The 72,089-nt window shown below is 37.9% G+C and overlaps 3 non-coding genes across 3 annotated transcripts; 1 reads left to right on the plus strand and 2 right to left on the minus strand.

The window, feature by feature from the left end:
* Window positions 1–8,291: 8,291 nt before the first annotated feature.
* LOC128289777 (small nucleolar RNA R71) lies at window positions 8,292–8,398 on the minus strand. The gene has a single exon (XR_008279421.1). It is a non-coding gene; the product is annotated as a small nucleolar RNA R71 (small nucleolar RNA).
* Window positions 8,399–18,419: 10,021 nt separating this feature from the next.
* LOC128289893 (small nucleolar RNA R71) lies at window positions 18,420–18,526 on the plus strand. Its single transcript, XR_008279535.1, has one exon. It is a non-coding gene; the product is annotated as a small nucleolar RNA R71 (small nucleolar RNA).
* A 13,809-nt stretch (window positions 18,527–32,335) lies between these two features.
* LOC128290018 (small nucleolar RNA R71) lies at window positions 32,336–32,442 on the minus strand. The gene has a single exon (XR_008279658.1). It is a non-coding gene; the product is annotated as a small nucleolar RNA R71 (small nucleolar RNA).
* Between the last annotated feature and the right edge of the window lie 39,647 nt (window positions 32,443–72,089).

Here is a 72,089-nt window from a genome sequence, read left to right on the forward strand (position 1 = left end):
CTGAGTCATAAGATATTTTAAACTCTTGTGATCTGAATAAACATCTCATTTCTCACCGAACAGATAATGACGCCAAATCTTCAATGTGAACACAATAGCTGCTAATTCTAAATCATGCGTCGGGTAATTGTTTTCATGTGGCTTTAACTATCTCGAAGCATAAGCTCTGACTTTGCCTTCCTGCATCAAAACACAGCCCAGACCATTCAACGATGCATCACTATAGATTACAAATTCTTTATCTAATTCTGACTATATAACACTGGAGCTTCAATCAAAAGAGTTTTCAACTGATCAAAACCTTTCTGACGTTTCTCGGACCATTCAAACTTTACATCTTTCTAAAGCAATCTTGTCAATGAAGTCGCAATTATCGAAAAGCCTTTCACAAATCGTCTATAATAGCCAGCTAGTCCTAAAAAACTGCAGACCTCAGAAACATTTCTCGGAGGCTTCTAATCTGTTATTGCAAAAATCTTTCTCGGATCGACTCGAATACCCGATACTGACACAATATGCCCTAGAAAACCAACCTAACGCAACCAGAATTCACATTTACTGAGCTTTGCTTATAATTGTTTATCACCCAAGGTTTGTAATACAATTCTCAAATGCTCGGCATGCTCAGTTTCATATCGTGAATATATCAAAATATCATCTATGAACATGACAACAAATCGATCTAGATACGGTTTGAAAATCTGATTCATTAAGTTGATAAAAATAGTAGGTGCATTCGTTAGTCCAAAAGGCATAACTAAGAATTCATAATGACCATACCTCATTCTAGAAGCAGTTTTCAACACATCAGAGTCTCTAACTCGTAACTGATAATAACCCAATCTCAAATCTATGTTTGAAAATACTGTAGCCCCTTTTAACTGATCAAGCAAATCATCAATCCGTGGTAAAGGGTACTTTTTCTTGATTGTCACTTTATTCAACTATCGGTAGTCTATACACATTCTCATTGTCCTATCTTTCTTTTTCACAAACAACACAGGAGCACCCCAAGTGAGAAACTCAGTCTTGTAAAACTCCTATTCGTCAGTTCTTGCAATTGAGCTTTCAATTCTTTTAACTCTGACGGAGCCATTCTGTACGGAGCTATCGATATCGGCGTTGTACGCGGCATTAACTCAATACCAAATTCAACCTCTCGGATTGGTGGTAAACCCGATAAATCTTTAGGAACACATTTGAATACTCACATACAACTGACACTGATTCAATCTTCTTTTCAATCACTTTCGTATTAAGCACATAAGCAAAATAAGCTTTGCAACCCTTTCTAACATATTTCTAAGCTAACATCGATGAAATCACCGTTGGCAAGCCATTCAAATCATCTGACTCAATTCAGATAATCTCATTATTCTGACATCTCAGATCAATCATCTTTCGTTTGGAATTCACAGTAGATCATGCAACGTTAACCAATCTATACCCAGAATTATATCAAATTCGTCAAAGGGTAACAACATTAGATCAGCCGGAAAACAAATATCTCGAATCATCAATGGACAGTTCTTGCACACTTTATCAACCAACACGCACTTGCTTAAGGTGTTCGATACTCTAATTACAAATCTAGTGGACTCTACAGGTAAAATCTTACTGGATACTAAATTCACACATATATACAAATGAGTTGATCCTGGATCTATTAATGCAATAACTTTAGTATTATAGAGAGTAAAAGTACTGATATAACAGCTAGAGATGACGCTTCTTCACGAGCACGAATAGCGTAGGCTCGTGCAGGTGCTCTAGCATCAAATCTCGCAACATTGTCTAGTGTTGCACTTCTACCACCACTCACATTTACAACATTACAGGATGGTCTCCCTCTAACTGCCGTGTTACCAGGTCTCATACTCTAAACATTATCTTTTTCAGCAAACTTTAGGCAATCTCTGATAAAATGATCTAACGATCCTCATTTAAAATAAGCCCAATCATTTGATCTACAATCACTAAAATGTCATTTCCCACACTGTCTACATTCAGGTCAATTTTGTCTCACACTGCCAACACTAGCTATCGAAGTAGTTGGAGCTTTGAAGCTTGACTATTGTCTTGATCTCTATTTGAATGTCCCACCGATGCAGTAGAATGATTAAACGAGTCTCAAAATTTCTTCGATGCAGACTGATAAGACTTACTAGTTGATCTTTTTCTCAAATCTCTTACTTCAAAATCAGCTTTCTGCTTTACAAGCCCTTTCAACTTAAATAATGAATTCTTTGTTTTCCAAAATCCCAACTAATAGCTTTATATCTTTGTTTAGTCTATTAACAAATCGTTTGCACATAATCTCCTCTGTAGTCACATATTCCCTAGCGTACTTGCTTAACCGTACGAATTCTCTTTCATACTCAGTGACAATCATCCGACCTTGTTTCATCTCTAAAAACTCTTTATGTTTCCAATCGAGTTTTGTACTTTTTTTGGAACTCGATATGACAGAATTCCCAGGTAACCCATTCTCTAGGAACCACTGATGTCAACGGTTTTCACCAATGATATGCATTATCTCTAAGCAAAGATATTACACATTTGATACATTCTTCTGGACTACATGATAATTCCTCGAATACTCTGATCGTGTTCTCGAGCTAGAACTCAACCCTCTCAGCATCATCATCAACTGTAGCTCGAAACACTTCGACCTCGTGTTTTTGTATCTTATCCACTGGTCGTTTACTCAGTTGAATCGAATCCATCAGTTGTAGCACAACTGGGACTGGTTGCAGAGTAGGTGGGGGTGGAGGTTGTTGAGCAGCCAGATTCATTCGAACAAACTCCGTGAACCATTTACTCATCATTTGGAAGAAGGCTTGCTTAGCCTCCCCCCTTGGCTACTGGAAGTAGGCCTAGAATCTGTCGGCTCTGCCCCTTGAGCGGGAGCGGGCACATTACTTTCAACATCACCAGTCCTAGAATTGACTAAGACATAGCTCTAATACCAATAAAATGTAACACCCCTAACCCGTATCCATCACCGAAATAGGGTTACGAGGCATTATCGATAAATACACATTATTCACATACATAACGTATTCATTCATGCATTCATATATAAAACTCATTGAAATCATTCACATTGTCCCTTATAAAACTCATTCAAATCATTCACATTGTCCCTTATAAGGCTCTATGAGACCTTAAAACATGCTTAGAAGAGGTTCGGGACTAAACCAATAACATTTACAAACTTTGGAAAACATAGAAAATTTTTAAACATTTAAAGGTTACACTCTCGTGTGAACAGGCCGTGTGCCTCACACGACTACCAGACACGCCTGTGTCACAGGCCGTGTAAAAACAAGGCATACATACTGACTTGCAACACATGGCTGGGGACACGCCTGCGTGCCCTGGCGTAGGAAAATTAGGGAGGTTATAGACTTGGGCACACGGTCAACCACATGCCCTTGTGTCAAATTCGTGTACATTTCAAAATGGCCACAAACGCCTATGTGCCAAGGCTATGTCTCACATGGCCAATAGATATGCTCGTGTCTCTAGGTCGTGTCAAAACTGTAGGGTATATTGACTTAATTCAAAAGAGTACCCTAGGGGGCACACGGCTGAGTAACATGATTTTGTGTCGAACACGGCTGAAACACACGCCCGTGTCTCTCTCCATGTGGACAAAAATAGGATATTTTCAAAGCCAATTTGCCACCCTCATTTCATACACACCTAGCCATTGATGCGTGATATTCGTGACAGGTTTTAAAAATTTATAAATGAATCGTTCTTAAGACTAACTTATTATCACGATTAAGGCAAGTGTACCTATCGAACAATAGTATAGTTCAGCAAGACCGAATTGTCGAACCCAAAGGAACCACCAGTACTGGTCTTTACTTCTTTTTTATTATCTAGCCTAAAAATCAAGAGGTTTCATTATCTAAACTAATTACTAAATTAAGAATGCACAGAAAGAAAATTTGGAAAAATACTTTTTAGAAAATTCGATTGATTAAGACAGTACATAAGAAAAAATCCACCTAGACTTCACTTGTTATTTAACTCTGAATTAGACAATTTATTTATTTGACTTGATCCGTAGAAATCCCTAAGTTATATTATTATCTCTCTCGAGACTAATAACGTCTAACCCTAGGTTGAATAATTGAAATCTCTTTCTAATTAACACCATAGAATTGCATTAACCCGATCTAAGGATTCCCTTATTAGGTTTCACCCTAATCCGGCAAAATCTTGTCACCCTATCTCTAGACGCGCAATCAACTTCGCTTAATTACGACAAAGTTACTCTTAGACAGGGTCTATTCCTCCTCTGAATAAGAACGTTAACTTGAATCAATATCCTGGAATATTAAAACAAGAATTAAGAACACATAATTAAGAACAAATTAAATATTTATCATACAATTCAAGTAATAATAACATGATCCATCTTAGGTTTCATTCCCCTTAGGTATTTAGGGGTTTTAGTTCATACTTACGAAGAAAAACATCTCAAAAGCATAAAGATAACAAAACATAAGAAAACCCAAAACTCTTGAAGGAACTTGAAGGGAGATCTTCAGTCTTGATGATGAATCCGGCTTCTGAGATGGATCAATTGGCTTTCCTTGAGTAATTCCTTGCTTTCTACTCTGCATCCCCCTTCTAAGTGCCTTCTCAGGTGTTTAAATAAGCTTTAGAATGCCTTAGAGCCCTCCAGATTGGCCTTTTCCGAATAGGGCTATACTTGAGCTCGGCAGGGAGACGCCCATGTGACACGCCTGTGTGCGATTACTCCAGCCCGTGGTCAAGGTTGTTAAATAGGCACGGACGTGTAATCTACCCGTGTAAGTCGTGCTTCAATCCTACCAAAGAGACACAGCCGTGTGACACGCCCGTGTGAGGAAATCCAGGCCTTGTTGATCTCCTATGTGGGTCCATTTTCTCTATTTTTGGCCCATTTCTCGCTCTTTTTACTCTCCTATGCTCACCTAAGTATAAAACATGAAATTAAAGAATTAGGAGCATCGAATTCACCAAATTTAAGGAGAAATCATCCATAAATGTGTTAAGCATGGGATAAAAACATGTATAAATTACGGTTTATCAAATACCCCCACACTTAAGCATTTGCTTGTCCTCAAGCAAAATCCTCAACTTACAATCAAAATAAATTATTCTTAATTTATAATCCCCATGAATAATATCTCAGAATAATCCATAAGTATTCATACATTGAGAATTCAACTAAAAGTACACCAAAATTTCAAACATTCCAAGTTGAGCATTTTATCACGAAAACATATGTGTCTCCCCTCATCTAAGTGATTACCTTTGATCAAAATGTCACAGAGTTTAACATCCTCACTAAAGATTCACTCAAATCACTCGAGGTGTTTAAGGATGTCAAATAAAGCACTCATTAGTCAATATGAAAAATTATTACCATAGGCTTGCATGAAAATCAAATCTCCACCACTATATATTAAGATGATACATCAATCAAAAAGGTCTTTAGAAGGTTGTAACGTGGCTTTGGTTAGGAGGTGTGGCCACAAGGTGAAAGAAAAGGTTAGTATCAAGATTGAATTGTAGAAATCACCTAACTAGAAAAATAACTAATTATCAGTTGAATACAAGTGAGCTTCTTCTCAGAATATGGAATTAACACTCAAGCTCAAAAATGACGAATTACTACTAATATGTGTAAGGATTTTTTTTTAAGAACAAGTCAAATAACATAGAACTTAATTGTTACAACAAAGAATAAACCATAATTAAGCAATTAGTTCAAATAAAATCTCGACAAAAATAGGGATCAAATTAGGGGATTTCAACAACAATGGGTTATGGGTTAATATTGAGGGTAAATCAATTGATGGCTTGTTAGGCTCAAAAGGGATCACTAAGGGTTAATTATGAAGGTAGGCTTTTGTTGAGAGAGTGGGTTAAACCTAAGTGCCTTTATCATCTTGACATATCAAATCAAATGGTGTGGTTTTGACATGCATAATCAAGCAAGTTGTAGAATAACAAATCAATACTGATGCACTCATAATAAAAGTGAGCATGAAAGAAATAAAATATGCTCTAAAGGCTCAAGATCTCACAAAAATAAAATATGCACTTCATTTCAGCCCGTGAGTTTCGTGGTTTTCTGATAAACGCGAAATTATTCATATCTATACCCCAAATACTTAGCATATTTATGGATGTTTATTACTAGATTTGTGGATTTTGGTGCTCTTAATCCGGTTATTTCATGTTTTGTACTCAAGAGAGCACCAAGAGTTGAAAGAAGCCAAAAACGAGCTAAAAAGGACAAAATAGACCAAATTGAGAAGATGACATGGCCTAAGCCTTGCCACACGGGCATCTCACACACCCGTGGCCTTCGGGGGTGTCAACCAAGGTTTTCACGATTCACACGGCCTGGCCATTGAGCCCACATAGCCATGTGCAATTCAACAGATAAAACATGGCCTGGTAATCACGTCACAAGGCCGTGGCACACAGGCGTGTCCCTTTATCAAAGAGTTGTATTTACACGGAAAAGGATACTTAGGGAGGAAGAAAGCCAATCCAAAGCCTATATAAACACCCTAAGTGTGACCTAGAAGGGGGCTGCTCTTTCCAGAACTTTTCTAGAATACAGAACTACACGCCAGGAATTACTTGAAGAAAGCCAAACGATCCATCTCAAAAGCCGGAGCTACTCCAAGACTAAAGATCTCTCTCAGAATTCGTTCAGGGGTTTTAGAGTTTTCTTTATGTTTTCTTATTTTTATACTCTTGAGATGCACTCTTATTTTATTATGAACTAAACCCCTTAAATACCTAAGGGGGATAAAACCTATGATGGATATTGTTATGATTATCTGAACTATCTGAGAAATACTTGATTTGTTATTAATTATGTGTTTTTAATGCTTGAGTTAATATTTCGGGTATTAATTCATGATTTGATGTGCTTATGCAGAGGAGGAATAGACCTTGCCTAAGAGTAGATTTGGCATAATTAAGCGGAGTTGATCGAACGCCTAGAAATAGGTTTACGAGATTTTGCCGGATTAGAGTGAAACCTAATATGGGAGTCCATAGAATGATTTACTACTTCCCTAGGGGTTTTAATTAAGGAAGAAATTTCGATTAATTCAACTAAGGGTTAGACGTTATTAGTCTCGAAAGGGATAATAACATAGGTTTGGGAGTCTCACGGATCAAGTCAAGTGAATAAATCGTCCGGTTCAGAGTCAGATAACAAGTGAAATCTAGGTGGATTCCTTCTTGGGTGTCGTCTTTATCAATTGCTTTTCTTCAAGTCTTTTTCCAAATTTTCTCTTTGCTTTAATTAAATCAGTTAATTACTTTAAATAATTAGTTAATTAAAACAAACCCTTTTATTCTTAGACTAGATAATAAAAAGATACTTATTACTAATACTTTTGGTTCCCTTGGGTACGATATCCGGTCTTGCCATTACTATACTATTTTTCAATAGGTGCGCTTGCCTTTTTGTCGTGAGAATAGTTACTCTAGGTTTGATCTTCATTATAAATATTTATTACTTGTTACGAATCACGTGATCAAGTTTTTGGCCCCATTGCTGGGGAACTGAAATATTAGGAAAACAAAATTTTTATTACTTTAGCCATTTATTTTTCTTGAAATTTTATTTTATTTTATTATTTATTAATTTACTTTTTTTTCTCTCTCTTGGCAGATTTTTATAGTTTATGACTAGAAGAAACCCGTTAGGACCATTACTCTTTGACGAAGAAATCGATCGTACAATTCGTAAAAGTTAAAGAGAAATAAGGCGTAGTTTACGCTACACGGAGAACGAGCGAGAAGACGATACTCAAACCCCAACCAACGAGATGGCTGAAAACCCAAGCGATCAGTTGCCTCCTGCAATTGCAGCTAATCAAAATTCTGCTCCACGTACTATGTTTGATTATGCTAAACCTTCTTTAATAGGAACTGAGTCTAGTATAGTTAGACCTACTATTGCTGCGAATAATTTCGAATTAAAGCCTAACACAATTCAGATGATACAGCAGTTTGTTCAGTTTGATGGTTTGCAGGATGAGGATCCCAGCACGCATTTGGCGAATTTTCTTGAATTTTGCGATACAGTCAAAATAAATGGCGTTTCTGATGATGCCATTTGTCTTCGGTTATTTCCCTTTTCACTGAGAAACAAAGCTAAATAGTGGTTGAACTTGTTACCACGAGGGTCTAAAACTACTTGGGAACAAATGACCGAGAAGTTTTTACTAAAATATTTTCTGCCAGCTAAAATGACTAAATTGCGTAATGATATCTCTTCTTTTGTGCAGATGGATTTAGAAACACTTTACGATGCATGGGAGAGATACAAGGACTTACTGAGAAGGTGCCCTCACCATGGGTTACCGCTTTGGCTGCAAGTTCAAATGTTCTACAATAGTGTGAATCCCTTAACAAGACAAATGATTGATGCAGCTGCTGGCAGAACCATCAATAATAAAACACCAGAAGATGCATATGAATTTATATAGGAGATGTCACTAAATAACTATCAGTGGCAAGTTATGAGGACAAAGCCAACGAAAATAGCTAGCATCTATAACATCGATTCAGTCACCATGCTCTCAAATCATGTAGAACTTCTCAACAAAAAGATTGATAGTTTTCTTGGTTCTATGCAGGTACATCCAGTAATGAGGTGTGACTCAAGTGGAGGAGGTGTACATAGAGAATACCAATCCTTCAATTCTACAACTGAAGAGGAACAAGTCAACTATATGGGTAATAATAACTTTAGATCTCAAAATAACCAATATAGTAATACTTATAATGCAGTTTGGAGGAACCACCCAAATTTCTCCTAGGTGGTCAAGGAAATCAAAAGCCACAAAATCCTCAGGGTTTTCAACAGCCACCTTATCAACAAGAGAAAAAACCAAACCTTCAATAGATGCTTTCTAAATTCATCTCGGTGTCAGAAACCTATTTCCACAATACTGAGACAACACTTAAGAATCAACAAGTATCGATCCAAGGACTCGAAACTCAGATAGGCCAGCTATCCAAGCTAATCTCCGAATGACCATAAGGTATCCTACCAAGTAATATTGAACCTAATCAGAGGGAACACCTCAATGCAATTAGCACTCAAGATAAGGAAGGATTCATTGCATCTGAGCCAGAAATACAGCACGACAACGCGATGAACAAAGGATTAGAAGAGGTAAACAATAATGATCCCAAACAGGTAAGTACAACTCATGAACCTCGTGTGCTATATCCTAAAGCGATGACGAAAGACAGAACAGAAGAACAATTCTGTAAGTTTGTCAAACTCCTAAAGAAATTACATATTAACTTACCCTTTATTGAAGTTCTTTCACAGATGCCCAACTCAGCAAAATTCTTAAAGAAACTTCTGAGAAATAAATGGAAATTAGACGCTACATCACATGTGGAACTCAATGCAGTCTGCTCAGCTATTCTAAAGAATGAGCTACCTAACAAATTGAAATATCTAGGGAGTTTTACAATTCCTTGCTTAATTGGTAGTCTATCTGTGAATAATGCTTTAACTGATCTAGGGGCAAGTATAAATGTTATGCCATATAAAATGTTTAAACGACTAGGTCTCGGTAAACCCAAACAGACTAGGATGAGCATACAATTGGCTGACAAAACAGTTAGATTTCCTAAGGGTATTATTGAAGACGTTCTCGTTAAAATTGATAAATTTATTTACCTAGTAGACTTCGTTGTCTTAGATATGGATGAGGATAACGAGGTACCTCTAATTTTAGGATGACCATTTTTAGCAACTGTCAGAACCATTATTAATTAGGCACAAGAGAGCTAACACTTCGTGCAAGTGACGACACAGTAACACTCCAAGAACGCAACTCAGTCAAAACCTCTAAGACTCAAGATAATGCTATAAAAACTAACGATGATAAAACTAATATTCAATCGTCCTTGCAGGAATTTCCTTGAACAAAGACAACAGAGACAGTGCACTACTATCATGAAGAGAACAAAGACGTCCATGAAGAATAAAGACTACAAATAGAAGAGCTAGACGAATGGCGAGAACACAAACCGAGAACACATGATAAACTGAAACTATGCAAAAAACAAGCCTGATACCTCTCCTAATCAACTTCAGGTAGGCGAAAAGTCTTAGTAGATGCCGTTGATCCTCACATTGTCACTACCACACCAAATGAGGAAATCCCTCTTACGGTACTTAGTATTTTTCCATTCGGTACAGTAGAGGTGAGTCATCCCAAGTTCGACACTTTTAAGGTAAACAACACCCATTTAAAACCATATTTTAAAATTGACAACAGGAATGAGGAGTATGAACTCCTCGAACCACCATGATCATTCAACGGAGAGGAAAGTCAAGCTTAGACTATAAATAAGCGCTTCTCAGAAGGCAACCCGAGCACTAACATATTTTGATTTCTTTATTTTTATTTTTTCACACTTTGAATCAATTAAGTTAATCTTTGAATTGAAAAGTTTTTCAGCACACACGGGAAGGCACGCGGGCTTGCCTAAAGCCATGGCCAAACAGGGGAAGTGGCACGGCCGTGCGATACGGTCGTATTGAAGCAGGACATGATTTCCCCAAAACATGGGGTGCGCTAAACCCCCACGGTCGTGCGACATGGTCGTGGGTGAACTTGATAGGAACACACGGACGTGGGAATGAAAACCTACGGGCGTGCTAGGGACAAGGCTCAATTCTGTTTCTTCGACACGGGCATGAGACACGTCCGTGCCATTCAGCCGTGTACAATAATATTTGGGCGTGCTACCATAACACACGGGCGTGGAAGAAGCGAACAAAGCTAGGCACGGCTGTACGACAAGGCCGTGTGCCACACACGCCCAAGACACACGGGCGTGGGACAATAGCCGAGCACGACCTAAATTGAATAATTCAAAAAACCCAGGCTCACACTCAAAGTACACGAGTGTGGCCCTAGGCCGTGTGACCCTCCCCTATATAAACAAACCACTGTTCATCTTCTTCCCCCTTTCAAAACCCTAGCCCAAAACTTCTCCTTCCCACTCCCTAATCCTTATTTCAACCACCATTCCCACTATTCTCACTTCCCCAACCCTCAAACCACCCTGAAATCCATTCCCCTTGCATTAATCTCGACTTTCCCCTCTTTATACCCTCTATTTTTCCTCTACACGGCTATACCCCCGCATCACACGCCCGTGCTCGACATCAACATGCCCGTGCGCCGCCATACAACAGCCTTTGGTTCACTTTCTCAACTTTATTTTTCCAATTTGTATTGCTACATTAGTATTCTACATGCTTTACATAGATATTGTACTATTTTGCTTTAGACAAGTTAGGAATTTACTTTAAATTTTTCTATATTTGAATTATTTAAGCCATTAAATAACATATACTAGTTTTAGGCCTCTTGCTTAACTACTAATGTATCATGGATTCTATCACTGCTCATATATTTTTAGGAACATTATGTCGTCATCAAGAGGAAAGAAGGCCGCAGTCCCATCCTAAAAGAGACGTAGGGGACTGGGTTCTTCCTCGGTGCGTGCTATAGCCGAAGTTTGGCACCCATTCCTTAACTTTCCACAAGCTTCGCAGGAGGAGCTATTTCAAATACTACGCGCACGACCCATTACCATATGTCGCTGCCTTGACTGGGCCACCGTAGAACAAGTCTAGCTCACTGACGCCATCTGTGCCCTCCTGTCCATAGACCCATGGGAACGGTTCTTTGCTATTACTGATCCCACTTATTTAAAGTTAACTTTAGAATTATGCTCTACTTTTCATTTACAGGTGGTGATGACAAACAATGACAACCTAGGCACCATTCACTTCCGATTAGGCGGTCTAGTTCGTGCGATGAGTGTCCTAGAGTTTGCTCTGGGACTTTACACCGATGAGTTTATGGAGGAGGAGGACATGAATGCACTACCACGGAATATCCATATCTCTCCCTCCTTGTGCTGGAAGGCTTTGGCACTGCTCTCTTCCACCTACGACCCCAGCCGCTTGAAGGCCTCAACTCTCCCTCCTTCCCTATGATATCTCCATGCCATATTGGCACACACCTTAACCAGAAGGAGAGGGAGCACCAGCGTCGTCACCACCCACGACGCCTACTATTTATGGTGCATGGCGAATGCACACGTGACCGACTTGGCCTACTTCATTTCTTTAGCCATTCACCATCAGACCGAGCGGTATAGGAAATGAGTGATCTCAATCGGCCCCTACGTGACGCGCCTTGCCAGAAACTTCAGCCTCCTCAAACACCGCAGCCCAGTCATCAGCGCTTACCCTCATAGGTCAGATGTCCCCACAGGGCATCACGACTATGTTACACATGACGATGATCAAGTGCCAACATGGGACCGACCCTCCTCAGTACCATCTCTCATATGCTATTGACGAGGAGGATCTTAAGGACATCCTTGATGATGTTCCCCCACAACATGAGGAGCCTTCTACCGTGCCACCTAGGGAACGACCAGCTCATCTAACTGCTTCATTGGCACACCTTTCTGACCGACTCGCCCATTTCTAGCAGTATTACACTACACAGTTCGAGATGATCCACAGCGAGATCCGTGACGAGACCGACAGATGGACGATATGCAGGCCATGATGCAGCAGCTATGCCAACACTTCCACATCGCCACTCCAGCACCACCACCTGAGGGCCCCACCGACGAGGATCATTGAATCCTCCTATTTTATTTTATTTATTCTTATTTTTATTTTCATTATTTTATTTTTATTTTTCTTTTGATTTTTATTTTCATTTTAATTTTATTATTATTTTATTTTGAAAGACATATCTATATTAGTAAATTTTCTTTTTCTTTTTCCATTTTCTGATATTTCTAACAGGTAATCCCATTACGCTCTCTTCCACACCAACTCTTAATAAACTCTTCATGATTCTACAGACTTCCAAGCAAAGCTGCTAGGAATATTTTACAAATTGAGGAAACAAAAGGGAAACAATACCTCATGAGTGCTATGCTCAACGACCCAATTTCTTCATCTAGCCAAGAACAATAGCAGCCACCACTTTCCCCGAACACTCCATCCTCAAAATCAAGCTCCACATCCATATAACAGGGAGTTTCACCTCCTTTCCTCTTATGAATTTCTTTATTTTGAATAATATATCTTTGTACATTGAGGGAAATGTACATCTTAAGTGTGGGGGGATGAACATGAAACCTAACCTTTTGCATTATTCTCAAATCCCTGAAGTTGGTCTTGTGCTTAAGTGATTTTCTCATAATCTTGATCGAATAAATTCTGATTGGTCTATAATTATTATTGGTATATCATGAATTAGACCATGGGAATTATGCATGATTATTTGATTATAGGACATTAGAGAATCGAGCATGATAAGTTGATATTTTGAGAACTAAAATTTTTAGATTATTTTCCTAAATTGAGGTATTATCTTGAAATCTTAAGTATACAGGAATGACATCAAAAACCTAAATTTTTGGTGAGATTTTTTAGCCTTTTGAGCATATAGCTTTCTTTCGTGTTCACTTCTTTTGTGGTTTGAGTGTGTCAACATTGAACTGTTATTCTAGAACTTGCTTCGATTATACATATCGAGATCACACGTATGATTTGATATACTGAGATGATAACGGCACTTAGGATTTAACCCCTTTACTCCATAAAAAACCTTCCCACATAATTAAACCCTTAGTGAAACCCCTTGAGCCTACTAACCCTTTTCATTGATTAACCCTCATCATTAACCCCTTTAACCCATTATTGTTGAAATCTTCTTACTGAATTTGACCCTTTTTATCGAGATTAAATTTAATATTATTACTACTATGTTCCCATTTTTTGTTACTGAATCATGAAGTATGATTTCTGTATTGTATTGACTTGATTTGTTCTTAAAAGAAAATGTAATTCTCAGCAAGCTAAAGTTGTCATGAACTCATGTAAAATAGTTCTAGATATTTGTTTTTGGTTCAGTAATTAAGTTTTTGATAATGGGATAACATATTGAAATTATCTCAATTCTAACCCCTGTTCTTCAGCTTGTATCCATACCTGTAACCTAAACCCTATTACAACCATGCAAAGACCTTTTGATTAGTGTATCATATCATTTACAAGTGGTGGAGATTTGATTTTCATGCAAGCCTATGGTAATAACTTTTCATGTTAGACAATCGAGTGCTTAATCTTGAACCTTAAACACTTTGAGTTATTTGAGTGAATCTTTAGTGAGGATGTCATCTCTTGTATATTTAGGACTAAAGTTGATTACTTAGAGGAAGGAGATTACCTATGATTTTTATTATCAAAATATCCGATTTAGATTGTTTGAGGCTTTTAATGCCCTATAGTTAAATTATCACTGTATAATTTTCCGTGGAATAGTTTGTAACATTATCAACACTGATCATGTGATTGAAAAGAATGAATTATAGCAGTAAATGAGAATTTTGCTTGAGGACAAGCAAATGCTTAAGTGTGGGGGTATTTGATAAACGCCAAATTATACATATCTATACCCCAAATACTTAGCATATTTATGGATGTTTATTACTAGATTTGTGGATTTTGGTGCTCTTAATCCGGTTATTTCATAGTTTGTACTCAAGAGAGCACCAAGAGTCGAAAGGAGCCAAAAACAAGCTAAAAAGGGACAAAACGGACCAAATTGAGAAGATGACACGGCCTAAGCCTTGCCATACGGGCATCTCACACGCCCGTGGCCTTCAGGGGTGTCGACCAAGGTTTTCACGATTCACACGGCCTGACCATTGAGCCCACACAGTCGTGTGTAATTCAACGGATCGAACACAGCCTAGTAATCACGTCACACGGTTGTGGCACACGGGTGTGTCCCTTTTTCAAAGAGTTGTATTTTACACGGAAAAGGATACTTAGGGAGGAAGAAAGCCAATCCAAAGCCTAAATAAACACCCTATGTGTGACCTAGAAGGGGGCAGATCTTTCCAGAACTTGTCTGGAATACAGAACTACACGCTAGGAATTACTTGAAGAATGCCAGACGATCCATCTCAAAAGCCGAAGCTACTCCAAGACTGAAGATCTCTCTCAGAATTCCTTCAGGGGTTTTAGAGTTTTCTTTATGTTTTGTTATTTTTATACTCTTGAGATGTACTCTTATTTTATTATGAACTAAACCCCTTAGATACCTAAGGGGGATAAAACCTATGATGGATATTGTTATTATTATCTGAACTGTATGATAGATACTTGATTTGTTCTTAATTATGTGTTCTTAATGCTTGAGTTAATATTCCGGTATTAATTCATGATTTGATGTGCTTATGCAGAGGAGGAATAGACCCTGCCTAAGAGTAGATTTAGCATAATTAAGCGGAGTTGATCGAATGCCTAGGAATAGGGTTACGATATTTTACCGGATTAGGGTGAAACCTAATATGGGAGTCCATAGAGTGATTTACTGCTTCCCTAGGGGTTTTAATTAAGAAAGAAATATCAACTAATTCAACTGAGGGTTAGACGTTATTAGTCTCGAAAGGGATAATAACATAGGTTAGGGAGTCTCACGGATCAAGTCAAGTGAATAAATCGTCCGGTTCAGAGCTAGATAACAGGTGAAATCTAGGCGGATTCCTCCTTGGGTGTCGTCTTTATCAATTGCTTTTCTTCAAGTCTTTTTCCAAATTTTCTCTTTGCTTTAATTAAATCAGTTAATTAGTTTAAATAATTAGTTAATTAAAACAAACCCTTTTATTCTTAGGCTAGATAATAAAAAGATAGTTATTACTAGTACTTTTGGTTCCCTTGGGTACGATATCCCAATCTTGCCATTACTATACTATTGTTTGATAGGTGCGCTTGCCTTTTCGTCGTGATAATACTTAGTCTAGGTTTGATCTTCATTATAAATATTTATTACTTGTTACGAATCACGCGATCAATTTTGAACTTGGGTGCATTGGTGTAAAGGACCATGTTGCACGGCCGTGTCAATCTTCATTCGCTTTTCCCATGCCTGTGTATGCAAACATACGCCCATGTTACTTTGACAGACTCGGCCACAGTCGGTGGGCAGGGTCGTGGCGCTTGCCCGTGTTAATTTGGTAGGATTGCCCACAGCCATGTCACACGGCCGTGGCAACTTTATCGAATCCCATGTTTGGGAAACATTTTTCTGCTCTGTTTTCACACGGCCGTACCGCACGGCCGTATTGTATCCGGTGGTATGTGCACTGCCATGGCATGCCCGTGTGCCTGGCCGTGTGGTTCTAAAAATCTTGTGTTCAGTGACTAAGTTAGTGAATTAAATGTTAAAGACTAAAATTTGAATAACTTAACACCGTTAGTGCTCGGGGTGCCTCCCGAGAAGTACTTATTTAGAGTCTTAAGCTAGACTTACCTCTCTTCTGCATGGTCAAAGTGGTGCGAGGAGTTTACACTCCTCATCTCTGCTATCAACTTTACCAACATAAGGTTTAAGATGAGTATTGTTTACCTTACAGGTGCCGAATTTGGGATGAATTACCTCAACTGTACCATATGGGAAAATACTGAGTACCGTAAGGGGAATTTCTTTATTAGGTTCAAAAGTGGCAATGCGAGGATCTGCTGCATCTAGTAGTACTTTGTTTCCAGCCTTAAATTGATTTGGTGAGGTATTGAGCTCATCCTAGCTCAGTTTTGGTTTATCAGGTGTTTTCGATTTCTGTGTTTGCCATTCATCTAGCTCCTTGATTTGTAGCATTTGTTCTTCATAGATAGGTCCTTTGTTGTTGTTTGAACACGAATCATATGCGTTCTTCGTAACTGTTTCCTACATAGAGGGTTTCACCACAGGATCAGTACTAGTAAAATGATTTATACAACCACCTTCAATTTTTGATGTGTTACTCGAATTACGAGCTTGAAGGGTGATTGTTTCGTCTCTTACACGAAGTGTGAGTTCACCTGTACAAACATCAATAATGGTTCTAGCAGTTGCTAAAAAGGGTCGTCCAAAAATTAGAGGTGCGTTAATATCCTCTTCCATGTCTAAAACAACAATGTCTACTGGGTATATAAATTTATCGATCTTAACAATAACATCTTCAATGATACCCCTAGGAAATCTAATGGTTTTATCAGCCAATTGAATGCTCATCCTAGTTTGTTTGGGTTTCCCAAAACCTAGTTGTTTAAACATTTTATAAGGCATAACATTAATGCTTGCCCCTAAGTCAGCCAATGCATTATGAACATCTAAACTACCAATTAAACAAGGAATCGTAAAACTCTCTGGATCTTTCAATTTGTTGGGTAGCTTATTCTATAGAATGGCTGAGAAAACTGCATTCAACTTCACATGCGATGCCTCGTCCAACTTTTGTTTATTTGTTAAAATCTCCTTTAAGAATTTGACTGCATTTGGCATCTGTGAAAGAGCTTCAATAAACGGTTAGTTAATATATAATTTTTTTAATAATTTAAGGAATTTACCGAATTGTTCTTCTGTACGGTCTTTCCTTGTCACGTTTGGGTATGTCACACGAGGTTTGTATTCTTTACTTACCAGTTTCTGGTCATTGTGGTCCACCTCACCCTTACCTTTACTTACCCTAGTTTCTTGCCTCAGTTCTAGTTCAGGTGCAACTCTCCCTTCCGCATCTTGAATGGTAATTGTATTGATTTGCTCCCTTGGGTTAGATTCAGTGTTACTCGCAGACTACCTTGTGGTCGTTTAGAAATCAGTTTGGTGAGTTGGCCTATCTGAGTTTTGAGCCCTTGGATTGACGATTGTTGATTCTTAAGGTTTGTCTCGGTATTCTAGAAACGAGTTTCTGACATCGAGATGAATTTTTTCAACATCTCCTCAAGCTTCGGCTGCTTTTCCTGCTGGTAAGGTGGTTGTTGAAAACACGAAGGATGTTGTGGCCTTTGATTTCCTTGACCGCTCCATGAGAAATTGGGATGGTTCCTCCAACCTGCGTTATAAGTGTTACTATACAGGTTATTTTAGGGTCTAGAGTTATCGTTACCCATATATTGGACTTGTTCTTCCTCGATGCTAGGGTTGAAGGGTTGATATTCTGTGCATGCTCCTCTTCCATTCGAATCGTACCTCATCACTGGATATACCTGAGTAGAACCACACAAACCGTCAATCTTTTTATTTAAGAGTTCTACTTAGTTAGATAGCATAGAAACCGCAACGAGGTTGAAAACATCTGCTACTTTTGTCGGCTTTGTTTTCATAACTTGCCACTGATAGTTATTCAGTGACATCTCCTCAATAAATTCGTAAGCTGCCTCAGGTGTCTTATTATTGATAGTTCTACCCACGGCTGCGTCAATCATTAGCCGAGTTGAAGGGTTTAGGCCATTGTGAAACATTTGGACTTGTAGCCAGAGTGGTAGCCAATGGTGAGGGCATCTTCGCAAAAGGTCCTTGTATCTCTCCCATGCATCGTAAAGTGTTTCTAAATCCATCTGCACAAAAGAGGAGATATCATTACGTAATTTGGCTGTTTTAGCCGGCCGAAAATATTTTAATAAAAATTTTTCGGTCATCTATTCCCAAGTTGTGATGGATCCTCGTGGCAACGAGTTCAACCACTGTTTAGCCTTATTCCTTAATGAAAAGGGAAACAACTGAAGGCGAATGGTGTCATCAAAAATGTAATTAATTTTAAAAGTGTCGCAAAACTCTAAGAAATTTGCCAAGTGAGCGTTGGGATCCTCGTGTACCTATCGAAATTTGCCAAGTGTCGCAATTAATTAAGGCAAGTGTACCTATCGAACAGTAGCATAGTTCAGCAAGACCGGATTGTCGAACCCAAAGGAACCACAAGTATTAGTATTTACTTCTTTTTTATTATCTAGCCTAAAAATCAAGACGTTTCGTTATCTAAACTAATTACTAAACTAAGAATGCACATAAAGAAAATTTGGGAAAATACTTTTTATAAATTTCCATTGATTAAGACAATACCTAAGGAAAAATCCACCAAGACTTCACTTGTTATCTGGCTCTGAATCAGACGATTTATTCATTTGACTTGATCCGTAGAAATCCCTAAGTTCTATTATTATCTCTCTCGAGACTAATAACGTCTAACCCTAGGTTGAATAATTGAAATCTCTTTCTAATTAACACCCTAGAATTGCATTAACTCGATCTATGGATTCCCTTATTAGGTTTCACCCTAATCTGGAAAAATCTTGTCACCCTATCTCTAGGCACGCAATCAACTCCACTTAATTATGACAAATTTACTCTTAGACAAGGTCTATTCCTCCTCTGAATAAGAACGTTAACTTGAATCAATATCATTAAATAATAAAACAAGAATTAAGAACACATAATTAAGAACAAATTAAATATTTATCATACAATTCAGATAATAATAACATGATCCATCTTAGGTTTCATTCCCCTTAGGTATTTAGAGGTTTTAGTTCATACTTATGAAGGAAAACATCTCAAAAGCATAAAGATAACAAAACATAAGAAAACCCAAAATTCCTAAAGGAACTTGAAGGGAGATCTTCAGTCTTGATGATGAATCCGGCTTCTGAGATGGATCAATCGGCTTTCCTTGAGTAATTCCTTGCTTTCTACTTTGCGTCCCCCTTCTAAGTGCCTCCTTAGGTGTTTAAATAGGTTTTAGAATGTCTCAGAGCCCTCCAGATTGGCCTTTTCTAAATAGGGATATACTTGGGCTCGGCAGGGACATGCCCGTGTGACACGCTTGTGAGCGATTGCTCCAGCCCGTGGTCAAGGCTGTTGAATAGGCATGGGCGTGTAATCTATCCGTGTAAGTCGTGCTTCGATCCTGCCAAAGAGACACGACCGTGTGACACGCCTGTGTGAGGAAGTCCAGGCCATGTTGATTTCCCATGTGGGTCCATTTTCTCTGTTTTCGGCTCATTTCTAACTCTGTTTACTCTCCTATGCTCACCTAAGTATAAAACATGAAATTAAAGAATTAGGAGCATCGAATTCACCAAATCTAAGGAGAAATCATCCATAAATGTGTTAAGCATGGGATAAAAACATGTATAAATTACAGTTTATCATCCATCAAATGGTATTAATTCAACACATATATAGGCAACCAAAACATGCCATTTTACACACATATCATACCATCTATTATCAATCAATTCAACTACTAAATTTCATATTCAAAACATACCAAATCAATATGCGACAATTATCAATCTCGCATAACTCTTAAATGAATTTTCTCACCTTTTTATCAACCAAATCATGCTTCTCAAACATATCAATTCATCATCCTCAAATCATACCAAAATATACCAAATTTCCAAGAAATAATACCACAACATATGACTATCCAAAAGAGCATCCATACTGTAACACCCCAATCTCGACGCAGATGTTATGGCTGAATCCGGCGATATCACCTTGAAGTGTTTTTCGCAAAATATAATATCGTTGAAAAACCCATTCTATGTTAAATCTCTTTGTGATCTTAATGAAGATATAGGACGTCTCATTCATTGTTAAAACTCAAGCCGTTCAGCAAAACGTTAATCATATTAATTTGTTATTACTTTTTAAAACATTGTTTATGCAGAAGCTTTTAAAAATATGTTGCGTAAACATGGTGTTTTGTAATACGTTTATCTTTTTGAAAACCAGCGTCCCACTATTAACAAATATGAATCAAAATAAATAAAAACCCAAACTAAAACTTAAAATTTTAAGAGGCCTGATTACATCAAAATACTCAAATTAAATTACTTTTAAATAAAAAATCGGATGTGTAAGCAGCTGCAGTTGTGTGGCCACCTTCGAGTCCCTTGTAGCATCAATCCTCCTAGGGATTAGCTGCACAGATAAATAGTAAGGTGAGTTTATGATACTCAGTGTGTAATCCCTAAGTAACAAACAATCAGTCCTACAGTAGGCAAATACAGTCTTGGCCCAAGTCCATCTTAGTAACAGTTCATTTTCAGTTAGGGCCTTAGCCCAATACAGTAATAATATCAGTGTGGGCCTTAGCCCATTTCAGTAATAGTAGCAGTACAGATATGCAATCAAAAATCCTACCCAACCAGCCTCTACACTCTACTCCGTCCATCCCTACACTCCATGTGGGGATAAAATCAACCCACCCATCCCTACACTCCAAAATAGCACCAGTTGCGGCACTAAACAGTATATGCAGCAGAGCTGCCAATATAGTACACTTCCTTCAACCATAATAAACCCATCCCCATGTAACATATCATCATATCATACATGTACGCAATATATATATAAAATGGCATGCTCGATTACAGTCATACATCTTATAAGGGCATAATAGTCATTTTAGCACATAGGGGCATAACAGTCATTTTATCAATTTTGGGGTCTAGGTATACTTACCAGCCCGACAGTAGGTCCACAGTCGTCTCGGGCGACCCGTGCAACCTTAATAGTCAAACAGTGAAAATGGACCCAAGGACCATAATGCGGGCCCATGTGGACTGATCACGTGATTCGTAACAAGTAATAAATATTTATAATGAAGATCAAACCTAGACTAACTATTATCGCGATGTAGGCAAGTGTACCTATCGAACAGTAGTATAGTTTTAGCAAGACTAGATTGTCGAACCCAAAGGAACTAAAAGTACTAGTAATGACTGTCTTTTTATTATCTAGCCTAAGAATAATGGGGTTTTGTTTTAATTAACTAATTATCTAAACTAAGAACGCATAGAGAAAAGAATTGGGGAATTGCTTTTGGGAAAATCAATTGACTTGAGACAATACCTAAGGAAAAGTCCACCTAGACTTTACTTGTTATTCTGGCTCGAAATCGGACGATTTATTCATTCAACTTGTTCCGTAGAGATCCCTAAGTTATGTTATTATCCCTATTCAAGACTAATAACGTATAATCCTTAGATTGAATAACCGAGACTTTTCTCTAATTAACACTCTAGGGTTGCATTAACTCGATCTATGGATCCCCTTATTAGGTTTCACCCTAATCCGGCAAAATCTTGTCACCCTATTTCTAGGCGGGCAATCAACTTCGCTTAATTATGATAAAAGTACTCTTAGACAGGGCCTATTCCTCCTCTGAATAAGAGCATGTCTTGAATTAGTATCCTGGGATATCAAAACAAGAATTAAGAACACATAATTAAGAACAAGTTAAATATTTATCATACAATTTAGAAAAAATAACAAGATTTGTCTTAGGTTTCATATCCCTTAGGTATTTAGGGGATTTAGTTCATAATTAAATAAGTAAACATCTCAGAAGAATAAAGAATACAAAACATAAAGAAAACCCAAAACTCCTGAAGGGAAATTGAGGAGAGATCTTCAGTCTTGATGATGAATCCTGCTTCAGAGATGGATCAATCGGCTTCCTTGGGGTAATTCCTTACCCCCTCTTCTCTGTCTCCTTTATCTTCCTCCTTTAGGGTGTATTTATAGGCTTTGGAATGCCTAAAAGCCGTCAAAATTAGCCTTTTCTGAATTGGACTCAACTTGGGCTCGGCAGGGACACGCCCGTGGCACAGGCCCGTGTTTGATTGGTTCAGGCTGTGTTCGAGCCTGCCAAATTGACATGGCCGTATGGTATGCCCGTGTCAGGAGGTCTAGGCCATGTTGATTTCATACTTTGGCCATTTTCTCCTTTTTGGCCCGGTTCTCGTTCCTTTTGGTCTCCTATGCTCTCCTAAGTATAAAACATGAAATTAAAGCATTAGGAGCATCGAATTCACAAATTTTAATAGGAAATCATTCATGAAATGCATTAAATATGGGGTAAAAATATGTATCAATTACGATTTATCATGGACCCACACGCCTGTGAGGCACACATAGCCCAAAAATGACCTTGGCCGCGTGGATACACAGCTTGGCCCATTATTCTCTACACATCCATACGATTTTCTCGTGTGGGGCCCACTAGTGTGTGGGGCCCACATAGCCCCTTTCGGCCCAACATGACCAAAAATGGCCTAAGCCCATGAAATCGCTCATGGTGGCCTTTACAATTAAACACCCATGTTTATGCATTCGAATTACCACACGAGCGAGCACATGCCTGTGTGGCGTCAATGGTTACATTTTTCGACTTTTGTCGATTTATGATTTGGATAGTTTCTACACACCTTCTTTGCGAAATGGCGCAGAAGCCCAGGAGCACCAAACCTATATCCAATCAAGACGCTATATCAGTCCTTTAATCTATAGGGTTAATCACCCTCTTTTAACACTTAACCCGAAATAATATTGATACTTGTCTTGATTGAACGAGTGTGGTTTAGCCCGCTTAAACCGCTGACTATGGCTGATAGCAAACTCCTTGACAGATATCTATGTTACAAGTGGACTTTATTAATCGTGATTGTTCATACACATAGCTTAAATCAACACAGGTTAGCTTACAGAAACACAGAACCCAAAAACTCAAGTTGAACACTATGACAAGTGTGACAACCCGAATTAGGGCCTAATCGGAGTAGTGGTTTCGTGACCACAAATCCAAGATAGAAATAATTGTTTTATAATTATTTTGGGGTTTATGATATGATTGCATGATTGTGTGAAAATTTCGTGATGAAATTCTATGCTTAAAGTGCTTAAATTGAAAGTAGGGACTAAATCGAATAAGTTGCAAAATTTGCATCCCAGAAGTTTTTAGTATGAAATTGTTTTGGAATATTAATTAGGAGGTCTTAAATAGCAATTTGACCAATTTTAAGTTCATGGACAAAATTAGGACATGGAAGGAATTTTTGAAAGTTTAGTAAGGAGGGCATTTTGGTCATTTGGATATTAAATGAAATAAAATGGGAAAAATAACACAAAATTGGTCATCATCCTCCTTAGTTGCTGCGAATTCTCCTCTCTCCATAGCTAGGGTTTCTTCAACTTTCAAGCTCCATAGTAAGTGATTCCAAGCCCGCTTTTAATGTTCTTTACGTTTTGGAATCCGGAAGCTCGATTAAGCTTATGCTAGTAATAATTTAACCTAGGGTTCACATTTGGAAAAATACCCATAGGTGAAATTTGTCTATTTTGATGTTTTATGATAGAATATGAGGTTTTAAATTATGTTAAATAACTTGTGCTACTCGGTTTTAAGTGAAAACGAGTAAAAGCAAGATAATCGGTAAAAATACCTATTGTTCATAACTATATGATAGAGTGAGAATTTGATGTTGTTGTAGAAGAGAAAATGTTCAGCATATCATAAAATATAAGAATAAGGGCTGAAATTAAATTCCGAGCCTAGGGGCAAAATTGTAATTTTGAAAAGTTATGGGGCAAAAATGTAATTTTTCCATGATGTGATTTTGGATTGAAATAAATAGTATGAGTATTAAATGAGCTAAATGTGTTATTATAGATCAAGAAAGACGCGAATTGATCTCGAACGGGAAGGAAAAAGTTTTGGACTAAATTGCAAAATTTCCACATTTTGCACCAAGGTAAGTTTGTATGTAAATATTACAATAATTTCATGTACATTCTTATATTTCAGCCTATTATATAAATATACTAGCTGATGTTAAAATATAAATCGACTATTGGAAGAATGGAAATAAATATAGAGAGAGATCCGGTTGAACATTCTGAGAGATCGAATGAAATAGAGGGCGTAGCTAGGTCACATGTATGATGCCGAGTGCACATCATGTGTACAAGAAAGCTACGAGACACCCTGTAGTAGCTAGGTCACATGTGTGATACGAGATGTATCCCATGTAGACAAGAGAGCTACGTGAAAGATAAATGTAGCTAGGTCGCATGCGTGATTCCAAGTGAAGGACACCATGTAGACAAGAGAGCTACGTGAAAGATAAATGTAGCTAGGTCGCATGCGTGATTCCAAGTGAAGGACACCATGTAGACAAGAGAGCTACGAGACAAATCGGTTGGGTCGCATGAGTGGTACTAAGTGTACACCATGTGTACAAGAGAGCCGAACTAAACGAAGTATGATGGTGGAGCTGTGTCTTTGAACCATTAAATATCGAGGATTGATCCGAATTGTTCAACGGGATGGTTTTGTGGTGATATTTTGGTTTGGACCTACACTTATGGTGAATGAAATGTGGTGAAAATGATTTGTGGTATATACATATATAAGATAAAATGAGGTTAGCATAAAGAATGTGTGAAAGAGTGAAATTAGCATTAAAACTGTTTTTAGATGGTAGCAGTGACGTGATTTTGAAAAATCACCAAAAATAGGAGGAATATAATTAGAGGTTTAATGAGATGTGAAATTAAAGTTTAATGAGTCTACTTTCATATAAAAGAAACAGAGCAAGCAAAGGAGTTCTATATTTTGAGATATTTACAATTGTATGTGACTTGCTCAGGATGAATACGTGATCCCCTGTTCCAACTTTGAAAAAATCATTAAAAATTGTACAAGGAAAATTAAGAAATATAGTTTACATGCCTAAATTCCTTATTGAGACTAGTTTTAAATGAAACAGACCTCAGGGTTGTTTGAATTGTGTACTGAGAGATATTCAATTCGTAGTGAACAGAGGTCAGATCAGTTGAGCTGTGTAACAGGGAAACTTTAACTAATAAACTGTACTAATCGGCTGAACCAAAATTATAGAAAAAATTAGAAAAAGCTTTATGAGTCTAGATTCAGGGAAATTTTACGGATTTGAATTTCGAGTTTTGTAACTCGAGTTATGATTTATTTAGTGAATATGACGCAGCAGAGACAGCTTAATCAAAGTGGAATGAATAGTGAAGTTAAAGTAGATATACTTGAATTGTTGTGTAAACATGTTAGATTTTTTTTAATTAGTATTTACATACTTACTTACTAAGCTATAAGCTTACTTTGTTTCTCTCTTTTGTCTTATAGTGTTCTTCGGCTTGCTCAGGAGTTAAGGATCGTGAAGATCTATCCGCACTATCATACTTTAGGGTATTTGAACTAAACGTTTTGAATTATGGCATGTATAGTAGGCTTAATTATTTTGTTACGTGTCATATTTGTCTAGGTTTAAAATATTAGTTACAAGATTTCGACCAGCTAATTTGTACAAGCCATTAGAGTTGGCTAATATTGTTCAAGACATATATTATACGATGCACTATCAAATTGGATGACATATTTATATTTCGGTTATGTTTAATGGTATGTGTTATGTTCTGGTAATACCTTGTATCCTGTTCCGGCGACGGTAACGGGTAAGGGGTGTTACAACAAGAATAGAGTTACCTTCGATTGAATGATGAGAGAAAGGTTTTGAATGCTTCATAACACTTATAAACCCTTTCATTCCCCAAGAAGTTCTAAAAACTGAAATGGGCACCACCAAGAATAGAGAGGAGATGAGAATTGGTAATAAGAGAAGAAAAGAGGAGAAAAGCCAAAAGGGCCAGAGCAAAACAGGTCCTTTCCACACGATATTCAACCAACGCATGCTTATTGGAGGGAGAGAGGAAAAATGGAGAAGGGAAGTCGGTAGAGAAGCAAGAAAGATTGCTCAAAACCGAAAGCAAGAGAGAGGAGAAAAGAAGCAATATTCGGCAACAATTGACCAAAAGGGGTAGAGGAAGAAGAGCAAGGCCAGAAGAAAAAAATACAACACGAAATCACTTCAACAATTTTGGCCAAGGTTTGGGAAAGTAGAGGAGAGATGAGAATCGATTAGACAAGGGTATGTAGAGGGAAAACAAAGCCAACAACCGAAATAAACCTAAATGATACTCGAAATAAGCCAAAAACAAAGGATATTACTCACACCCCCTAGCACAATTCATTCCCAAAGAAACTGACAGAAAACGAGGTAGAGAGCAAAGTACCTAAACCAAAACCGAAATCTTCCCAAAGCCAAATTCAATCCAAATTCAATCAGCACCTAGAATCCCCATTTGGCACAAGACCCACTCCCCTTCAACTACCTATGATCTTCTCCCCATATCCCTCCACAAATTTGGCTACCCCACACTTCCAAGTCCCACATTTTCCTCCTAAAATCACTCCACCATCATCTCATCAACCACCAAATTCAAACTCTACCCAACTACGCAGTGCTTCGGTCAACCCCAAGTTCCCACATGACAAGAGTAGCAAAATAAAACACCTTTGCGCATAGCAGGACTCAAACTCAAGACCTTAAGTAACAATGCCACGCCACTTGTCCCTTAGACTAGCAAACCCTTTCTGTTATAGAACGCTCACATTTATTTAAGAACCTACTGACTAGAGATAGGGCTTATTCATATAAAAAACAAAACTTTTGCGCAAGCCTGGGCTTGAACCTAAGACTTCTCAGACACTTCCCAGAATACTTAACCACTGAAATAGATACACAATTGTGCCACAACCATACAAAAGTAATTACTAAAGATTTGGGGCATTACAACTTTACCCCCCAAAAAGAAAATTTCAGCCTCGAAATTTACCTGGTCAAAACATAAGAGGGTATTGTTGTCGCATTGTTTCTTCGAGTACCCACGTGGCTTCTTCTGAGCTGTGATTACGCCAAAGTACCTTAACCAGTGTGATAGACTTCTTCCTCAAGACCTTAACATCCCGGTCTAGAATCTGAACCGGTTCTTCCTTAAAGGTCAGATCTGGCCTAACTTCAATCTCTTTAGTTAAGATAATAGGCGCAGGATCAGTGTGGTAGCTCCTCAACATAGAGACGTCAAACACATCATGAATTCAATCTAACTCCAGAGGTAACTCTAGCTGATAAGTAACCGATCCCACACGTTTCAATATGTGGTAAGGCCCAATGAACCTAGGGCTCAACTTGCCCTTCTGTACAATCCTCAGTACCTTCTTCCAGGGTGAGACATTGAGAAAGATGATGTCCCCCTCAAAATATTCAATCCCCTTACATTTCTAATCCGCATACGACTTCTGTCTGTTGGATGCTGCCTTCAGTCAATCCCAAATTAGTTTAACTTTATCCTCAGTATCAAAAACTAACTCAGGGCCCAGAACTCGCCGTTCGCCCAACACAGTCCAAGAGGAGGGAGTATGACACCTACGAACATATAATGCCTCGTAAGGTGCCACCTGTATGCTAGACTGGTAGCTATTATTGTATGCAAACTCTGCTAATGGTAAGTAGTCCTCCCAACTACCTCGGTAATCTATCACATAACTCCTGAACATGTCCTCCAGTATCTGAATCACCCTCTCTGACTGACCATCTGTCTGAGGATGGTATACAATACTGAAGTCCAACCTTGTACCTAATGCTTCATGTAGCTTCTTCAAGAACCAAGACATGAAGCTAGGATCCCTATCAGATATTATGAAAACCGATACCCCATGCAGTCCCACTATCTCAGACACATATAGTTTAGCTAGCTTCTGTAAATAGTAATCTGTACGGACTGGTATGAAATGAGCAGATTTGGTCAGTCGATCCACGACGACCCACACTGAATCCTTCTTAGTAGGCGTTAGAGGCAGCCTACTAATGAAGTCCGTAGTCACTATTTCCCACTTCCAAAGCGGAATATTAACTTGTTGAAGTAACCCAGTACATAACTAATGTTCAGCCTTAACTTGCTGGAAAGTCAGACATTTACCCACAAAATCAGTAACTTCACGCTTAAGACCTGGCCACCAATACAACTCACAAAGGTCTCGGTACATCTTATTCCCATCAGGATGCATAGCATAAGGACTACTGTGTGTCTCGCAGTATAGACTGCCTCAAATCAGTATCCTTTAGTACGCAGACTCTCCCATGGAAACAGAGTACCCCTTCATTATTTAGTCCAAAATCTGATGTTTCTCCACACTAAATATATCAGAATCGAGGACCTAGTGACTCATCATCCAGTTGTTTACCCTTAATCTGCTCAATCCACATTGGTTTAACCTGAAGCTCAGCCAACAAGCCACCATCATCAAATAAGCTGAGACGAGCAAACATCACATTTAGATCAGTCATAGCCCTACAGCTCAGTGCGTTGGCCACCACATTGCCCTTAACAGAATGGTATTCGATCATACAGTCATAGTCTTTGGCAGCTCAATCCATGTATGCTGCCTAAGATTTAACTCCTTTAGAGTGAGGAGATACTTGAGGCTCTTGTGATCTGTGTAAATGATACATTTCTCACCGTACAGGTAATGCCTCCAAATTTTCAGTTCAAATACCACTGCAGCCAACTCCAAATCATGCGTCAGATAATTCACCTCATGAGTCTTAAGCTGACAAGATGTTAGTGCAACCACCTTACTCTATTCCATCAACACACATCCCAACCCAACATGTGATGCATCACTGTGCATAAAGAGCCAACAACCGAAATGAACCTAAATGATACTCAAAATAAGCCAAAAACAAAGGATATTACTCACACCCCCTAGCACAGTTCGTCCCCAAAGAAACTGAAAGAAAACGAGGTAGACAGCAAAGTACCTAAACCAAAACTGAAATCTTTCCAAAGCCAATTTCAATGAGCAACTAGAATCCCCATTCGGCACAACACTCCCTCTCCCCTCAACTCCCCATTATCTTCTCCCTATATCCCTCTACAAATTCGACTATAGAATCCCTACACTTCCAAGTCCCACATTTTCCTCCTAAAATCACTCCACCATCATCTCTTCAACCACCAAATTCAAACTCTACCCAACTAGGCAATGTTTCGGTCAACCTCAACTTTCATCACAGCAAGAGCAGCAAAATAAAACACCTTTGAGTATAGCAGGTATAACACCCCTTACCCGTTCTGGAGACTGGGACAAGTACAAGGCGTTACCAGACATATAATTGAACGATTTTGGAAAATACAGGTTATAAAATGTCATTTTACTTTAAAACTGACAAAATGAAATCATAATGTCCCGGTTATGGACCTTCAACGTCCAAAACATACATTAAAAGCGATCCAGGACTAAACTGAGGACTATAGAAAATTGTAGTAAAATTACTAGAGTTATGCCTCACACGCCCGTGTGGAGGCAAAGCACACGCCCGTGTGCTTAGGGATACGCCCGTGTGTCCCACCCATGTTGAATTATTTGGATTTATTTTTCGTTTTGAACCTACAGGGGTTTTCACACGGCCAAGCATATGCCCATGTCTTTGGTCCGTGTCCCTCACACGACCCAAACACGCCCGTGTTATCGCTCATGACCAAAAACCTGGAAATTCTATTTATGACACCATTATTCATTTTGAGGTACACGACTAATAAACGCCAAATTATACATATCTATACCCTGAATACATAGCATATTTATGGATGTTTATTACTATATTTGTGGATTTTGGTGCTCTTAATCTGGTTATTTCATGTTTTTTACTCAGGAGAGCACCAAGAGTCGAAAGGAGCCAAAAACGAGCTAAAAAGGGACAAAACAGACCAAATCGAGAAGATGACACGGCCTAAGCCTTGCCACATGGGCATCTCACACGCCCATGTCCTTCGGGGGTGTCGACCAAGGTTTTATGATTCACACGGCCTGGCCATTGAGCCCATACGGCCATGTGCAATTCAATGGATCGAACACGGCCTGGTAATCACGTCACACAGCTGTGGCACACGGGCGTGTCCCTTTTTCAATGAGTTGTATTTTACACGGAAAAAGGTACTTAGGGAGGAAGAAAGCCAATCCAAAACCTATATAAACACCCTAAATGTGACCTAGAAAGAGGCCGTTCATTCCAGAACTTTTGTGGAATATAGAACTACACGCCAGGAATTACTTGAAAAAAGCCAGACGATCCATCTCAAAAGCCGAAGCTACTCCAAGACTGAAGAGCTCTCTCAGAATTCCTTCAGGGGTTTTAGAGTTTTCTTTATGTTTTTTTATTTTCATACTCTTGAGATGTACTCTTATTTTATTATGAACTAAACCCCTTAGATACGTAAGGGGAATAAACCTATGATGGATATTGTTATTATTATCTGAACTGTATGATAAATACTTGATTTGTTCTTAATTATGTGTTCATGATGCTTGAGTTAATATTTCGGGTATTAATTCATGATTTGATGTGCTTATGTAGAGGAGGAATAGACCCTGCCTAAGAGTAGATTTGGCATAATTAAGTGGATTTGATCGAACGCCTAGAAATAGGGTTACGAGATTTTACCGGATTAGGGTGAAACCTAATATGGGAGTCCTAGAGTGATTTACTGCTTCCCTAGGGGTTTTAATTAAGAAAGAGATTTCAATTAATTAAACTGAGGCTTAGACATTATTAGTCTCGAAAGGGATAATAACAGAGGTTAGGGAGTCTCACAGATCAAGTCAAGTGAATAAATCGTCCGGTTCAGAGTCAGATAACAAGTGAAATCTTGGTGGATTCCACCTTGGGTGTCGTCTTTATCAATTGCTTCTCTTCAAGTCTTTTTCCAAATTTGTTCTTTGCTTTAATTAAATTAGTTAATTAGTTTAGATAATTAGTTTAATAAACAAACCCTTTTATTTCTAGGTTAGATAATAAAAAGATAGTTATTACTAGTACTTTTGGTTCCCTTATGTACGATATCCCGGTCTTGCCGTTACTATTCTATTGTTCGGTAGGTGCGCTTGCCTTTTCGTCGTGATAATAGTTAGTTTAGGTTTGATCTTCATTATCAATATTTATTACTTGTTACGAATCACGCGATCAAGTTTTTCGCGCTGTTGCCAGGGAATTGAAATATAGAAACACTAATTTTTTATTACTTTAGCCATTTATTTTTCTTGCAATTTTATTTTATTTTATTATTTATTAATTTACTTTTTCTTTTATAGTTTATGACTAGAAGAAACCCATCAGGACCACTAATTTTTGACGAAGAAATCAATCGCACAGTTCGTAGAAATCAAAGAGAAGTAAGGCCTGCTCTAATTGCAGCTAATCAAAAACATAGAGAACGAGCGAGAAGACGATACTTAAACCCCAATCGAAGAGATGGCCGAAAATCCAGGCGATCAGCTACCTCCTATAATTACAGCTAATTAAAATCCTGCTCCACGTACTATGTATGACTATGCTAAATCTTCTTTAACAGGAACTGAGTCTAGTATAGTTAGACTTGCTATTGTTGTGAATAATTTCGAACTAAAACCTAACACCATTCAGATGATATAGCAGTTTGTTCAGTTTGATGGTTTACAGGATGAGAATCCCAACATGCACTTAGCAAACTTTCTTGAATTTTGCGATACATTCAAAATCAATGGCATTTCTGATGATGCCATTTGTCTTTGGAAATTTCCCTTTTCACTGAGAAACAAAGCTAAACAGTGGTTGAACTCGTTACCATAAGGGTCTATCACTGCTTGGGAACAAATGACCAAGAAATTTTTACTAAAATATTTTCCGCCAGCTAAAACGACCAAATTACGTAATGATATCTCTTCGTTTGTACAGATGGATTTAGAAACACTTTATGATGCATGGGAGAGATACAAGGACTTACTAAGAAGGTGGCCTCACGATGGGTTACTGCTTTGGCAGCAAGTTCAAGCGTTCTACAATGGTGTGAATCCCTCGACAAGACAAATGATTGACGCAGCTGTTGGCGGAACCATCAACAATAAAACACCGAAAGATGCCTATGAATTTATGAGGAGATGTCACTGAATAACTATCAGTGGCAAGTTATGAGGACAAAGCCAACAAAAACAACCGGTGTCTATAACATCGATCCAATCACCATGCTCTCAAATCAGGTAGAACTTCTTAATAAAAAGATTGATAGTTTTATTGGTTCTACGCAGGTACATCCAGTAATGAGGTGTGACTCAAGCGGATGAAGTGTGCATACAGAATATCAATCCTTCAATCCCACACCCGAAGAGGAACAAGTCAACTTTATGGGTAATAATAACTTTAGATCTCAAAATAACCCATACAGTGATACTTATAATGCAGGTTGGAGGAACCACCACAATTTTTCTTGGGGAGGTCAAGGAAATCCAAAGCCACAAAATCCTCAGGGTTTTCAACAGCCACCTTATCAACAGGAGAAAAAACCAAACCTTGAAGAGATGCCTTCTAAATTCATCTCGGTGTCAGAAACCTATTTCCAAAATACCGATACAGCACTTAAGAATCAACAAACGTCGATCCAAGGGCTCGAAACTCAGATAGTCCAGTTGTCCAAACTAATCTCCGAACGACCTCAAGGTACCTTAATGCAATTAGTGCCCAAGATAAGGAATGATTCATTACACCTGAGCCAGAATTACAGCAAGACAACGTGATGAACAAAGGATGAGAAGAGGTAAACAATAATGATCCCAAACAAGTAAGTACAAATCATGAACCTCGTGTGCCATATCCTAAAGCGAAGACGAAAGACAAAATAGAAGAACAATTCGGTAAGTTTGTCAAACTCTTAAAGAAATTACATATTAACTTATCCATTATTGAAGTTCTTTCGCAGATGCCCAACTCAGCAAAATTCTTAAAGGAACTTCTGAGCAATAAAAGGAAATTAGACGCTACATCGCATGTGGAACTCAATGCAGTCTGCTCAGCTTTTCTAAAGAATGAGCTACCTAACAAATTAAAAGATCCAGGGAGTTTTACAATTCCTTGTTTAATTGGTAGTCTATCTGTGAATAATGCTTTAGCTGATCCAGGAGCAAGTATAAATGTTATGCCCTATAAAATGTTTAAACGACTAGGTCTCGGTAAACCCAAATAGACTAGGATGAGCATACAATTGGCTGACAAAATAGTTAAATTTCCTAAGGGTATTATTGAAGATGTTCTCATTAAAATTGATAAATTTATTTACCCAGTAGACTTCGTTGTCTTAGATATGGATGCGGATAACGAGGTACCTTTAATTTTAGGACGACCATTTTTAGCAACTGCCATAACCATTATTAATGAAGGCATAGGAGAGCTAACACTTCGTGCAGGTGACGACGCAACAATACTCCAAGCACGCGACTCAGTCAAAACCTCTAAGACTCAAGCTAATGCTATAAAACCTGTCAATGATAAAACTAATATTCAATCGTCCTTGCAGGAACTTCTTCAAACCAAGACAACAGAGACAGTGTGCTACTATCACGAAGAGAACAAAGACGTCCATAAAGAACGAAGACTACGGATAGAGGAGCTAGACGAATGGTGAGAACACAAACCGAAAACACATGATAAACCGAAACTACACAAAAACAAGCCTGATACCTCTGCTAATCAACTTAAGGCTGGCGATACAGTCTTACTAGATGCCGTTGATCCTCACATTGTCACTACCACACCAAATGAGGAAATCCCTTTTATGGTACTCAGTATTTTCCCATTCGGTACGGTTGAGGTGAGTCATCCCAAGTTCGGCACTTTTAAGGTAAACAACACCCGTTTAAAACCTTATTTTAAAATTGACAACAGGAATGAGGAGTATGAACTCCTCGAACCACCATGATCATTCAACGGAGAGGTAAGTTGAGCTTAGACTATAAATAAGTGCTTCTCGGGAAGCAACCCTAGCACTAGCATATTTTGATTTCTTTATTTTTAACTTCTCACACTTCGAATCAATTAACTTAGTCTTTGAATTGCAAAGTTTTTCAGCACACACAGGCAGGCACACGGGCTTGCCTAAAGCAGTGGACAAACAAGGGAAGAAACATAGCCGTGCGATACGGCCATGTTGAAGCAGGACATGATTTCCCCAAAACACGGGGTGCGATAAATCCCCACGGCCGTGCGACATGGCCGTGGGTGAACTTGATAGAGGACCACGGGTGTGGGACTGAAAACCCACGGGCGTGCCAGGGAGAAGGCGCGATTCTGTTTCTTCGACACGGGCGTGCAACACGCCCGTGCCATTCAGTCGTGTACAACAATACACGGGCGTGCTACCATAAAACACGGGTGTGGGAGAAGCGAACAAAGCTAGGCACGGCCGTGCGATATGGTCGTGTTTGATACACGCCCAAGACACACGGGCGTGGGACAGTAGTCGAGCACAACCTAAATTGAAAAATTCGAAAAACACGGGCTCACCCTCAAAGTGCACCATCCCTATATAAACAAACCACTGTTAATCTTTTCCCCCCTTTCAAAACCCTAGCCAAAAACTCCTCTTCCCCATTCCCTAATCCTTATTCCGGCCACCATTCCCAAGATTCTCACTTCCCCAACCCTCAAACCACCTTGAAATCCATTTCCCTTGCATTAATCGCCACTTTCCCTTCTCTATACCCTCCATTTTTCCCACCACACAGCTTCTTCTCCGCGTCACACACTCGTGCGCTACCATACAGCAGCCTTTGGTTCATTTTCTCAACTTTATTGTTCCAGTTTGTATTGCTACGTTAGTGTTCTACATGCTTTACATAGATATTGTAATATTTTACTTTAGACAAGAAAAGAATTTGCCTTAGAATTTTCTATATTTGAATTATTTAAGCCACCAAATAGCATATACTAGTTTTGGGCCTCTTGCTTAACTATTGATGTATCTTGGATTCTATTAATGCTCATATATTTTCAGGTACATTATGTCATCATCAAGAGGAAAGAAGGCCGTGGTCCCATCCCCAAAGAGACGTAGGGGACCGGGTTCGTCCTCGGTGCGTGCTACAGCCTAAGTTTGGCACCCGTTCCTTGAATTTCCAAAAGCTTCGTAGGAGAAGCTATTTCAGATACTATACGCACGACCCATCACCACAGGTTGCTGCATTAATTGGGCTACCGTAGAGCAAGTCCAGCTCGCTGACACCATCTGCACCCTCCTATCCACAGACCCATGGGAATGGTTCTTCGCTATTACCGAGCCCACTTATTTAGAGCTAACTTTAGAATTATGCTCTACTTTTCATTTCCAAGTGGTGATGACGAACAATGACGACCCAGGCACCATTCACTTCTGATTAGGTGGTCTAGTTCGTGCGATGAGTGTCCCAGAGTTTGGAGTTGCTCTGGGACTTTACACAGATGAGTTTATGGAGGAGGAGGACATAAATGCACTACCACGCAATATCAACATCTCCCCCTCCTGGTGCTGGAAGGCTTTGGCACCACTCTTTTCCACCTGCGACCCCAGTCGCTCGAAGGCCTCAGCTTTCCCCCCTTCTCTACGATATCTCCATGCCATATTGGCACACACCTTAATTGGGAGAAGAGATAGCACCGGCGTCATCACCACCCACAACGCCTACTATTTATGGTGCATGGCAAATGCACACGTGGCCGACTTGGCCTACTTCATTGCTTTCGCCATTTGCCATCAGACCGAGCGACATAGGAAGGGAGTGATCTCCATTGGCCCCTATGTGACACGCCTTGCCAGACACTTCGGCCTCCTCAACACCGTGGCCCAGTCATCAACGCTTACCCTGATAGGTCAGATGTCCCCATAGGGAATCACGACAATGTTACACATGAGGATGATCGAGCGCCGACGTGGGACTGATCCTGCTTAGTACCATCTCTTGCATGCCATTGACGAGGAGGATCTTGAGGACATCCCTGATGATGTTGCCCCACAACATGAGGAGCCTTCCACCGCGCCACCTAGGGAACGACCAGTTCATGCAGTTGCTTCATTGGCACATCTTTCTGACCGACTCGCCCATTTTGAGCAGTATTGCACTACACAGTTTGAGAAGATTCATGAGCGAGATTGGCAACGGGACTGACAGATGGACGATATGCAGGCCATGATGCAGCAGCTGTGCCAGTACTTTTATATCACCACTCCAGCACCACCACCTAAGGGCCCCACTGACGAGGATCATTGAATCTTCTTATTTTTTATTTATTCTTATTTTTATTTTATTTATTTTATTTTATTTTTCTTTTTCTTTTGATTTTTATTTTCATTTCAATTTTATTATTTTATTTTAAAAGACATATCTATATTAGTAAATTTTACTTTTTCCATTTTCCGGTATTTCTAACAAGTAATTCCACAACGCTCTTTTCCACACCAACTCTTAATAAGCTCTTCACGATTCTACAGACTTCCAAGCAAAGTTGCTAGGAATATTTTACAGAATGAGAAAACAAATGGGAAACAATACCTCACGAGTGCCATGTTCAACGACCCAATTTCTTCATCTAGCCAAGAACAATGGCAGCTACCACTTTCCCCGAACACTCCATCCTCAGAATCAAGCTCCGCATCCATATAACAGGGAGTTTCACCTCCGTTCCTCTTATGATTTTCTTTATTCTGAATAATCTATCTTTGTACATAGAGGGCAATGTACATCTTAAGTGTGGGGGGTGAACATGAAACCTAACTTTTTGCATTATTCTCAAATCCCTGAATTTGGTCTTGTGCTTAAGTGATTTTCTCATAATATTGATAGAATGAATTCTGCTTGATCTATAATTATTGTTGATATGTTGTGAATTAGACCAAGGGAATTATGCATGATTATTTGATTATAGGACCTTAAAGAATCGAGCATGATACGTTGATATTTTCAGAACTAAATTTTTTTTAAATTATTTTCCTAAATTGAGGTATTATATTGAAATCTTAAGTATACAGGAAGGACATCAAAAACCCAAATTTTTGGTGAGATTTTTGAGCCTTTTGAGCATATAACTTTCTTTCTTGCTCACTTCTTTTGTGGTTTGTGTCTGTCAACATTGAACTGTTATTCTAGAACTTGCTTCGATTATACATGTCAAGATTACACGTATGATTTGATATACTAAGATGATAAAGGCATTTAGGATTTAACCCATTTACTCCATAAAAAGCCTTTCCACATAATTAAACCCTTAGTGAAACCCCTTGAGCCTACTAACCCTTCTTCATTGATTAACCCTCATCATTAACCCATTAACCCATTATTGTTGAAATCCTCCTACTTAATTTGACCCTTTTTATCGAGATTGAATTTAATATTGTTACCTTGCTAAGTTCACCATTTTTTGTTACTGAATCATGAAGTATGATTTCTATATTGTATCGATTTAACTTGTTCTTAAAAAAAAAAACTCTCAGTATTTATATTGTAATTCTCAGCAAGCTAAAGTTTTCATGAACTCATGTAAAATAGTTCTAGATATTTATTTGTGGTTCAGTAATTAAGTTTTTGATAGTGGGGTAATATATTGAAATTATCTCGATTCTAACCTTTGTCTCTTCAGCTTGTATCCATACCTATAACCTAATCCCCATTGCAACCACGCAAAGACCTTTTGATTAGTGTATCATATCATTTAAAAGTGGTGGAGATTTAATTTTCATGCAAGCCTATGGTAATAACTTTTCATGTTAGACAATCGAGTGCTTAATCTTGAACCTTAAACACTTTGAGTGATTTGAGTGAATCTTTAGTGAGGATGTCATCTCTTGTGTAATATCCTGAATTAGGGCTTAATCGGAATAGTGGTTTCGTGACCACAAATTCGAGATAGAAATAATTATTTTATGATTATTTTAAGGTCTATGATATGATTGCATGATTGTGTGAAAATTTCGTGAAGAAATTTTATGCATAAAGTGCTTAAATTGAAATTCGGGACTAAATCGAATAATTTGTAAAACTTGCATTCTAGAAGTTTCTAGTATGAAATTGTTTTGAAATATTAATTAGGAGGTATTAAATAGAAATTTTACCAATTTCTAAGTCTTGGACAAAAATTGGACATGGATGGAATTTTTGGAAAGTTTAGTAGTAAGGGCATTTTGGTCATTTAGGGGTAAAATGAATTAAAATACAAAATTAAAAGCCAATTTTGCTCATCTTCAACCCCATGGCCGAATATAGCAAGGAGAAACCATGGATAGGGTTTTTCAAGCTTCCAAGCTCGATTGTAAGTCCGTTCTAGCCTCGTTTTTAATGATTTTTATGTTTTTAGAGTCCGTGACTTCGATTTAGCTTATGCTAGCAATAATTTAACCTAGGGTTTATATTTGGAAAAATACCCATAGGTGAAATTTGTGTATTTTGGTGTTTTATGATAGAATATGAGGTTTTAAATTATGTTAGACAACTTGTGCTACTCGGTTTTAAGCGAAAACTAGCAAAAGGGCTTAATCGGTAAAAATACCTAATAGTCATAAGTACATGTTAGAGTGAGAATTTGATGTTGCCATAGAAGGGAAAAATGATCAGCATGTCATAAAACATAAGAAAATAGGCTGAAGTTTAATTTACGAGCTTTGGGGCAAAAGTGTAAATATGCAAAAGTTTAGGGGCAAAATTATAATTTTTCCAAAATATGATTTTGGGTCAATTTGAATAATGTGAGTCCTAATTAGACTATATTTTAAATGATAAAGCAAAGAAAAATGAAATTCGGGCTAAAATGGGGAAAATACCAAGTTGTGGACGAAATGGTAAAAGTAGCCATTTTCGCATACGAGGTAAGTTCATATGTAAATGTTGGTGACATGGTTATTATTTTAAATGTTTTAATGTTATTTAAATGATATGATAATTATTATGAAATATTATACTGTGATAATTGTTTGTTAATATGTCAAATTATGTGATATACTTGGAAAATGTGAAATACTACCGAGTATCGGTAACGGCATTCCGTAGAAGATGGTTGAGACACATGATTTGGAAAAAGCTCCCGTTGAACCTTAGGAATGGATTAGGATACAAGTGACATGTCACTAGGATATTTGGGCATCCGAACTCATTGAGTTGAGTCCGAGTCCATTTATGGATGCGAGCGTCCGAACTCGTTGAGTTGAGTCCGAGTTCGTGAGATGTAACTAGGCATCCGAGCTCGTTGAGTTGAGTCCGAGTTCACTTATGGATGCGAACGCCCGAGCTCGTTGAGTTGAGTCCGAGTTCGCTTATGGGCTGGTTACATGGTAGCTTGGCTACATATGTGGCACTTATGTGCAAACTTTCCATGTATCCGAATTATATTCCGATGTGTTCAACGGGTAAAGTTCTACACAAATGGAGGAATACTCAAGATGAAAGGGACGTATTGGTAAGTGTTGTGAAATGGATACTTTGAACAGGTATGTACTTAACTCTCGGGTTGAAAAACTCGATATAACAACAATATGGTAAGATGATAAATGAAAATGTGATATGAATGTCTTGGTGATGATTATGCAAATGATGTTTTATGTTTGCTTATATAGTTATGTTACTTGCTATTTGCATGTGAACTTACTAAGCATTTATGCTTACTCCTCCTTTTCATTCCTTGTAGTGTTGACAAGCCAGCTCGAAATCGAAGCGGTTTGAGGCACGCTCACACTATCCGTATACCATCTTGGCATAATGGCTTGTATATTTTGAGTATGGCATGTATAGCATTATAATCATTTTGTATATATGGTCTTATGATATGGTTATTGAGTGGTATGGAAATGCTTGGTAATGATTAGCCATTGGAATGGCTAATCATGATCATATTTGTGTTATGTATGTCAAATTACTAGCTAATCCATGGAAACCATGAAATAGGTAGAATTTACCATAAAATAGATTAAGACAAAGAAGAAGGACGTGAGTTTGAAAAATCATTAAAAATAGTAGAGATATAATTAGATGATGAATAAAATATTGAATTGAAGAATTATGAGTCTATTTTCATATGGATGGAACAAAACAGGTATATGAGTTATATTTTATGAGATGTTTAAATTTTTGTGAAACAGGGCTAGAGCGATTTCTGGATCCCCTGTTCTGACTTTGGAAATTCACCATAAATTTTACAAAGATAAGTAGTATTCCTCCATTTGAGTAGAATTTTACCCGTTGAACACATCGGAATATAATTCGGATACATGGAAAGTTTGCACATAAGTGCCACATATGTAGCCAAGCTACCATGTAACCCGCCCATAAGTGAACTCAGACCCAACTCAACGAGCTCGGGCATTCGCATCCATAAGTGAACTCGGACTGAACTCAACGAGCGCGGATGCCTAGTTACATCTCTCGAACTCGGACTCAACTCAACGAGTTCGGACATTCGCATCCATAAGTGAACTCGGACTCACCTCAACAAGTTCGGATGCCCAAATATCCTAGTGACATGTCACTTGTATCCTAATCCATTCCTAAGGTTCAACGGGACATTTTTCCCAATCATATGTCTCAACCATCTTCTATGGAATGTCGATACCGATACTCGGTAGTATTTCACATTTTCCAAGTATATCACATAATTTGACATATTATCAAACAATTGTCATATCATTTAAATAACATTAAAACATTTAAAACAATAACTATGTTACCAACATTTACATATGAACTTACCTCGTATGCGAAAATGGCTACTTTTACCATTTCGTCCACAACTTGGTATTTTCCTTATTTTAGCCCGAATTTCAGTTTTCCTTGCTCTATCATTTAAAATATAGTCTAATTAGGACTCACATTATTCAAATTGATCCAAAATCATATTTTGGAAAAATTAAAAATTTGCCCCTAAACTTTTGCATATTTACACTTTTGCCCCAAAGCTCGTAAATTAAACTTCAGCCTATTTTCTTATGCTTTATGACATGCTGATCATTTTTCCCTTCTATGGCAACATCAAATTCTCACTCTAACATGTACTTATGACTATTAGGTATTTTTACCGATTAAGCCCTTTTGCTAGTTTTCGCTTAAAACCGAGTAGCACAAGTTGTCTAACATAATTTAAAACCTCATATTCTATCATAAAACATAAAAATACACAAATTTTACCTATGGGTATTTTTCCAAATATAAACCCTAGGTTAAATTATTGCTAGCATAAGCTTAATCGAGCTACCGGGACTCTAAAAACGTAAAGAACTTGAAAAACGGGGCTAGAATGGACTTACAATCGAGCTTGGAAGCTTGAAAAACCCTAGCCATGGTTTCTCCTTGCTATATTCGGCCATGGGGTTGAAGATGAGCAAAATTGGCTTTTAATTTTGTATTTTAATTTTGTATTTTAAGTTATGAAATTGAAGCTTAATGAGTCTATTTTCATGTGGATTGAACAAAACAGGCATATAAATTAATTTTATGAGATATTTAAACTTTTGTGAAATAGGGCCAGAGTGATTTCTGGATCCCCTGTTCTGACTTTAAAAATTCATAATAAATTTTAAAACAATAATTAGAAGTTGTTCTTTATATGTACAAATTCCTTATTAAGTCTAGTTTTAAGAAAAAGAAACCTTGTAGTCATTGAAATTCTATATAGAGAGATATCTGATTCGTAATACACATATGTCAGAGCAGTGAAACCCTGAAATAGGGGAGACTTTAACTAATAAAGTGTACTAATTGGCCCAACCAAAAATTCTAGAAAAAAATTAGTAAATATATATATGAGTCTAGATTTAGGGAAAATTTACGAATCTTGATTTCGAGTTTCATAACTCGAGATATGATTTTTCTTGTAACTGTGAGGCGAGTAGCTAGAAAGCTGTGAATGTAGAAACAAATGATTTGAAGTTCTTAAATTGATAAATTATGTTCGGTAACCCCTCAAGCTCGACTCTGGTGATGGTCTCGGGCGTGGGGCCGTTACATTTGGTGGTATCAGAGCTTGTTTGAAACAAAAAGAAATGGAGTTTCAAGTTGGTGATAAGGTATTTTTGAAAGTGTCTCCATGGAAGAAAGTCCTTAGATTTGGACGAAAGGGCAAGTTAAGTCCAATACGAAAGGGCAAGTTAAGTCCACGTTTTATTGGACCGTATGAAATAATTGAAAATGTTGGACCGGTAGCATATCGGCTAGCGTTACCACCCGAATTAGAGAAGATTCATGATGTGTTTCACGTATCTATGTTATGCGGTATCGTTCGGATCCTTCACATATAATTTCACCGATAGAAATTGAAACTGCGATCGGATATGACTTATGAAGAAGAACCGATTAAGATTTTAGCTCGAGAAGTCAAACAACTAAGAAATAAAAGTGTTGCACTTGTGAAAGTGTTGTGGCAAAAGCATGGGGTAGAAGAGACTACATGGGAACCTGAAGAAACTATGAGAAACCAATATCCACACCTGTTTACCGGTAAGATTTTCGAGGACGAAAATCCTTAAAAGGGGGAAGAGTTGTAATATCCTGAATTAGAGCTTAATCGAAATAGTGGTTTCGTGACCACAAATTTGAGATAGAAATAATTATTTTATAATTATTTTGATGATTATGATATGATTGCATGATTGTGTGAAAATTTCGTGATGAAATTCTATGCCTAAAGTGCTTAAATTGAAAGTAGGGACTAAATCGAATAAGTTGCAAAACTTGCATTCTAGAAGTTTTTAGTATGAAATTGTTTTGGAATATTAATGAGGAGGTCTTAAATAGCAATATACCTATTTTGTGTAAATAATTTTATGATATGGCCATGTTTGGTTGAGAAAATGTTTGATATTGATAAGTCATGGTGATGGCTAATTTAGATCATGTTTGATATTATGGAAGTTTAATAGGTTATCTAGTTCATAAAAATTCATGGAAAGATGAAACTTGCCTTAAAACAGAATATTGCTGCAACAATGACATGAATTTGAAAAATCACTAAAAATAGTATAAATGGAACTAAATAATGAGTAAGTTATGAAATTTAAGCTTAATGAGTCTATTTTCATGTGGATTGAACAAAACAGGCATATAAATTATATTTTATGAGATATTTAAACTTTTGTGAAACAGGGCCGAGTGATTTCTGGATCCCTGTTCGACTTTAAAATTCATAATAAATTTTAAAACAATAATTAGAAGTTTTTATTTATATGTAAAGATTACTTATTGAGTCTAGTTTTAAGAAAAAACAAACCTTGTAGTCATTGAAGTTCTATATAGAGAGATATCTGATTCGTAATACACATATGTCAGAGCAGTCGAACCCTGAAACAGGGGAGACTTTAACTAATAAAATGTACTAATCGGCCCAACCAAAAATTCTAGGAAAAAATTAGTAAATATATATATGAGTCTAGATTTAGGGAAAATTTACGGATCTTGATTTCGAGTTTCATAACTCGAGATATGATTTTTCTTGTAACTATGAGGCGAGTAGCTAGAAAGCTGTGAATGTAGAAACAAATGATTTGAAGTTCTTAAATTGATAAATTATGTTCGGTAACCCCTCAAGCTCGACTCCGGTGATGGTCTCAGGCGTGGGGGCGTTACATCTTGTATATTTAGGACTAAAGTTAATTACTTAGAGGAAAGAGATTACCTATGATTTTATTATCAAAATATTCGATTTAGATTGTTTGAGGCTTTTAGTGCCCCTATAGTTAAATTCTCACTGTATGATTTTTCAGGGAATAATTTGTAACATTATCAGTAATGGTTATACGATTGAAAGGAATGAATTCTGGCAGTAAATGAGAATTTTGCTTGAGGACAAGCAAATGCTTAAGTGTGGGGGTATTTGATAAACACCAAATTATACATATCTATACCCCAAATACTTAGCATATTTATGGATATTATTACTAGATTTGTGGATTTTGGTGCTCTTAATCTGGTTATTTCATGTTTTGTACTCGGGAGAGCACCAAGAGTTGAAAGGAGCCAAAAAAGAGCTAAAAAGGGACATAACAGACCAAATCGAGAAGATGACACGGCCTAAGCCTTGCCACATGGGCATCTCACACGCCCGTGTCCTTCGGGGGTGTCGACCAAGGTTTTCACGATTCACACGGCCTGGCCATTGAGCCCACACGGCCGTGTGTAATTTAATGGATCAAACACGGCCTGGTAATCACGTCACACGATCGTGGCACATGGGCATGTCCCTTTTTCAAAGAGTTGTAGTTTACACGGAAAAGGGTACTTAGGGAGAAAGAAAGCCAATCCAAAGCCTATATAAACACCCTAAGTGTGACCTAGAAGGAGGCCGCTCTTTCCAGAACTTTTCTGGAATACAGAACCACAAGCCAGGAATTACTTGAAGAAAGCCAGACGATCCATCTCAAAAGTCGGAGCTACTCTAAGACTGAAGATCTCTCTCAGAATTCCTTTAGGGGTTTTAGAGTTTTCTTTATGTTTTGTTATTTTCATACTCTTGAGATGTACTCTTATTTTATTATGAACTAAACCCCTTAGATACCTAAGGCAGATAAAACCTATGATGGATCTTGTTATTATTATCTGAACTATATGATAAATACTTGATTTGTTCTTAATTATGTGTTCTTAATGCTTGAGTTAATATTCCGGGTATTAATTCATGATTTGATGTGCTTATGCAGAGGAGGAATAGACCCTGCCTAAGAGTAGATTTGGCATAATTAAGCGGAGTTGATCAACCTCCTAGAAATAGGGTTATGAGATTTTGTCGGATTAGGGTGAAACCTAATATGGGAGTCCATAGAGTGATTTACTGCTTCCCTAGGGGTTTTAATTAAGAAAGAGATTTCGATTAATTCAACTGAGGGTTAGACGTTATTAGTCTTGAAAGGGATAATAACTTAGGTTAGGGAGTCTCACGGATCAAGTCAAGTGAATAAATCGTCCAGTTCAGAGTCAGATAACAAGTGAAATCTAGGTGGAGTCCTCTTTTGGTGTCGTCTTTATCAATTGCTTCTCTTGAAGTCTTTTTTCAAATTTTCTCTTTGCTTTAATTAAATTAGTTAATTAGTTTAGATAATCAGTTTAATAAATAAACCGTTTTATTTCTAAGTTAGATAATAAAAAGATAGTTATTACTAGTACTTTTGGTTCCCTTGGGTACGATATCCCGGTCTTGCCATTACTATACTATTGTTTGATAGGTGCGCTTGCCTTTTCTTCATGATAATAGTTAGTCTAGGTTTGATCTTCATTATAAATATTTATTACTTGTTATGAATCACGCGATCAATGACCAAGGCACATGCCTGTGTGTTTAGGCTGTGTCCTCCACACGGTTGAGACACACGGTCGTGTCTCTGCCCGTGTGTTTACTACCATGCAAACTGACCTAAAATTTTAAGTGTAGAGGACACACGGCCGGGAAACATGCCCATGGGGGCTGACCATGTGTCACACACAGCCTAGACACATGCCTGTGTGTCTACCCATGTAGACCTTTTTAGAGCTATTTTCCAATCCTTTAGTCACCCTCTATCATCCATACACACTTAGGGATTTCAATGGTATGTAACATGGCCTAATTATACTTTTAAACAACCTTAACATAACTCATTGCATGCTAACCTCATCTCGTTGGTTTAGTACATGCTAGATTATCCTTTTCATATTAGGGATTAACATAGTAAAATTTACCTTTTTACACTTAGGCCATATTATAACCATATACCATTGTACGCTATGTCCACTCTCAAATTATTAGGTCCCATTTCAATCATCGATTTATGAAGCCTCATCATCATATCTCATGAAACATTTAAACATAGATATGCATCATTAGTAGGTTTACAACCTACATCAATATGATCCATATCTCATGGCCATATGCAAAAGAATAAGTATACCATTTAAGCCCTTACAATGGCTAGCAAAATGACACATGTAAAAAATAACCAAAAATTCTATATATGTCATTAAACAAAATAAAAGTATCTATATACCAAAGCGAGACAAGTCGATAGTGTGTTGATTCTCCAATCGTCTTCCAATCTTCACGAGTCTTCGAGCTCTGTAAGATACGGTAAAGAGAAGGGGGTAACCATTTATATGCTTAGTAAATTCAGATAACTGGAAAGCAAACTTACTGGTTAATTGGCACAAAACCATATTAAGCAATAATTCCAACAAGTATGAAATAGTTTCCTTATCACATACACTCAATCATCAAGTTAGTCTCATAACAATACATCATGTCATTAGTCTTAGATGAGCTCATCAATTCAATATTCTCATTCTTTATTTTAGCATGTTAATTCTCATTGAATTTCTAGGAAATCTCGATGGATAACCATTTACTGTCAAATCATACAAGTGATCATCTCAAGTATGCACTGCCACGAACCTTACATCTTATGGCGGGATTACCAGTCTAGGCTAGATCCCTTTTTAATGACAGTTGCTCTCATAAGCTCAGATCTAAATTGCCAATCCAGGCTAAATTCAGTCCTCAATCGAATTACCCATCCGGGCTAAATACTTAATGCACCACATTCTTTGGGAGGCTCGATCACTCAAGGAACACCCATTCAGGCTAGATCCTTTGTAACATCCCGTACCCGAGACCGTTACCGGAGTCGGACACGAGGGGTTCACAGACTTCACTTATTTTCACAGTCCATTTAAAAATTTCCAGACAAGCTGGTTACTGTGTCACTGTTGCCTTAAAAATCATATCTTGAGTTTCAAAACTCGAAAACTAGTTTCGTAAATTTTTCCTGAAACTAGACTCATATATCCATCTAAGATTTTTTTTCTAGAATTTTTAGTCAAGCCAATTAGTACAGTTTATTAGTTAAAGTCTCCCCTGTTTCAGGGTTCGACTACTCTGACCTTCACACACTACGACTTGGATATCTCCCTGTACAGGGCTTCAATACTGATTTCGTTTGTTTCTATAGAAACTAGACTCGAAAAGGAATCTATAAATATATGGAATGACTCCTAATTATCTCTGGTTAATTTATAATGAATTTCCAAAGTCGGAATAGGGAATCCAAAAGCCGTTCTGGCCCTGTCTCACGAAAACTTAAATATCTCTTAACATAATGTTCATATGATCGTTTCGTTACTTTCCCATGAAAATAGATTCATCAAGGTTCGATTACATAATTTATTCACTATTTAATTCCATTCCTACTATTTTTAGTGATTTTTCATATTCACGTCACTGCTGCTATCAGCATCTATTTTTAAGGTAGACTTTACCTATTACATAGTTTCCATGATTCAACTAGCCCTTTTTCATATATAGCACGACATATGATCATGATTAACCATTCCAATGGCTGATCGTTCCCAAACATTTCCATACCTCTTAATGAACATCATACAAGACGATTATAATATTAAGCTCAAAGTATATATAAGCCATTTTCGCATGGCTATCCAAATTTATACAAAACCAAAGGGTCCATGACCAACAACAAAAAAAAGGGTAGTCCTATACATACCATTTTCAGAGTTCAACCAAAAGTGTACCAAAAGGGCTTTGATAGTGTGGGCGACTTCGACTTCAAAAATCCCGAGTCCGATGGTGACGAACCAAAATCTATAAAAGAGAGATTCAAAGAACGGAGTAAGCATTTAATGCTTAGTAAGTTTTAAGCAAAACAAAGTGTTCTCAATCACTATCATTGGTCATTCATTTCAACTGTTCGATGAAGTTAATCTAGAGCTTCATCTCGATCTATAATATCATTAATCGCAACACTTGGCTGCCACATATATACTTTCGAATAATAATGACCTAGATGGTCAAATATTTCCAAAGCACATTCTTCATCGATTTTCAACCTTCAATAATCCTTTCCACTTGTTCATAATCACATCCATATTTTTAAGTATTTCAACATGACAAGTACTAAATTACCATAGGCACATAAAGAACCAAACATATTCCTTATCACATATACGTAAGATTACAAATCATAATCCTTACCTTGTACTGGGACATCTAGCTCAACCCAACCCATACTCAAATCATAAGGCTTTTGGGCAGAATATGCACTAATACATAAGAATATTTCATCACATACTTTATTATACAAACATACCATTACCAATTAGATCATTCTCATATTTGGAGTTATAATATTAATCACATTTACCTACCTCTTTGATACTGATAATTCTCCTCGAAATCACTCCACCGATGAGTAAGTAATACGTACCTGAACATCTTAAATACATAATACTTATTTGATGGTAACTTAATGCAGATACTCAATATTAAAGTCTTACTTGAATCCTAGCATTTAGCCGTCGGGTCTTTAAAGCTCGGATATAGTACGAGCACGAAGCATACGAACTTTAATCAGGATAATATTCTCGCATAAAGCCTGCGGGGTTTTAACTCGGATATAGTACTGACACAAATGCCCTTCGGGACTTATCACATTTATACACTTTCACATCCATCACATTGGCCATTCGGCCTTATCACATATATACACTTTCACATTCATCACATTGGCCATTAGGTCTTATCTCATATATACACTTTCACATTCATCACATTGGCCATTCGGCCCTATCACATATATACACTTTCACATTCATCACATTGGCCATTCGGCCCTATCACATATATACACTTTCACATCCATCACATTGGCCATCCGGCCTTATCTCATATATACACTTTCACATTCATCACATTGGCCATTCGGCCTTATCACATATATACACTTTCACATTCATCACGTTGGCCGCTCGGCCCTATCACATATATATACTTTCACATTCATCACATTGGCCATTCGGCCTTATCACATATACATATCTTGTACATCAATTTCATCATAACAAAATTGACTAGGTATACTAGTCATTTGTGGCTTATAGCTTCACTTTAATACGGATTTGGTACTTTGATTACTAATGTTTAATCGATAGCTTATAAGCAACTCAAATGGTTTTTTTAAGGTCTACAACAAAATCCCAAATTCAGCACAAGCTGTTTTTCCTGAGCAACAGTCATTAAATTATTCGTAAATGGAGCTACGAAACTCCAAATGAAGTGCCGTTAATTTTCCCTGAAAATAGACTCATACATATCTTATCCAACAAGTTTTCAGAATTTTTGGTTTGGCCAATCAATACCAGATTTTTCTTAAAGTTTCCCCTGTTTCACTGTTTGACTAATCTGACCTGTAACACCCCGAACCCGAAACCGTTGCCGGTGTCGGACACGAGGGGTTAACAAGCCAAAACCACTTATAGCACCGACCAACTTGACATTCCCAGGCAAGCTGGAAAACTGCGTCACTGTTGCCTTAAAAAGCATATCTCGAGTTACAGAACTCAGAAACTGATTCTGTAAATTTTCCCTGAATTTAGACTCATATATCCATCCCTGGATTGTTTTCTAGAATTTTTGGTTGGCCCAATTGGTACAGTTTATTAGTTAAAGTCACCCATGTTACAGGGGTCGACTACACTGACCTTCGCGCGTTACAACTTGAATATCTCTCTGTACAGGGTTTCAATACTGATACCGTTTGTTTCTAATGAGACTAAACTCAAAAATAAATCTGAACATATAAGGCATGACTTCTAATTCATTCTGGATAATTTATGGTAAATTTTCAAAGTCGCGACAGGGGACCCAGAAACCGTTCTGGCCCTGTCTCACGAGAACTTTAATATCTCTCAGTATACTGTTCATATAATCGTTTCGTTACTTTCATATGAAAATAGACTCGTCATGGTTCAATCACATAATTTATTCACTATTTAACACCATTTCTACAAATTTTGGTGATTTTTCACATCCACGTCACTGCAGCTGGCAGCCTCTGTTTTTAAGGTAGGCTTTACCTATATTGTAGTTCCCATGGACCAACTATAGTCTAGTCATACTTAGGTCCACATATGATCATATTTAGCCATTCCAATGGCTGATCATGCGACCAACACTCTCATTCCAAACCATAATCACATCATGAAACCAAATATAATTACAAACCACATATGGTCAAATTCCATACTCCACTTTTACGAACCATTTTCGCATGGCCGCACACATATACATCACAAAGTACTTAAAAACAACCGAGGGTGGTCCTATACATGCCATATCCAAAACTCAACTAAAGGAGTACCAAAAAGGGCTTTGATAGTGTGGTTGACTTCAACTTCTATGATCCCGAATCCGATCGCTAACGAGCAAAATCTATAAACAGAGAAACAAAGAAACGGAGTAAGCAATTTATGCTTAGTAAGTTTCGAGCCATAATATACACACAACCGAAGCATAGCATTCAAGTAGCTAAACAATAATTTATATGCACAATTTCTCAAAGACATGCTTACTTCACAATCCCAACTCCTATATTCATACACAAATAACGGCCTAGTTAATGCCGATAGCTCATTTATCATTAGAGCGAATATTCATACGCACTTACTCATAGTGTGCGAAGCACACACAAACGCATCTTGTTGTTGGGAATTTCACAAGTGCATTAACTGAAAATTTTCCAGCAAGTTCAAAGTTCTCGAATCACATACCTTCGAGTTTATCCGGATATAGCTACTCGTTCAAACGCCGGGGACATAGCCCGGTTATGGTAACCCGCACAAAGGCCTTCGGACTTAACCCGGATATCACAATTTGCACAATTGCCTTCGGGCTTAGCCGGATATCATAACTCGCCCAATTGCCTTGGGCTTAGCCCGATATCATAACTTCGCACAATTGCCTTCGGGCTTAGCCCGATATCACTCGAACATTCATACACATCTTTGTTTCAATTTCATAACACAACTTTTATGCACAATTCACTTAGCAAAATATCATTTCGCTCAATGGCCACATACAAAGGCACAATTTCGATTGCTTATTACTTCATTCAATCGAATCAAAATCTAAGTTTCGATACTCGAAAACTTACCTCGGACGTGGTCGAGCGATTTCGACGGCTATTCGACGACTTTTTCCTTCCCTTATCGGATTTAGCTCCCTTTGCTCTTGAGCTTAATTTAACAAATAAATTGGTTTTATCATTTGAGCATCGAAGAGGAATTCAAGATACCTAGCCAATATATATGCTCATTAGGCATCAAAGTCGCATATGTACGAAATCACGAATCGAACTCAACACATTAGTTAATATTCCTCTTAGCGAATTTTCTAAGCCAAGAATAGGCATCAATATGCTTGCCTCTAACCGAATGCATGCACACCAATTTCCCCTCATGTGGCGAATATGCATGTCCATGTTGAGGCCAATTATGCACTTAATACCACACAAAACAGCATGCATTTTACTAACTAACGCATTACATATTGTAGCTCAATACACATCTCTCATGTACTTCATAACCGAAACATCATCACAAGCAAATATATACCTTGAAATAGTATATATGTCATGCCAATACATCATGTACAAACATGTATACACATATAGGTGCAAGGTCAATCTCAAGGGGTTCATACCCATCCAAACACAAATTTTACCAATCAAGTAACAAGCATAAATCATGCTCATGAATGTACCATGGCGAATACATCACAACCATACTCTTTCAACTTCGGTCATGGTTAAACAAAGAATTCAATGTCTTACTCAAGATTGCTACAAAGAAATTTCAAGAGTAGTCAATCCATCATTGCATGCATCATTAGCAAGCTTCACATTTAGCATGCAATGGCTTCAACACAATAACAACCTTGGCCAAATACCATTTCCATGGCATAACAAGGATTTGAACCATGTCTAACATGAACATCAAGTTAGCAACTAAAACATGCATGAATCTCATGACACAACCTCATACATACCTTAATCTTGATGCAAGTATAGCCAAAATCTCCTTCTAGAGCTCTTCCAAACCAAAAATGGAGCAAAAATCCTCCTTCTTCCTTAGTTTTGGCTCAAAGAAAGGATGAACAAAATTTTCTTTCTTTCTCTACAACTCACGGCAATGGGGGAATACCACACTCACACACATTTTTTTCATTCTTTTCTTACCCATACACCTTTGTTTATTATTTCTCCCTAATGCACCAACAAAACATGTTTCATGACATGTTTTGCCTATCCTCTCTTGCCATGGCCGGCCACTTCATGTTGGGGGGGGAAATTTGACATGCAAATCCCATATTTTTGCATGCATGAGCAACTAGTCATCACACATTTCCCCATCATACTTTCAAAGTTCACTACTAGGTCCTTTCTAGTGAAATTCACATTTATAACACTAAATCGAAACATCAAAAATGTCACACACAAATTAACACATATCATAGGCATCAAAATAAATTTTAAATTATTTTTATGCCTCGGTTTTGTGGTCCCGAAACCACATCCCGACTAGGGTCAATTTTGGCTGTCACAACTCTCCCCACTTAAGAAATTTTCGTCCCCGAAAATCTTACCAGTAAATAGGGTTGGGTATCGCTCTTTCATAGAGTTCTCGGTTTCCCAAGTAGCTTCTTCTATCCGTGTTTGAGCCATAACACTTTCACTAGCGGAACCCGCTTGTTTCGCAACTCTTTCATTTCACGTGATAGGATACGAATCGGTTCTTCCTCATAACTCATATTGGTTTGAATTTCAACCTCGATGGACTAATCACGGCGATGGATCGATCTATAGCGTCAAGCATCGAAACATGAAAGACATCATGAATCTTTTCGAGTTCGGGGCAAAATCAAATGATATGCCACCGCACCGACTCGCTTCGGATATCTCATATGGCCCAATGAACCTCGGGCTCAACTTGCCCTTACTACCGAATCGAGTATCTTTTCCAAGGCGAAACCTTGAGAAACACTTTATCTCCCACGATACTCGATGTCTTTTCGTTTGAGACCGCGTCATTTACTTCGACGGTCGGAGGCTATCTTCGACTTTCACGGATTACTTTCACTTTCTGTTCAGCATCTCTAATTAAATCCACCCCGAAAATTTTGCTTTCACCGAGCTCAGTCCAAAACAATGGTGTACGGCATTTACGACCGTACAAAGCCTCGTAGGGTGCCATCTTAATACTTGATTGAAAACTATTGTTGTAAGCGAATTCAATCAAAGGCAAATATCGTTCCCATGAACCACTCGAACTCGAGGATGCAACATCTTAACATATCCTCAAGTATCCGAATTATCCGCTCGGATTGACCATCGGTTTGGGGTGAAAGGCGGTCTGAAATGTAGCTTGGTACCCAAAGCTTCTTGCAACTTCTTCCAAAATCGCGAGGTAAATCTCGGATCTCTATCCGATACGATGGAAATAGGCACCCGTGTAATCTCACAACGAGAAACGTACAATTCGGCTAGTTTGTCCATTGAAAAATCCGTGCGTCGACGGGATAAAGTGAGCCAACTTAGTCAATCTATCTACCACGACCCAAATCGCATCCTTCTTACTTGCGACAATGGCGGTCCGGATACAAAGTCTATTGTGACTCGATCCCATTTCCACTCGGGTATCGTGGTCGGTGAAGTAATCCTCAAGGCACTTGATGTTCCGCTTTCACTTGTTGACATATTAAACATCTCAAAACAAAGTCGGAGATGTCTCGTTTCATACCATGTCACCAAACCGACGTTTCAAATCGTTGTACATCTTCGTACTCCCCGGGTGGATTGCCATTCGGCTACAATGGGCTTCGTTCTATCGAAATAAGTTTCGAATTCTTTGGAACACACAGACGACTTTTGAACCTCAAACAATCGTCATCATCGATTTGAAATTCCGAGTCCTTGTTCGGAACACACTCAGCCCATTTTGCAACCAACTCATCGTCGACTTTCTGAGCTTCACGAATTTGACGTATCAATAATGGTTTGGCTTTCAATTCAGCTACTAACACATTGTCGGGTAGAAACGGACAAGTGTACATTCATCACTCGTAATAGCGAATAATGATTTACGACTTAAGGCATCCGCAACCACATTCGCCTTTCCGGGTGATAGTCAATGACCAGCTCATAATCCTTTAACAGCTCGAGCCAACGTCTTTGTCGCAGATTTAAGTCTCTTTGAGTCATCAAATATTTGAGACTTTTGTGATCCGGATACACATGGCACTTCTCACCAAATAAGTAATGTCGCCATATCTTTAAGGCGAATCGATGGCGACCAATTCGAGATCATGGGTCGGATAATTTTTCTCATGTGGCTTTAATTGTCTCGACGCGCATAGGCCACAACTCGCCCTTCTTGCATCAAGACGCAACCCAACCCAAGTAGGGATCCATCACTATAAATGACAAACTCTTTGCCCGATTCGGGTTGCACTAGAATTGGGGCTTCACCAAATAAGTTTTCAGTTGATCGAAACTTTTCGACATTTCTCCGTCCATTCGAACTTAACATCCTTTTGGAGTAGCCGTCATTGGCGTGGCTATCGTTGAGAAACCTTTCACAAATCATCGATAATAACCGCCAGCCCAAAAAGCTCGAACCTCGGTAATATTTCTCGGAGGCTTCCAGTTAAGTATGGCTGAAATTTTGTTCGGGTCGACTCGAATACCGATGCAGATATCACATGCCCCAAGAAGCTAACCTCTCTTAACCGAACTCACACTTGTTGAACTTAGCATATAATTGCTTATTCCGTAAAATTTGCAGACTAACCTCGGTGTTCAAAGATGTTCGGTCTCATTTCTTGAATAGACCAAGATGTCATCAATGAACACGACTACGAACCGATCCAAATATGGTCGAAGATCGATTCATTAAATCCATAAATACCGCAGGGCATTAGTAAGCCCAAACGGCATCACTAGGAACTCGTAGTGACCATATCTCGCTCAAGGCGGTCTTGGGTACGTCCGAATCTCGAATTCGTAATTGATAATAGTCCGATCTCAAATCTATTTTCGAGAACACCGGCTCCTTCGCTTGATCGAACAAATCGTCGATCTGTGATACGGATCTTTGTTCTTTATCGTCGCTTTATTAAGTCGACGATAGTCGATGCACGACCTCATGGTTCCATCCTTCTTTTCACAAACAACACCGGCGCACCCTAAGGCGAGAAACTCGGCGAGCAAAACCTCTATCCACCAATTCTTGCAATCGAGCTTTCAACTCCTTTAATTCCGTTGGTGCCATACGATACGGAGCTATCGAAATTGGAGTGGTACCGGTACCAATTCGATGCCAAATTCTATTTCCGAACAGGTGGTAAACCCGCAATTCTTGAGGAAAACATCCGGGTATTCACAAACCACGCATGATTCGGGTTTCTTTTCGACTCCTTGTCATTGAGCACATACGCAAGGTACGCCGCACCCTTTTCTTACATATTTCGGGCCAACATTGCGATATTACACCGGTAACCCCTTTAAGTCCGTAGACTCATCCTAAATTATCTCGTTATTTGCGCACCTCGGATCAATAGTCTTGCTTTTGCAATTTACAACCGCATCGTGCATGGTCAACCAATCCAAACCAAGAATAACGTCAAATTCGTGAACGGCAAAAGCATCAAGTCCGCGGAAAACAAGAACCTCGGAATACTAGGGACTTTTCTTACACACTTTGTTGACAAGCACGTAATGACCCAAGGGGTTTGACACCGAATTACAAACTCGAGAGACTCAATGGGCAAAGTCTTCTTGGATGCTAAGGTTTCGCATATATAAGAATGAGTAGGACCGGGTCAATCAAAGCAATCACATTAGTGTAAAGGAGAGTAAAAGTACCGGTAATAACATCGGCGAGGAAGCATACTCACGTCTGGCGTATGGCATAAGTCCTAGCAGAGCACGAGCCTCGGATCGATGGTAGCATCTCTAGATCCTCTCGACCGCCACTAGCATTGCCCATATTTCTAGGTGGCCTACCTCGAGTTGTGGTAGCACCGGGTTCCCACTTTGATTTACATTTTGTTCAGATAAACTCGGGCAATCCTTAATGAAATGCTCGATCGATCCGCACTTGTAACAGAGCGGTCACGGAATCTACAACTCCCGAATGCCATTTGCCACAATATTGGCACTCGCTCGTCTCGACGATCATTGCCAACACCGGCGATCGAAGTGACTCAGCGTGCCCATAGGGGGTCGATCGCGGTCTCGTCTAGAAAAGCCCGAAGTGTCTCTAGACCGCCTAAGCCATCTCTAAATTTCTTTGATGATGTGGGAAGGGCTTCCAAAGACCTCTTCTGAAACTCCCTTGCTCCCACTTCAGCTTTTCTTTTCTCCATATTGAGCTCCTCGGCTTTGCACGCCGCTCGACAAGAGCCACAAACTCTCGGATTTCCAAAATGCCAACATACCGCTTTATATCATCATTCATCCATCTTGAGCGTTTACACATCACACCTTCAAGAAATGCATTCAGCTGCGTCATCGCTAAGCCTCACAAATTTTCGTTCGTAGTCGGTAACCGACATGGAACCTTGTTTAAGTTCAAGAAATTCCTTCCGCTTTTGATCCATAAATCTCGATGATATACTTCTTTCGAACTCGGTTAGAAAGAACTCCCAAGTTACGTGCTCCCTAGGCACAACAAAGTCGAGTACTCCACCAATAGTAGGCGGAATCGCGTAGCAAGGAGATAGTACACTTTAAGCATTCATCGGGTGTACATGATAGCTCATCGAGCACCGGATAGTGTTGTCCAACCAAAATTCAGCTTGCTCGGCATCGCCGCTATCCGTAGCTTTAAATTCAGTAGCCCCATGTTTTCAATTCGTCGAATGGGGCTTACTTGACCTTATTTGGTCGATTCACGGAGGTATTGTAGGTGAGGGGTTGCATTAGTCGGGAATGGAGGTTGTGGAACAGTAGTGTTAGTTCGAATGTATTGGTTGAACCAATCATTCATCACGCTATAGAAGGCTTGCTTAGCCTCATCATTCGGATTGCTAGCAATAGGTTGAGAGTCCGCCGGCACTGTCCCTTGTGTGGGAGCAGGCGTCACACTCTCCACCTAATCAGCTATTGCTCGGTTGGGATCGGGATCCATGGCTATAAACAAACACAAATTTCAAAATGTCAGAAATCACCACACTATCAATTATCACTTAATGGCATGTATAGCTAGACCCCAAACATATCACGGTAGTCCTAGGATCGACTAAACCGTAGCTCTGGTACCAATAAAATTGTAACACCCCGAACCCGAGACCGTTGCGTGTCGGGACACGAGGTTAACAAGCCAAAACCACTTATAGCACCGACCAACTTGACATTCCCAGGCAAGCTGGAAAAGTCCGTCACTGTTGCCTTAAAAAGCATATCTCGAGTTACAGAACTTGGAAAATGATTTTGTAAATTTTCCCTGAATTTAGACTCATATATCCATCCCTGGATTTTTTTCCAGAATTTTTGGTTGGGCCAATTGGTACAGTTTATTAGTTAAAGTCACCCATGTTACAGGGGTTGACTACACTGACCTTTGCACGTTACAACTTGAATATCTCTCTGTACAGGGTTTTAATACTGATGACGTTTGTTTCTAATGAGACTAGACTCAAAAAGGAATCTGCACATATAAGGCATGACTTCTAATTCATTCTGGATAATTTATGGTAAATTTTCAAAGTCGCGACAGGGGACCCAGAAACCGTTCTGGCCCTGTCTCACGAGAACTTTAATATCTCTCAGTATACTGTTCATATGATCGTTTCGTTACTTTCATATGAAAATAGACTCGTCAGGGTTCGATCACATAATTTATTCACTATTTAACACCATTTCTACAAATTTTGGTGATTTTTCACATCTACGTCACTGCAGCTGGCAGCCTCTGTTTTTAAGGTAGGCTTTACCTATATTGTAGTTCCCATGGACCAACTATAGTCTAGTCATACTTAGGTCCACATATGATCATATTTAGCCATTCCAATGGCTGATCATGCGACCAACACTCTCATTCCAAACCATAATCACATCATGAAACCAAATATAATTACAAACCACATATGGTCAAATTCCATACTCCACTTTTACGAACCATTTTCGCATGGCCGCACACATATACATCACAAAGTACTTAAAACAACCGAGGGTGGTCCTATACATGCCATATCCAAAACTCAACTAAAGGAGTACCAAAAAGGGCTTTGATAGTGTGGTTGACTTCAACTTCTATGATCCCGAATCCGATCGCTAACGAGCAAAATCTATAAACAGAGAAACAAAGAAACGGAGTAAGCAATTTATGCTTAGTAAGTTTGAGCCATAATATACACACAGCCAAAGCATAGCATTCAAGTAGCTAAACAATAATTTATATGCACAATTTCTCAAAGACATGCTTACTTCACAATCCCAACTCTTATATTCATACACAAATAACGGCTTAGTTAATGCCGATAGCTCATTTATCATTAGAGCGAATATTCATACACACTTACTCATAGTGTGCGGCACACACAAACGCACCTTGTTGTTGGGAATTTCACAAGTGCATTAACTGAAAATTTTCCAGCAAGTTCAAAGTTCTCGAATCACATACCTTCGGAGTTTATCCGGATATAGCTACTCGTTCAAACGCCTTCGGGACATAGCCCGGTTATGGTAACCCGCACAAAGGCCTTCGGGACTTAACCCGGATATCACAATTTGCACAATTGCCTTCGGGCTTAGCCCGGATATCATAACTCGCCCAATTGCCTTCGGGCTTAGCCCGGATATCATAACTCGCACAATTGCCTTCGGGCTTAGCCCTGATATCACTCGAACATTCATACACATCTTTGTTTCAATTTCATAACACAACCTTTATGCACAATTCACTTAGCAAAAATATCATTTCGGCTCAATGGCCACATACAAAGGCACAATTTCGATTGCTTATTACTTCATTTAATCGAATCAAAATCTAAGTTTCGATACTCAAAACTTACCTCGACGTGGTCGAACGATTTGACGGCTATTCGACGACTTTTTCCTTCCCCTTATCGGATTTAGCTCCCCTTTGCTCTTGAGCTTAATTTAACAAATAAATTGGTTTTATCATTTGAGCATCGAAAGAGGAATTCAAGATACCTAGCCAATATATATGCTCATTAGGCATCAAAGTCGCATATGTACGAAATCACGAATCGAACTCAACACATTAGTTAATATTCCTCTTAGCGAATTTTCTAAGCCAAGAATAGGCATCAATATGCTTGCCTCTAACCGAATGCATGCACACCAATTTCCCTCATGTGGCGAATATGCATGTCCATGTTGAGGCCAATTATGCACTTAATACCACACAAAACAACATGCATTTTACTAACTAACGATTACATATTGTAGCTCAATACACATCTCTCATGTACTTCATAACCGAAACAACATCACAAGCAAATATATACCTTGAAATAGTATATATGTCATGCCAATACATCATGTGCAAACATGTATACACATATAGGTGCAAGGTCAATCTCAAGGGGTTCATACCCATCCAAACACAAATTTTTCCCAATCAAGTAACAAGCATAAATCATGCTCATGAATGTACCATGGCGAATACATCACAACCATACTCTTTCAACTTCGGTCATGGTTAAACAAAGAATTCAATGTCTTACTCAAGATTGCTACAAAGAAATTTCAAGAGTAGTCAATCCATCATTGCATGCATCATTAGCAAGCTTCACATTTAGCATGCAATGGCTTCAACACAATAACAACCTTGGCCAAATACCATTTCCATGGCATAACAAGGATTTGAACCATGGCTAACATGAACATCAAGTTAGCAACTAAAACATGCATGAATCTCATGACACAACCTCATACATACCTTAATCTTGATGCAAGTATAGCCAAAATCTCCTTCTAGATCTCTTCCAAACCAAAAATGGAGCAAAATCCTCCTTCTTCCTTAGTTTTGGCTCAAAGAAAGGATGAACAAAATTTTTCTTTCTTTCTCTACAACTCACGGCAATGGGGGAATACCACACTCACACACATTTTTTTTCATTCTTTTCTTACCCATACACCTTTGTTTATTATTTCTCCCTAATGCACCAACAAAACATGTTTCATGACATGTTTTGCCCATCCTCTCTTGCCATGGCCAGCCACTTCATGTTGGGGGAAATTTGACATGCAAATCCTTATTTTTGCATGCATGAGCAACTAGTCATCACACATTTCCCCATCATACTTTCAAAGTTCACTACTAGGTCCTTTCTAGTGAAATTCACATTTATAACACTAAATCGAAACATCAAAAATGTCACACACAAATTAACACATATCATAGGCATGAAAATAAATTTTAAATTATTTTTATGCCTCGATTTTGTGGTCCCGAAACCACATCCCGACTAGGGTCAATTTTGGGCTGTCACATGACCACTCTTCACTACGAATCAAATTTTTCATTGTACAGAATTGAAAATGTGTTCTGTTTGATTTCATTTGAAACTAGACTCATTAAGGAGCCTAAGCATATAAATTTTATCTTATAACCATTTTTGTACAAATTATAATGATTTTCTAAAAAGCAGAGCAGGGATTTTGAGTCATTACGACACGTCCCACACAACTTTAAATATCTCTTTATAGGCAATTTCTTTGCTTACACGGTCTCTTTTATAAGAAACTAGACTAACTAAGCTTTGATTACATATTTTATTAAGCCTATAATTCCTCACCAACAATTTATAGTGATTTTCTAAAATCACGTTACTGCTGCTGTCCAAAGCAAATTATTACAATTTGCTCTTAAATTTCCAAGTCCAAACACTTATGAACTTACCATTTGAGTTTATGACATATCATAGCCACATCATATCTTATTAAATCAACTCATTATGTTCTATTATGATTGAATTTACTCGACGTTTAATCACTTAAAACTTACCTCGGAAGTGGTCGACGATTAGATATCCACGGCTATTCGTTTACTTTCTCTTTTCTCCTATCCGACTTTGATCCTCTAAGCTCTTGAGCTAAATCAAACAAATTTAGCTTATTAGAGTCTCATTATGCTAACTTATGGCCGAATATGACAAGGAGTTTGATAGGTCATGTGGCCACCTTTAGCTCAAACACAAAATGGTCATACGCATTTTTAATCACATTGAGCAATTTAATACATAATTCATACATATCACATTCCAAGCATTCACTCAATTCTATCACTTAAAACACACACATTACTCAATAACTTCATAGTTCAAATTCGGCAACTACACTACTAATATTCAAAATCATATTCGGCCTTAGTACTCCCTTGTTAGCCTATTTTTCTTCATTTAGCAACTAGTGCACATATGTGCTCATTTGCTAGACTCTACTTCACCCAACTACCCTTTCTCATCCAATTAACATGAATAGCATTTTTTCATGACATCAAGCATTCTTTAATTAATTATTACTAGTATGAGCTTTAACCATTCATATTTTTAGAAAGACCAAGTTCTTTCCTCAATACATTCATCATCAAGATTCAAGTAAAGCAATCAAAATCTCTTCCCTTATAACCTTAGCCGAAGGCTCTATTCACCCATCTTTAGTTGAAATTTTTGCATGAGCTAAGCAAGAACCATGATAATTTACCTAAAACAAGTAATTACTTCACAATTTCAACACAATGTACTAACCTTCCTAAGGATTCAAGTGACCGAAATTTCTTCCCCTCCTTTGCTTCTTCTATTCGGCCAAGTTGAACAACAAAGGAAGAACTTTGTTTTTCTCCTCTTTCACTAGTCACGGCAATGGGGGGGGGAACATGGATGAGACAACTTTGTTCTCATCACCCCTCCCATTCATTTCTTTATTACTAACCCTTTATTTTATTCTTTCTCCCATAACACACTAACACAACATGTTTCCAACATGTTTCACCCCATAACATTTTGTCCACCCTCATGCTCATGGCCGACCACTACTAATTAGGGGGGAAATTGACATGCAAGTCCACCCCTTTTTATTTCATGCACTAGTAGATCCTTATGTTTTGACCTATCACATTTCAAAAGTGTCACACATAAGTCCTATTGACTAAATTCACATGCAATCTACTAAATCAAAGCTTAAAACTTTCACACATTCGTATTCACATATAATAGTCGTAAAATATGACGGCTAATTATTATTATTTTTTTTTTGACTTGATTTTGTGGTCCCGAAACCACTTTTCGACTAGGGTCAAATTAGGGGTGTCACAACTCTCCCCCCCTTTAGGGATTTTCGTCCCCGAAAATTTCTACCGATGCATAGTTTAGGATAACGTCCTCTTATTGAATTATATTCATATAAACATTAGCTCATCGATAGCAATTGTAATTCATTATTGATTTCGTATCGATCTATAAAATCATTTTCTTATCTTAAAACAATTACATAAACATTTCTACAAGTATGCACATATATCTCATTTTCTTGATTCCATAAGCAATAATCACTTAATTTAATTCACAAATGCATTTCAAACACATATTAAGCACATATTAGCATGTATAATTCACATCATCAACCCACATATTTGTAACCCACATTTTATTCATGTATAAGTCAGAACTCGACCGAAAGTACACATATACTCAAACATCCCAATAAATATCCTTTATAACTCCATCATATCTCACTATTCAACTTAACCTATTTCCAACAGAAAATCAACTTCACATACCTTCCGTACATACCTGTATCACTTATTCTGATCTTACTTTATTTATCATCTTAAATATACCCGTTGAATCATTCGAAATCATTACGGATACTCATTAAGCACATATAGCTCTTACAATGCCATATCCTAGATATGGTCTTACATATGCTCACATATCGAGCCGATGCCAGGTCCCAGACATGGTCTTACACACTATCTCAAATCAATGCCTTCGTCCCAGACGAGGTCTTACATGAATTTCACTTCACACACTTAGTGCCCACTGACCGATCTCGCACTCATAGTGCTTGGTTAAAGGAATTCGCACACACACAGTGCCTCTAATCATTCACACACATAGTGCTCTTATTCATTCGTTATTACACATTGAAATGACTTAACCAAGTCTATAAACATCATGTACGTACACTTTTAAACATATCATCTCATTTAAATTTGAATTCGTATAGTAATGAATACTTAAACTTTGCTCAAATTACCGGCATGAAGCCTACTAGGCACGAAGGCCCGAATACACGTCACCAAAGATGCTTGCTCTTCGGGACCTAGCCGGATATAACACCAAAGACGAATGCTCTTGAGGTTTAGCACGGATATATCACTAGCACGAATGCTCTTGAACTTAGCCGGATACATCACTAGCATGAATGCTCTTCGGACTTAGCCCGGATATATCACTAGCACGAATGCTCTTCGAGACTTAGCCCGGATACATCACTAGCACGAATGCTCTTCGGGACTTAACCCGGATCATCGTCGAGACCTTTAGCTCGGATGAAATCTCCACACAAAGCCAGTGAATTTTAATCCGGACATAATCTCGCACATAGCCATCGGGTCTTTACAGGACATAATCTCTTCATATAGTCAGGGGTCTTTAAACTCGGATTCACTTCTTGAGTCTCATACATATTTATTCACATGTTATCATGTTTCACATAGCACAAATCACATTTATAATTTAATCAATTTGTTCACATGTAAACATATAACATGATTCTTGACTTTAATCGTAAATATCATTCAAATCTAATACATGTATGCTTCTTTTCCTAAACTTTCAGCTCAATAAGCAATCACACAAAAGCATATATCCCCAATCTCTTCCTTTGTTCATTTCTCTAATAACCTTATTATGATAAGGACAATGGGACATCATTCATCTATCATACATGTATATCATGGCATTTTAAATTAAATACCAAATTCAATTACTCAAAACTTACTTATATTATACCCTTCTCAATATTGACACATCATAAGCATGTCTTAGTCCTCTCAATACTATCTCCATAAATTCGATCGGGATCGAATTCATTACAATAAATAAACACATTTTCAATTGTCGAAATCACCACACTATCAAATAATCACATAATGGCATGTATAGCTAGACCCAAACGCATTACGGTAGTCCTAGAATCGACTAAACCGTAGCTCTGATACCAATAAAATTGTAACACCCCGTACCCGAGACCGTTACCGGAGTCGGACACGAGGGGTTCACAGACTAAATTCACTTATTTTCACAGTCCATTTAAAAATTTCCAGACAAGCTGGTTACTGTGTCACTGTTGCCTTAAAAATCATATCTTGAGTTTCAAAACTCGAAAACCAGTTTCGTAAATTTTTCCTGAAACTAGACTCATATATCCATCTAAAAATTTTTTTCTAGAATTTTTGGTCGAGCCAATTAGTACAGTTTATTAGTTAAAGTCTCCCCTGTTTCAGGGTTTGACTACTCTGACCTTCACACACTACGACTTGGATATCTCCCTGTACAGGGCTTCAATACTGATGTCGTTTGTTTCTATAGAAACTAGACTCGAAAAGGAATCTATACATATATGGAATGACTCCTAATTATGTCTGGTTAATTTATAATGAATTTCCAAAGTCGGAACAGGGAATCCAAAAGCCGTTCTGGCCCTGTCTCACGAAAACTTAAATATCTCTTAACATACTGTTCATATGATCGTTTCGTTACTTTCCCATGAAAATAGATTCATCAAGGTTCGATTACATAATTTATTCACTATTTAATTCCATTCCTACTATTTTTAGAGATTTTTCACATTCACATCACTGCTGCTATCAGCATCTATTTTTAAGGTAGACTTTACCTATTACATAGTTTCCATGATTCAACTAGCCCTTTTTCATATATAGCACAACATATGATCATGATTAACCATTCCAATGGCTGATCGTTCCCAAACATTTCCATACCTCTTAATGAACATCATACAAGACGATTATAATATTAAGCTCAAAGTATATATAAGCCATTTTCGCATGGCTATCCAAATTTATACAAAACCAAAGGGTCCATGACCAACAACAAAAAAAAGGGTAGTCCTATACATGCCATTTTCAGAGTTCAACCAAAAGTGTACCAAAAGGGCTTTGATAGTGTGGGCGACTTCAACTTCAAAAATCCCGAGTCAGATAGCTGACGAACTACAATCTATAAAACAGAGATTCAAAGAACGGAGTAAGCATTTAATGCTTAGTAAGTTTTAAGCAAAACAAAGTGTTCTCAATCACTATCATTGGTCATTCATTTCAACTGTTCGATGAAGTTAATCTAGAGCTTCATCTCGATCTATAATATCATTAATCGCAACACTTGGCTGCCACATATATACTTTCGAATAATAATGACCTAGATGGTCAAATATTTCCAAAGCACATTCTTCATCGATTTTCAACCTTCAATAATCCTTTCCACTTGTTCATAATCACATCCATACTTTTAAGTATTTCAACATGACAAGTGCTAAATTACCATAGGCACATAAAGAACCAAACATATTCCTTATCACATATACGTAAGCTTACAAATCATAATCCTTACCTTGTACTGGGACATCTAGCTCAACCCAACCCATACTCAAATCATAAGGCTTTTGGGCAGAATATGCACTAATACATAAGAATATTTCATCACATACTTTATTATACAAACATACCATTACCAATTAGATCATTCTCATATTTGGAGTTATAATATTAATCACATTTACCTACCTCTTTGATATTGATAATTCTCCTCAAATCACTCCACCGATGAGTAAGTAATCGCACTGAACATCTTAAATACATAATACTTATTTGATGGTAACTTAATGCAGATACTCAATATCAAAGTCTTACTTGAATCCTAGCATTTAGCCGTCGGGTCTTTAAAGCTCGGATATAGTACGAGCACGGCCTCACGGACTTTAATCAGATAATATTCTCGCATAAAGCTCGGGGTTTTAACCCTGATATAATCTCGACACAAATGCCCTTCGGGACTTATCACATTTATACACTTTCACATCCATCACATTGGCCATTCGGCCTTATCACGTATATACACTTTCACATTCATCACATTGGCCATTAGGTCTTCTCTCATATATACACTTTCACATTCATCACATTGGCCATTCGGCCCTATCACATATATACACTTTCACATTCATCACATTGGCCATTCGGCCTTATCACATATATACACTTTCACATCCATCACATTGGCCATCCGGCCTTATCACATATATACACTTTCACATTCATCACATTGGCCATTCGGCCTTATCACATATATACACTTTCATATTCATCACGTTGGCCGCTCGGCCCTATCACATATATATACTTTCACATTCATCACATTGGCCATTCGGCCTTATCACATATACATATCTTGTACATCAATTTCATCATAACAAAAATGACTAGGTATACTAGTCATTTGTGGCTTATAGCTTCACTTTAATACGGATTTGGTACTTTGATTACTAATGTTTAATCGATAGCTTATAAGCAACTCAAATGGTTTTATTAAGGTTTACAACAAAATCCCAAATTCAGCACAAGCTGTTTTTCTTGAGCAACAGTCATTAAATTATTCGTAAATGGAGCTACGAAACTCCAAATGAAGTGCCGTTAATTTTCTCTGGAAATAGACTCATACATATCTTATCCAACAAATTTTCAGAATTTTTGGTTTGGCCAATCAATACCAGATTTTCTTAAAGTTTCCCCTGTTTCACTGTTTGACTAATCTGACCACTCTTCACTACGAATCAAATTTCTCATTGTACAGAATTGAAAATGTGTTCTATTTGATTTCATTTGAAACTAGACTCATTAAGGAGCCTAAGCATATAAATTTTATCTTATAACCATTTTTGTACAAATTATAATGATTTTCTAAAAACAGAACAGGGATTTCGGAGTCATTCGACACAGTCCCACACAACTTTAAATATCTCTTTATAGGCAATTTCTTTGCTTACGGTCTCTTTTATAAGAAACTAGACTAACTAAGCTTTGATTACATATTTTATTAAGCCTATAATTCCTCACCAACAATTTATAGTGATTTTCTAAAATCACATTACTGCTGCTGTCCAAAGCAAATTATTACAATTTGCTCTTAAATTTCCAAGTCCAAACACTTATGAACTTACCATTTGAGTTTATGACATATCATGGCCACATCATATCTTATTAAATCAACTCATTATGTTCTATTATGATTGAATTTACTCGACGTTTAATCACTTAACACTTTCCTCGGAAGTGGTCGACGATTAGATATCCACGGCTATTCGTTTACTTTCTCTTTTCTCCTATCCGACTTTGATCCTCTAAGCTCTTGAGCTAAATCAAACAAATTTAACTTATTAGAGTCTCATTATGCTAACTTATGGCCGAATATGACAAGGAGTTTGATAGGTCATGTGGCCACCTTTAGCTCAAACACAAAATGGTCATACGCATTTTTAATCACATTGAGCAATTTAATACATAATTCATACATATCACATTCCAAGCATTCACTCAATTATATCACTTAAAACACACACATTACTCAATCACTTCATAGTTCAAATTCGGCAACTACACCACTAATATTCAAAATCATATTCGGCCTTAGTACTCCCTTGTTAGCCTATTTTTCTTCATTTAGCAACTAGTGCACATATGTGCTCATTTGCTAGACTCTACTTCACCCAACTACCCTTTCTCATCCAATTAACATGAATAGCATTTTCTCATGACATCAAGCATTCTTTAATTCGGCTATTACTAGTATGAGCTTTAACCATTCATATTTTTAGAAAGACCAAGTTCTTTCCTCAATACATTCATCATCAAGATTCAAGTAAAGCAATCAAAATCTCTTCCCTTATAACCTTAGCCGAAGGCACTATTCACCCATCTTTAGTTGAAATTTTTGCATAAGCTAAGAAAGAACCATGATAATTTACCTAAAACAAGTAATTACTTCACAATTTCAACACAATGTACTAACCTTCCTAAGGATTCAAGTGACCGAAATTTCTTCCCCTCCTTTGCTTCTTCTATTCGGCCAAGTTGAACAACAAAGAAAGAACTTTGTTTTTCTCCTCTTTCACTAGTCACGGCAATGGGGTGGGGGGGAACATGGATGAGACAACTTTGTTCTCATCACCCCTCCCATTCATTTCTTTATTACTAACCCTTTATTTTATTCTTTCTCCCATAACACACTAACACAACATGTTTCCAACATGTTTCACCCCATAACATTTTGTCCACCCTCATGCTCATGGCCGGCCACTACTAATTAGGGGGGAAATTGACATGCAAGTCCACCCCTTTTTATTTCATGCACTAGTAGATCCTTATGTTTTGACCTATCACATTTCAAAAGTGTCACACATAAGTCCTATTGACTAAATTCACATGCAATCTACTAAATCAAAGCTTAAAACTTTCACACATTCGTATTCACATATAATAGTCATAAAATATGACGGCTAATTATTATTATTATTTTTTTTTGACTCGATTTTGTGGTCCCGAAACCACTTTTCGACTAGGGTCAAATTAGGGGTGTCACATCCTTTCTATTTTGAGATCATCGGAATACCCGTAGGGGCTAAATCCTTTTCTGCAACACATGCAGGACCTCGTATCATGCAAGCCATAATTATCCATCAGATTTCCCTTTTCTATTTCAACCTGGACATTTATCATTTTTCCTTTACACAAGCACATTTCATGAATTATCATGCAATAAATTTCTAAATTTTCATACATTCAAGAACATGCATGTTTAAGTAAATAAAGAGTTTACTTTGGGCCATACGAACTTACCTGGTAATTGCTTCAGTTTCGTGTCTCGATTATTCCAAAACCTTTCGTTTTCCACGGTTGACCTCTGAAATTTGTTTCTCAAGATCTATATCAATAAAATTAGATTATTAATACATCACATTATTCATTTTAGGCCTAAAACTCATCCACAGGGAATATGACCATTTTGCCCCTAACCTTTCACAATATTTACAATTTAGTCCTAGGGCTTGTATAATAAAATGCATGTAATTCCTTGGCTACCCAAGCCTAGCCGAATATTATACACACTCATAGCAGCCATGTTTTCCCTTCATTCTATATTTTCCTACCCATTTCCACAACTTTTACAATTTAGTCCTTTAAGCCATTTCCATAAAAAACCACATAATAAAAGTTGTTTACCATCCTTTAAACTCTCATGTCCCTCCATAAATCATCAAAACACAAACATATCATGCATGGGTAAATTTTTGAACCTGAACCCTAGCTTGAAATATGGGTAGAAATAGAGAGAGCATGTTAGGAGGATTTCAAAAATACAAAGAATGTTAAAAACGGGGCTAGGGAGCACTTACTATTGTGCTTGAAAATGTTGAAAACCCTAACTATGGAAACCCTTGGAATTTTAGCAACATGGAGAAGAAAATGAGCTGATTTATAGCTTGATTTTTCCCTTTTTATTCTTTAATTAACCAAATGACCAAAATGCCCTTCATTACTAAACTTCCAAAATTTTCCATGCATGCCCATTTTTGTCCAAAAACTTAGAAATTGGGAAAATTACTCTTTAAGGACCGCTAATGAACATTCCAAATCAATTTCATACAAATTACTTCTAGAATCCAAGTTTTGCAATTTATTCAATTTGGTCCCTAATCTCTAATAGGACACCTTACACATAGAATTTCTTCATGAAACTTTAACACATGCTCATTTTCATATCCTAGACCTCATAATGCTCATGAAACAATTATTTTAATGTCAGATTTATGGTCCTGAAACCACTATTCCGATTAGGCACTCATTCAGGATGTTACAGTAAGACTCGAACTCAAGACCTCCAGTAACAATGCCACGCTACTTATCCCTAGACGAGCAAGCCCTTTCTGTCATAAGACACTCACATTTATTTAAGAACCTACTGACTAGAAACAGGGCTTATTCATATAAAAAACAAAACTTTTGCACAAGCTAGGGCTTGAACCCAAGACTTCTCAGACACTTCCCAGAATGCTTAACCACTGAAATAGATACAAAGTTATGTCACAACCATACAAAAGTAATTACTAAAGATTTGGGGCGTTACACATACAACCATTCCAAACAAGCCAACAATGAGGACATTATATACATCATATATATCACTTATCAAACACATAATTCAAGCCAACTTAAATGGTCATATTCCAACATTTACAAGCCAAAACTCATGACTATAATCATAACTCAAAACATACCAAGATGACACTAGCCTATACATGCCATATACCATATATACAAAGCTTCAAAAGTACCAACGAGATGATCGATAGCGTGATCATGTTTCTCGACGATCCCGAAGTTTGAGCTAGCTTCGATAATCTATAAAACAGGGAAAGAACCACAAAGTAAGCTTTAAAATCTTAGTAAGCCATATACGAATAAAGTCATCACATGAACATTTACATATCAATTCAAATATGCTTAACATGGCTAATCTCATTCAGATTCACAAACCTTTTTAATTAAACATATATTTAATGTCTTAATCAAGTTCATCAAATATTTCCCCTTTTCAATACTCGTATGAATTTTGTACAATTTTACACACGGGCGTGTGACTGGCTGTGTGGAACAAGTCAGTATACCCCCATAATTGGCACATGGCTTAGCACACGGGCGTTTGACTTGGCCGTGTTGCGTAACTCAGTATACCCTATAGTTTTGGTACAGCCTAGTACACAGTTTGGGACACGGGCGTGTGTGGCCACTTCGAAGGGCACACGGGCTGGACACACAGGCATGTGGTTGGCCGTGTGACTCAAGTAAGAATTTATGCCCTATTTCCACACAGCCTGAGACACGGGCGTGTCTGAAGCCACGTGACGCACACGACCTGTTTACTCGGGCATGTGACCCCTAAGAATGTGAAAATTTTACTAAGTTTCCAAAATTTTTGTATGATATTGGTTTAGTCCCAAACCACTTCTAAAGCATGTTTAAGGCGTCGTAGTCCCTTATAAGGGACAATGTAATTGTGATGAATGATTTATGAGGATGAATGCCTTATGGTTGATAAATGTATGTTTTATGTTGTGTATTGATCTGTAATACCTTGTAACCCTACTCCAACAATAGATACGAGTTAGGGGTGTTACACGAAAACCACTTTATATTCACAAAATAGGAACCTTCATCGTTGATTATAGCTCTGGGAGTCCCAAATCTTGTAAATATGTGTTTTTGAAGAAACAGCATCCCCACCTTGGCATCATTAGTCGGGTATGCCTCAGCTTCCACCTATTTGGACACATAATTAATTGCTACCAAGATGTACCTCTTACCATAAGAAGAAGGAAAAGGACCAAGAAAATCAATACCGCAAATGTCAAATAACTCTACCTTGAGAATGTTGGTTAGTGGCATCTCATTCCTTCTGGTTACATTTTTGAATCTTTGGCATCGATCACATTACTTCATGTAGGCATATGCATATTTAAACAGGTTTGGCCAAAAGAAATGACATGTAATACTTTGGGTGCAGTTCATGATCGTAAAAAATGTCCCCAACTAGGGGATGAATGGAAATGGTACAAAATATCAACTACTTTTCTCTCGACTACACATCTTTTAAGCATCTGATCTGCATATTGCTTAAACAAAAATGGTTCCTTCCCAAAATAATATCTAACACCATGAAGGAATTTCCTCCTTTATTGATATGTCAAATTGGGTGGCAT

Source organism: Gossypium arboreum, chromosome 2, assembly GCF_025698485.1.
Source record: "Gossypium arboreum isolate Shixiya-1 chromosome 2, ASM2569848v2, whole genome shotgun sequence".
NCBI lineage: Eukaryota > Viridiplantae > Streptophyta > Magnoliopsida > Malvales > Malvaceae > Gossypium > Gossypium arboreum.